At 28.1% G+C, this 72,089-nt stretch overlaps 4 protein-coding genes and 1 pseudogene across 6 annotated transcripts; 4 read left to right on the top strand and 1 right to left on the bottom strand.

The window, feature by feature from the left end:
- The first annotated feature begins 2,192 nt into the window (after window positions 1-2,192).
- LOC132935463 (trimethylguanosine synthase-like) lies at window positions 2,193-7,098 on the top strand. 3 transcript variants are annotated; one of them, XM_061002026.1, is made up of 8 exons: window positions 2,195-2,787; window positions 4,455-4,583; window positions 5,256-5,430; window positions 5,535-5,645; window positions 6,149-6,314; window positions 6,380-6,511; window positions 6,584-6,676; window positions 6,953-7,098. In XM_061002026.1, exons 1-8 carry the CDS (start codon window positions 2,648-2,650, stop codon window positions 7,060-7,062), a joined length of 1,056 nt encoding a protein of 351 aa, XP_060858009.1. In that variant the 5' UTR covers window positions 2,195-2,647; the 3' UTR covers window positions 7,063-7,098. The 3 variants fall into 3 exon arrangements, with proteins under 3 accessions (XP_060858008.1, XP_060858009.1, XP_060858007.1); XM_061002024.1 differs by having other exon boundaries at window positions 2,196-2,787; window positions 6,584-6,888; XM_061002025.1 differs by lacking the exon at window positions 4,455-4,583 and having other exon boundaries at window positions 2,193-2,787; window positions 6,584-6,888.
- An 8,984-nt stretch (window positions 7,099-16,082) lies between these two features.
- Window positions 16,083-27,975, top strand: LOC132936529 (sphingomyelin phosphodiesterase 4). Its single transcript, XM_061003268.1, has 14 exons — window positions 16,083-16,369; window positions 16,433-16,629; window positions 17,284-17,427; window positions 17,499-17,601; window positions 18,362-18,593; window positions 18,718-18,880; window positions 21,549-21,649; window positions 21,719-21,865; window positions 21,938-22,100; window positions 22,212-22,382; window positions 23,500-23,715; window positions 24,181-24,309; window positions 24,391-24,531; window positions 27,155-27,975. The coding sequence occupies exons 1-14, from the start codon at window positions 16,327-16,329 to the stop codon at window positions 27,503-27,505; spliced, it is 2,301 nt and encodes a 766-aa protein (XP_060859251.1). The 5' UTR covers window positions 16,083-16,326; the 3' UTR covers window positions 27,506-27,975.
- Window positions 27,976-36,996: 9,021 nt separating this feature from the next.
- On the top strand, window positions 36,997-46,332 carry LOC132934253 (uncharacterized). Its single transcript, XM_061000540.1, has 7 exons — window positions 36,997-37,024; window positions 37,118-37,197; window positions 40,019-40,162; window positions 41,127-41,372; window positions 42,100-42,332; window positions 45,926-46,058; window positions 46,138-46,332. The coding sequence occupies exons 1-7, from the start codon at window positions 36,997-36,999 to the stop codon at window positions 46,330-46,332; spliced, it is 1,059 nt and encodes a 352-aa protein (XP_060856523.1).
- Window positions 46,333-49,398: 3,066 nt separating this feature from the next.
- LOC132953693 (THAP domain-containing protein 1 B-like) lies at window positions 49,399-57,873 on the bottom strand. The gene is made up of 5 exons (XM_061026061.1): window positions 57,756-57,873; window positions 57,431-57,665; window positions 57,122-57,295; window positions 55,326-55,385; window positions 49,399-49,818 (listed from the first exon to the last, which is right to left on the bottom strand). The coding sequence occupies exons 1-5, from the start codon at window positions 57,824-57,826 to the stop codon at window positions 49,399-49,401; spliced, it is 960 nt and encodes a 319-aa protein (XP_060882044.1). The 5' UTR covers window positions 57,827-57,873.
- Window positions 57,874-58,661: 788 nt separating this feature from the next.
- On the top strand, window positions 58,662-61,927 carry LOC132936293 (uncharacterized; annotated as a pseudogene).
- Window positions 61,928-72,089: the final 10,162 nt, after the last annotated feature.

Here is a 72,089-nt window from a genome sequence, read left to right as displayed (position 1 = left end):
TAATAATATTTAATATTGAGATGGCGGGGGGAGTTCGCAGAGTAGTCAAGTGCCTACCATGACTACCCCGTGCGCACGCTTAATGATTGTATACAATTATAATTACATTAAACAATTGCCGACAGTGGGCATTGTATCCAGATTCGAGAGCACACAACATTTAGACAAAGTTAATTATTATTATTTATTTCCCAAATACCAAGTTGTAAACAATGACTTATATTTAGTATGTACTATAGTAGATTAGATACTAGATAGACCATAGACCCATAAACTAATGGACAGCGCATAGAGAGACACGACAAGTAGTTGAAATAATGGTTTGACTTTCAACTTCAGTATCTTTTTCGATGGGAAAGTGAATCTATTTGGGGTTCATATTCCCATTAGTGTTCAAAATCGCCAAGAAAAACAAAAGAAATATTAAGGAAAATCGTGAATTTTTACGCTAAATCGGTTTTCGACAAAATCGATTTTGTTTATTGGTGTAACACTAAAACAAATGATCGTAGATACTTGACATTTTCACTGGTTGTTTATATTAGCATTTTCTATACACAATAAAATTTTCCAAAAATATTGATTTATTTTAAACTGTTAACGGACATTTTCAATTTCCAATTTTTTTTAGTTTGTTTTCTATGAATGTCAATAAAATTTTATTTGTTGGGAAAAGCTTGAACATTTAATACAGGGCTTTTAATATTATTGTTACAATGACATTTAAAAAATATTAAAAATCCAGTTACAATTTTTTTTTTATAAGCATTTAAAATTTAAATGTTGACAAATCACGTATAAATCACGAAAATGTGTAAATTATTTTGAGTAAGAAATTCATAAACATTTTTCTAAGATTTAAAAATATAATAATGGTTAAACGGCAACCCACCTTGAAAAAATTACGCCACTTCAAAAATTAGGTACTTCAAAAATTACCACTTTTTTTGTTTTTATCGACACTTCGTAAAACTACTTGGAATTTTCTATTCTTATACCTCCCACAAGTAACAACTAGATTCACTTTTCTATCAGAAAAATAACACACACATCATTGTAAAATCAATAAATTTTTTCGCTCCGCTCAATATCTAAAAGACTAAAAATATATATTAATTTTAATAACTAATAAGTATGTTTTAATTTTAATAATAAATTGTATCTACTTAAATAAATCGTAAATTAGGAATAATAAAATATATCACTATTCACTACTATTAACTGGTAATTGGTATCTGAAAAGTGTAAATATTGTCAGCTATTAGTAATAGCCTATTACAATTTACAAAAAACAAAATATCAAGTATAAGTACAAGTATTTACCATCTAGTTTCATAATCATCAAGATTCAAGGGCCCCACCAAAAATATTTCCCAGGGCCCCAAAATACGTAATGCCGTCACTGAATACTCAACACTTTACGGTCAACAGCGGATAGTGATTTATACGACTGTCGACTATTATTATGTAATGAGTATATTTTAAAGTATATTATATTTTAATTAGTTATTATTGATTACCAAGAAGACATGCAATACTGAGATTAGTATTTAGTATATAATATATTATTTATAATTTTTAAAATATAATAATTGCTAACTCTATTTCAAATTTCCCATACTTTGAATAATTTTGGTCTGTATTAGCTGGACGTGTCTTAATGCAGTTATGGCGTTTTGCCTTAATTCAAATAATAAAATGCACTAAAATATAATTCGCTGCATGGAAATTGCACGGGTGGTAAATGGTAAATTTTTAGTGATAACAACCATAGTAAAATGATTTATAATTATTTAATAACAGACATCGTACACGTATGTTATTTATAGTTTCCGAAAACGATAAAGATTTACTAATACAATGCAATAATGCGGGGAACGAGTTTGATTTGTGAATCCTTTGCGATAACAATTTATAATATTATTATTATGCGTTGTATGCTGTTTTGCAATGAATACGTATAATATCATAAGCACTCAATGCATTTCTCGCGTAATTATTGTCTATGCAGTTTCACGGTCAATGGATCCATCGAATTTTGTTACTCGACGTCGTCGCCCGCTTTGGTCTGTCTCTCTTGGAGAGAACCACCGCAAGTCCCGAGACGAAAATATGATGATTGAGGGCAAGTGGAAAATAAAATATAACGCCGCCTCAAGACACGACATGCGTGCCCCGTCGGAAGGTCGTCGCGCAGCTCGCAGTCTCGCACACACATTAGAGCATTTGCGACAATTGCGTATGTACCTATACGTGTGTAAAATAGTAGATAATCTTTTTAATTTATTATACCTACTGTAGACTAGCCTATAATTATTTAACAGTGAGGGTGTTTGCGCGTGCGCGTTCGAAGCCCGGTTCGTCGGGACGACGTAATTGTAGTACGGAACGTCGCGAACTCGCGATAATTCGCATTGATTCCGACAGACGGCCGTACACTTCACGATAGTCTCCGATCTCCACGGTCCACAGTCCACAGACTAGTCTGTGACCGACGTACGACGTGCACCGAAGTCGTGTTTGCACTTGGACTTGGCAATTAGCAACGCCGCCGTTGCCGTTGTCGCGGTACACCGGTGGTACCCGCGATAGCCGCTCGACGTGGTACGCCGAAATTACCGGCGACCAAAGCTCTTTAGTAGCCGCCATGACAACTACTTACCTAGACCTTGGCCCGTTCTGTTTTTCGTTGCGCTCCGAGAAAGTGGTCGAAGTGCTGTACAGACGGACCGACAAGTTCCAGTCGACCATCAGCATGTTGTGCAGCCGCTTCGTGGCCAACATCAGGTGAGTACCGAGTCGGCGGGATAATTTTTCGAGGGGGGGAGTGGGTAGACGAAAATTTTTTTACGCGTATGTATATAACTCGGTATTTAGGTAAGCCAAGGTACAGTTTATTGTTTCGATCGGCCATAATTTCAGTCCTCAATGTGAGTAGAATTGCTTGTTACAAGATCTATAAGTTTGAAATTTGGGGGGGGGGGGTGGTCTAAATTGTTTTCAGAAAGATGTCAAACGTAACTGTGGTATATATTATTAGGTAGATATCACTAATATATTTCACAGTAAAAAAATCGCCTATAGGGGGCAAAGCTCCTTAGCCCCCAATTCCCAGATAAGTCACTTCAAACGTTTTCTGGAAAAGTTGTGAACAAGAGGCACTTCCTGAATAGATTTATTTATATTTTATGTGACATGAGTGTGATTAATGGGTACAAATGAGTCTCTAATTTAAGTATGCATTTTATATAACTATGTATTCTTATTTCTTAGGTTTATTAGGTTTTTGAAATATTGTTAAAATAAGCACACATTATAACAAGAAATATTGATTATTATATTCCAATACCTATCTACCCATTGTGTGGAATTTTGTTAATTAATTATAATTTTATGCACAAACCAATGTAATAGTCTTGTAAAGTATTTGAATATTTATTTTGTATTTGAATAATATTCTAAATATTTAAAAATATGTAGATATTATACTCAATACGTTTTTCAGAAGAAAAAAATGTATTTATGTTATAATCTACAAACCTGGCTAGCAGTCATTACCCATGAAAAACATTAAATTTAGTATGTACATGGTAAACCCTATAATAGTTTCTTGTTAGGAATGACTAAACTGTACCTATATGTAAAATATAATAAGAAGTATTATTAGAAGTAATTATTATAGTATAACTATATTTGTGTATTAGGTAAAAGTTTTAAAAGATAATATTTTCAAAGTACCAAGAACAATTTTTATCATTTTTTCAAGTATTCTAAATACAAAATAAAAGTTCTTTACTAGACTGTAATGTAATAGATACTTCATTAAAATTTATTTAATTAGTACCATATTATTACAGGTGATCAAGATTTATTTTATCAGTAAATTATTTATTTATAGCTTACACTTTTTACAATAATGGATAAACATTAAACAATTTGATGTAAACGTGAAAGAAAAAAAGATTTTAAATGGAGATTAATAACAATTTGTACAGATGGGTATTTTATATATTAGTATGTATTTTTGTGTATGTAAAATAGGTTAGTAGAAAAAATATATAACCTTATCAAAATGTATAATAATGTTTTCACGAATCTGCAAACCTTCTTTAACCTTTTAGGTTAATATAATGGTATGGAAAAATAAAAACAAAAATCAAATGTACCTAATAAATAAACTAAACTATTATGTGACCAATTTAAACTCAAAATACAAAAATCTACTCTACTATTGTTAATTATATTATTTTTCTTCACTATATCTTATGTTTTTTCCAGACAACACAAAATATTTATTCTTTCAAATATTTATTTACCAAGCAGTTGTGCAAATTGAATCAAATACCTTTATGTTCATAAACTAAATCATTTAAATAATTACAACACATTTTTTAAATTAATTACAGGTATATTTAATTTTTACTATTGTAACTATTGAAATGTTATTGTTATAGAGATCCCGATAACTCAAATGATGAAATTATAGAAAACGATAAATATAGTGATGAAGAATTTGATTTACATTCAGATAAATATAAATTAGGCACTACAATTGTTGAAAATGAGCCATGTTATTATAAAATGTATGTACTTCTTTTACATAAGAATTTATTACTATAATTGTTCATTTAAAATAAAATAAATGTACAACAACTTTTACGATTACTGAAATAATTTTAGTTTCTATGTTTGAACATTATAGCAATATAAAAGTTTTATAGCATTATATTGAATTGACTTCATATGTTTTAATTTAAATGTCAGTTGTTTATTTGAATTAAATCTTAAAATGTATTAATTGATACAGTGGCGTGAGGAAGGACTTTATTTGAGGTACGTGCCTTAGCTTTAAGGGTGGCAGGTATCCTGGAGACTAGGAGCATTTCAAATATAGTAAATAATTTATTAAGTACACACTAAGACAGTAAGACTGAGCCAATCATTCTCAGTTACCATTTACGTAAATAAGTAATTATTTATGTATAAGTATTTATAATTACTAATATAAATTATTGTGCCTCATAAGTTACTGAAGTTTGCCACGCCACTGAATTGAAACATTTCTGTAAGAATTTGATAGAATTAATATAGAATTTGAGATTAAATTACTTTATAGTCACAGGAATATTAGACATTTTTAATAGTATTGGTTAAAATAATATAAATTTAAAAATCTTGGCTATTTTACTAACTTTGAAGAATATTCATAAACAAAATATGATAATTTAGACAGTATAATTTGTTGTTTATTTTAGGAATTTATATGATAAAGGAGTACACAAAGTTAATGCAGCTCTTAAGGATATAGGTTTGAAAGTGGGTAATTCGAATTCTAGACAATATAATATGGAGCCGTTACAGATATATTATCATAAGAATAATATAGCCAATTACATTCAAAATAGAAATTATTATTCACCAAAATCAAATGTTAGTGTATTTTGCTTATTTTACTAATACAAATTGTACATAGTATGTACCTTAAATTAATTTAACTATATACAACTATTTAATTCTTATTTATTGTGTTTCAGAGTTCAATAGGTAGTCCAGATAAATATTATTGCGAAGACAGTGATTACAAGTCATTTTCTTCTAATTTGTCTTCAGAAAGGAAATTTTACATCGATTTTGATGAAAATAGAGTATGTATAAAAATGTTTTACATATTTCATTTCATATTAGTCTTGTCACTATTATTGTTTTGCATAATACATAAATTAACTATTTTACAGGGATTATAATATGTATATTATATGTATATATCATATAGGCTTGTCAAAATATCATAATTTTTAGTTCATACATAGATAGTTTATAAGTTATACATCTCTTAACTCTACATAACTGAACTACTTATAATTTGTAGGATAGCCCTTTTTGCATTAATCTAAAAAAACAAATTGTACAGGTAGTTATGAAATTTTCAAATACCTACATAAGTAATACAATACTATGTTTATCTATTAAGATTATTCAAATGTAAAGAATTTCTTATATTGGGTCCCTTAGTATCTTTTAATAGGTCATTTAGTTTTTTTTATATATTATATTATTATGTTAAACTGTATCTACCATATTTGTGTTGTAACATATCAAATGAATCACTATCAAAAAAAGTTTGACTATAAATAAATCTATTTGTTAGAATTATTATCAAGATCGACCAACAACTCCTAAAAGTACTGCATATATTCACAAAGAAAAAAGATATTCTCATAGGCCTTGTAATTGGAAAAGATTTTCCAATAGATACTGGACAATGAGGCATATGTTATTTTCAAAATTTGAACATGGTATTCTACTAGACGATGGTATTTACACTAACACAATTTCTTTTTGTATTTTATTTTTTTTTATAATATTATGTTTTTTACAGAAAGCTTTTATTCTGTCTGTCCAGAAATATTAAGTTACCATATAGCAAAACGTTGTAAAAATGACATTGCCTTGGACCCTTTTTGTGGGGCCGGTGGGAATATAATTCAATTAGCATTTACATCCAATTTAGGTATTGTTACTTATTAATTTATTTGAAAAAAAAAATATAATGTAGATTTTGATAGAAATTATTTGTTTTTAGTTATAGCAGTTGATATAGATCCGTATAAAATAAAACTAGCACGAAACAATGCCGAGATATATGGTGTAGCTGATAAAATTGAATTTATAGTTGGTAATTTCTTTGAAATTTGTTCAATGTTAAAGGCTGATGTTATTTGCATGTCACCCCCATGGGGTGGTCCAGAATATGTGATCAATGATAGCTTTAGTATTGCATCCATGTGTAAAAATTATAGATTTGGTGGTTTTACTATTTTTGATATTGTTAAAAATATTTCACCAAGTATTGCATTTCATATGCCCAAAACCACAAATATATTTGAAGTAGGTTACAGTTGACAGGTTTAAGTTTTTTTCTATTATCATATTTATTGGTTTTTGTTTTCAGTGTTTATGGTTAGCAAGATTTTTAGGGAAAGTGGAAATACAGCAGAATATTATCAACCACAAGCTGAATTCCATTACAGCATTTTATGGAGACTTTATCGATTTAACTAGTAACGACTATTAAAAAATATATATAAACTTATTTGAATAAAAATAAGTTTTATAACATCATATCATGTGTTTGTTTATTGGTAATTGATAAGGTAATTCTTTATTTGAACATATTATTTATTACAACTATTTTACTTCTTTTATTATAATTTATTATAGTAATTATTGTAAGATAAGGTAGCTCAGAAAAATGTCAAAAAACAACTACTTTAAATAGAATAGTAAAAGTAACAATCAATAATATCATAATACATGAATTACTGTTCCGTTTTATTTCTATGAAGTTCTATTTGAGTTGCTAGTAATATATTTATATAAGGTTTATATTCAATACAATTTTAGCAACCTATAATAAATTCAATAAAAAAGCTATTTTTGTACATTTAATTTTTTAACTAAATGTTATAATCATCTACTTATTTTATTAGTGATTTAGCTGGAATTTATAAGCTGGTCAATGATAATTAACATTCCCAAGTTGATATAACACCAAAGTTATTTATGTTATCTACATAACTGCTTTGTTACACTAACAGACAATTAGTACATATTTTTTATATGATGGGATTAAAACGGTTTGAAATTCATGAATACTTGCTTCATACAGATAGTTTGAATTATTTTATTTACCAGTTAAAATACAAGTGTCCGTGGATATAAAACTGTTTTAGAATCATCATATAAACGTATTAAATAATGCATTTCTGAAAATTTCCAAGTAATATTGTACAATTAATTATATAATATGTAGTATGTACCAGGTGTGAACGCGGGATATTTATTAGGGGGTTGAGGGTTCGTTCATGTAATATTTATTGTGATAATTAATATTTCTTTACATTGTAAAGAAATAAACTTTCAACCAGAAATTAAAAACCCTAGGTACATTGAAAATAATTTTTTATTTAAATATAACAAAATTACAAATAGTAAATACAATAATAAAAAGGTGGATAAGTGGATGTCGCTCTGCTGTACGGTAGGTTACAAGTGGGTCACTGTAATGGATAGTGTTAAATTTGAATTCAATGATATAATATCATTGTATAAGAAAAACGATTCTGAGCGAAAACGGTCAGTCAGCCTATGATATTACCAAGTATATTTGATGATATTATTGTGAAAAAAGTAATTTATATATAACTTATTTACGTGGAGCCTAAGAGCCTTGTTTTAAATTTTCAATCGTTAGCCATAAAAGTTAAACATTTTATATATTTTTAACTACAAAATAGTTTATAAATTATAAATTTGATAAATGTTGTCAAAATTTGAACTTTAAATGTTTATAAAAAAAAATAATTGTGCCTATGTATTTTTAATATTTTTCAACTGCTATTGGAATGATGTATCGGGAGCCTTATATTAAATTTTCACGCTTTTTTACCTAACAAATGATTTTATTGATATTTATAGAAAAAAAAACTAAAAAAATTGAAAACTAACAATGTCTGTAAACAGCTCAAAAAGAGTCAAATTATTTTCAAATTTTTATCGTGTATAGAAAATTCTAATATAAACATTCAGTGAAATTTTCAAGTATCTACAGTCATACGTTTTTTAATTACAACAAAATAAGAAAATCGTTACATGAGATATCGAGTGAATATCAAATGTTGTAAAAATATGATAAAAAATATATATAATTTATTAATTACCTACCTGTAGGAATAATGATTTGTATAATTTAGTTTTTGCTAGGTAGATATACTCCTGGAAATCTTCAGTATTAATGTGCCGCGCTACGGTCATTATTTAAGGGGCAACATTTAGGCAATTTCTAATCTTATCATAGTCGCCCGGGATCTACGTGTTAGTTGTAAATGATTATTAGTGTGAGTGCAATTAAATGTGGGTATCCTTTCTCATACGCGCATGCACATGTCAATAGTTCGATAACTATATAAATTTCACTACACAAATTTTACAAAAACATACATTTGTTTTGACAAAATTAAAGTTAGTTAACGTTGTTTGATTTTGATTCTGAAAAAAATATTTGAATTAAGCAGAAAAATGTCTGTAGATCGTACGAAATATTTTCCGTTTTTAATTTTAATTATGATATGAAAAAGTTGATATTTTCAAGTTTTCAATTACAGTTCACAATAATATAAATTTTACTTTTTAAAAAGTGCTTCGTAGGAGCTATAGACAATTTTCTGGTGAGTTAAAATTTTTTTCAGAAACAAAATCGAATAACGTTAACTAACTTTAATGTTGTCAATACTTTAGGTCTTTTCAGCTAAAATTGACAGCAGTAGCGAGGCCAAAAAAGATTGAAATTGAATATAGAAGATTTCTCAAGTTATAGTAATAATTACGATTATTATTAAAAAAAGGTGGGTAAGTGGATGTCGCTCTGCTGTACAGTAGGTTACAAGTGGGTCACTGTAATGGATGGTGTTAAATTTGAATTCAATGATATAATATCATTGTATAAGAAAAACGATTCTGAGCGAAAACGGTCAGTCAGCCTATGATTTTACCAAGTATATTTGATGATATTATTGTGAATAAAGTAATTTATATATAACCTATTTACGTGGAGCCTTGTTTTAAATTTTCAATCGTTAGCCATAAAAGTTAAACATTTTATATATTTTTAACTACAAAATAATTTATAAATTATAATTTGATAAATGTTGTCAAAATTTGAACTTTAAATGCTTATAAAAAAAAATTGTGCATATGTATTTTTAATATTTTTCAACTGCTATTAGAACGATATATCAGGAGCCTTATATTAAATTTTCACGCTTTTTTACCCAACAAATAAAAATTTATTGATATTTATAGAAAAAAAAACTAAAAAATTGAAAACTGACAATGTTCGTAAACAGCTCAAAAAGAGTCAAAATATTTTCAACATTTTATGCTGTATAGAAAATGCTAATATAAACATTCAGTGAAATTTTCAAGTATCTACAGTCATTCGTTTTTTAATTACAATAAAATAAGAAAATTGTTACATGAGAAATCGAGTAAATATCAAATGTTGTAAAAATATAAATTTCAGACGCTCATAAAAATTTAATTTACGTTTCTTCTAGACATTTTTTTTTTGATAAAGGTAGACAAACTCATGAGTAATCTTATATTACATTTTCAAATCTTAGATTTAAAAAGAAAAATTTTTATGAATTCTCATCAAAATAATTTGCTATTTTTCGTGATTTTTCCGTATTTTGTCAAAATTTGAACTTTAAATGCTTATAATTAAAAACTGTGACTAAGGATTTTTAATTTTTTTCATCTGCCTTTGAAACAATAACCTAGGAGCCTTCTATTAAATTTTCAAGCTTTTTTACTCAACAGATAAAATGTTATTGATATTTATAGAAAAAAAAACTAAAAAAATTGAAAACTGACAATGGCCGTAAACAGCTCAAAAAGAGTCAAAATATTTTCAACATTTTATGCTGTATAGAAAATGCTAATATAAACATTCAGTGAAATTTTCAAGTATCTACAGTCATTCGTTTTTTAATTACAATAAAATAAGAAAATTGTTACATGAGAAATCGAGTAAATATCAAATGTTGTAAAAATATAAATTTCAGACGCTCATAAAAATTTAATTTACGTTTCTTCTAGACATTTTATTTTTGATAAAGGTAGACAAACTCATGAGTAATCTTATATTACATTTTCAAATCTTAGATTTAAAAAGAAAAATTTTTATGAATTCTCATCAAAATAATTTGCTATTTTTCGTGATTTTTCCGTATTTTGTCAAAATTTGAACTTTAAATGCTTATAATTAAAAACTGTGACTAAGGATTTTTAATTTTTTTCATCTGCCTTTGAAACAATAACCTAGGAGCCTTCTATTAAATTTTCAAGCTTTTTTACTCAACAGATAAAATGTTATTGATATTTATAGAAAAAAAAACTAAAAAAATTGAAAACTGACAATGGCCGTAAACAGCTCAAAAAGAGTCAAAATATTTTGTAAATTTTATGGTGTATAGAAAATGCTAATATAAACATTCAGTCAAAATTTCATGTCCCTACGGTCATTTGTTTTAGAGTTACACCAAAAACCAAAATCGATTTTCTCGAAAACAGATTTTGCGTAAAAATTCCCGTTTTTCCTTAATTTTTCTTTTGTTTTTCACGTCGCTTGTGAAAACTACTGGGAAATTTTTACTTTTGACCCCCCAAAGTACCAACTAGATTCACTTTCCTATCAGAAAAGTTACTATTGAAGAAAATCCAAGCACTTTTACTGTCCTAAAAGGTGATGACAGACACAAAAATAAAAAAATTAAAAAAAAAACACACATCATTGTAGAATCAATACATTCATCGCTTCGCTCAGAATCTAAAAAAGGAGAAATGTAAGTAACTGCACTTTTGCACAGACAGGCACAAGAAGTGTCGAGTGTATCTTGCCATTGAGTAAGTTACTGTAATATATGATGTACCTATAGTTTGGCAAATTTTTATTAATAAATAATTGCATAAGAAAAAAGTTCTTGAGCTAAGACTGTCAGCTTTTAATACTTAGTATATTATTTAATATAATATTTATATTTATACTGCTATTTATTTTACAACATATTAGTAAATAATATAGTAGGTTGAATTAGTTTCTGTCAAAAACATTGTGTATATACAATACAATTTTACCTAAACATTATAAATTATAAGTACCCACAAATAATATACAATAATAAATATTATTGATGTATAGTTAGCCATATAGGTATATGTTTAATATTTTAATGATATAAAATCATTGTAAGCGAATGACGATTCTGAGTGAAGGATGTTCTGTCAGCCTGTATCACTATAAGTGTATTTTTGATTTCATTGCTATAAAGTACCTAATTTAGTTTACTATTTGTAAAACTAAAACAGTAGGTTTTCTGGAAATTTGATATATAAGTATGTGTCATTCTGTCAAGTAACTGGTACCTATACCCACAAATAATGTTTTTAAATTATCAAAAGATTTACTAAAATTGTTATTCTCCATTTAAATATCGAATTTTACCCTTTATTGAGCTTAAAATATCTATGAAATAAATCTGTGGATAAACATTATTTTTAATTTTCAAACCTTTTATTAGTTAAAATTAAACATTTTATAAATTTTTGATTTGAATGTTTTACCTAAGTTTTCTGACCTAAAGAAATATTTTTTATCAACAATAATTTTTAAAAAAAACAAATAAAACTCAACTATTTCTTATGCTTATAAATATCTTAAAAATATTATGGTTTATAGAAAATGTTTATATTAATATTCGGTGAAAAAATTGTGCGTCTATTTTTATTTAGTTATACCAAAAAAAACAAAATCAATTATGTGAAAAACAAGACTTCATGAAAATTCCAGTTTTTCCTAAATTTTTTTTGTTTTTCCCAACTTGAAAACTACTAGGAATTTTCTGTATTGAACTCTCGAATGAACCAACTAGAATTCACTTTCCGACCAGCAAAGTAATTACATGTTCATAACTTTTCTCAGAATATAAAATTAAAATTTCAAATGTCTGTAAATAGCTCAACATTTATTTAGAACATTATACCATGCGTTTGGGTTGGTACTTACTTATGAACATTTTCATGTAGATATTATATACTACTGTCAAGTACCAAGTAGGTACCGTTTTAGAATTAAAATAAGATACCTAATCGTTTGATGAGAAATAGTTAATTTATGTGTGAATACCTATCCAATATTGTCAAAAATTAAACTTCAGAAGCTCACTGCTCACAAAACATAATTGTGGATTTACACTCAACTTTTTCAAATTCCAACAATAGCAAATTATTTATTCAGTTACTAATTATTAGGAACCTTGTACCTATAGTTGTATTAAATGTGCATTGGTATCTTAGGTATGAATATATAAAATTGTAAGAATTTTTAACTATAAAATAATTTGCAATTAATGTTGGCAGTTTTGATGGATTTTCTCATAATTCGAACTTTAAACACTTGTAAAACAATACTGTGACCTTGTATTATAAATTTTAACATTTGTGAATAAACAACTTATGAAGAACCATTTTGTCTTAAATTTCCAATATTTTTAACCCAACAAAAATTGTTTTATCGACATTTAAATTTTGAAAATGTTGTTATGTATAGAAAATGCTGATATAGGTAAACATTTAGTGAACATTTCAAGTCGGTACCTATCTAAGGACTAAGGTTATTCGTTGAGTTACACTGTGAAGCAGCTAGTAGGTATAGTGTACTGAAAATATTAGATTTCAATCAATAAAGATAACCATTATAATATCTATTTTGAGCCCCCTAAAAATGTCAATAGCCCACCAAAATTGTTTTAAGCTTCTTTAATATGATTATTGATTATAGTAGGGATTCAGCCCCCTCTCCAATCTCAAACTGTATTTTCGCCTATGGTGATTATATTATATTTATAGGTAGGTAACTATTAACTATAGGTTCATACTTTATAGGTGCAGCCTCGGGTAGTAGTCCGAATTTCAAAATATAGTATTCGGAATACTTTTAAAATACTTTTCCCAAAAGTACTTTGATAACTCTGCGGAATATTTTTTAAAGGTATTTTATTCCTATAAAAAAATACTTTTTATTTACAATAATAATTGTTTGTCTTGTTTTTCTGGAAAGTTTTATAATATTATACCCATTTTAAAATTTTAAATCAAGTATCAATCTAAATTATATTATAATTATAATTATTAAATGATGCAATGTGTTGGCGCTAATTTCAAATTTTCTCTAAGAAAAGTATCATTGGTTTAATACTTAAAACGAAAACTAAAAAGTATTTTAGAAGTATTTGGAATTGGTACTTTTAAAGTATTTAAAACATTTTATTCGGAATACTACTTGTATGAAGTATTTGAATACTATTTTTCATAAATATTCGAGTAGATATTTATTCCAAATACTTTTTAAAAGTATTTTATCCAGGTCTGTAAATAGGTGTATGGTATGGAAATTGGAAGTATAAAATGCAAGCGATTACGACATCATGTCATCAGGACTAGAAATGAACGAACTATTTGCGAAATAATGTAAATATTGTATAAATGTATAATGTACGTAAAAATTAAAAACAACAGCCAAAATTGAAAGTTCTATAAAATATTTTAGATTCTGAGTGGAACGATGAATGTATTGATTTAACAATGATGTGTGTTTTTTTTTTTATTTTTTTTTTATTTTATTTATTTTTGTGTCTGTCATCACCTTTTAGGACAGTAAAAGTGCTTGGATTTTCTTCAACAGTAACTTTTCTGAAAGGAAAGTGAATCTAGTTGGTACTGTGGGGGGTCAAAAGTAAAAATTTCCCAGTAGTTTTCAAAAGCGACGTGAAAAACAAAAGAAAAATTAAGGAAAACCGGGAATTTTTACGAAAAATCTGTTTTTGAGAAAATCGATTTTGGTTTTTGGTGTAACTCTAAAACAAATGACCGTAGAGACATGAAATTTTTGCTGAATGTTTATAATTGCATTTCCTATACCTACACCATAACATTTTCCAAATATGTTGACTCTTTTTGAGCTGCTTACGGACATTGTCAGTTTTCAATTTTTTTAGTTTTTTTTTCTATAAATATCAATAAAATTTTATCTGTTGAGTAAAAAAGCTTGAAAATTTAATAGAAGGCTCCTAGGTTATTGTTTCAAAGGCAGATGAAAAAAATTAAAAATCCTTAGTCACAGTTTTTATTTATAAGCATTTAAAGTTCAAATGTTGACAAAATTTATCAAATTTATAATTTAATAATTAATTTGTGTCGTTAAAAATGTATAAAATGTTTAACTTTTATGGCTAAGGATTGAAAATTTAAAACAAGGCTCCACGTAAATAGGTTATATTATATAAATTACTTTATTCACAATAATATTATCATCAAATATACTTGGTAATATCATAGGCTGACTGACCATTTTCGCTCAGAATCGTATTTCTTATACAATGATATATCATTGAATTCAAATTTAACATCATCCATCACAGTGACCCACTTGTAACCTACTGTACAGTAGAGCGACATCCACTTACCCACCTTTTTTATCATTGTTTGATGCTAGTTATAATTTTTTTAAATTTTTTATTAGAAATAAACAATCTGTGTCCTAGGGTCTAGGGCAGAATAAGAATATATGCTACAAGAAGAAAACATGAAAAACAATTGTTCCTTTTGTTCAGACATTATATTATTATTATTATTATTATTATTAAAATTATGTAAAATATAATTGACTTTAGTGAAATTTGTCGGATGGTGTTAGGGGGGAAGCGAAGTGCCATGGAAATAGAAATTAATTACGTAGGAAATGATATTAAATATTAATATATTATAATATTAGATACTTTTGTTCTATGAATATTAATTATTATATTATTATTTATTATGTATATGGTGATAAGTGCCTAAATTTATTTATCAATGGAATTATGGAAATAGCACAGAAAAAAGTTTCACAGGAGACTTAGTTTAGTTGAGTTGTACCTACTGAAATATGTATGCAAATTGCAAAACAATGTTTGTAGAGCTATTTTTATTTAATGTGTACGAGAATGGAACGGTTCACCGTATATATGACTTGTAATTATTGTTTAATATTCAATTTTCATTTTTTTAACTATTAATTAATTATAGTTATATTGTGTAATGTGTATAATATAATATATTAAATTATTATTTTTTAATTTATGATATCTGACATCGTAACAACGATTATCTTGCCGCCAATAATTTCGAAGTTTGGACAACCTTACCGTACAAGGATTATGTTTAATTTATAAACCGTCCGACTCACGGACTAATATATTATAGTATATAATATACTAGAAATTCGCTAGACTAAAAAATAATGCACCGGGATGTTTGGAGGTTTCAATGATTGAACCATACCATCTATAGGTATCTAGTCCGACTACTTCGACTGTAATGTTGTAAACGAAGACTCGGTTTACGGTTATAAACATTGCTTTCGCATGGAAAGGACGCCTGGGCCTGGCTGTATATTATAATAAGTGATAATGGCGTTCCGCTGATAACGCCGGGCTAACCGCTAACGGTTTGCAAAACAAAAATTATGACCATTGTGCATCGCGTAAAGCGTTTCGTTTGAAACTGTTGGTCGTCCACTTGTCCGTAGCCAACATTAACAATAATTGTATAAATTATTGGTTAGCTGTACCTTCGATGATAGTAATCCGTCTTGCGTGAGCACGAAACCGATTCCAGACGTCGTACAACGTTAATGTGTTCCGTTGTTTGACTGCAGTATCCAACATCATGCACTCTCCGCTGTTCTGTAACCTACCGGTGACCAATACTAGTAAGCGCATCGTAAATCGTTATTTCGAAAAATGTATTTCTAATAATTATATCTATTCTACAGCACTGTCTTCAACACTGTTGGCGTCTATAGACCCGAACAATACCAGTTATTCACTGATCGAGCGGATCAGAGTGATTTCAAGCTACATTGACGATGCAAATGAAAGAGATTTGTACAATATCTTTGCCGATATCATATTTGAAATTTTTGGACGTGGCTCCGATAAAGGATGGGAATTAGATAAGCTCAAGACTAGAGTATGTAGCTTGTTTTTTTTAATTTTCATAAACGTATTTTTTTAATAGGTAAATACCCTATTATCAATTCGGTTGATATTTACTTTAAAATAAATAATAATTTTGTTCAAAATGTTGGTACCTAACAATTATCATTTAGTCAAAGAAACATATTATCAAGTTTCAATGTAGGCACCTAAATAATATTTTTTCTAAGGAAAAATACGTAATTTTGTTTATAATATTTTTATCAATCTTTTAGGTAGTATTTCTTTTAATAGTTGTGTTTTTATAGATTTATAGGTACCTTTTTTTATTTTGTTGAATAAATATATTTAAGTGAGTAAACAATCATGTAATAACATTTCTATAGAGGTTGTATACAGGTATTTAGCATATCTTAATTTGAATCTAACATACTTTTTTTGTCTCAAAAACCTAGTGATAGCAGTTAATATCTTTTATCTAAATGATAATAATTATTGTACTTGGTAAGTTAAAATTTAGTGTTCGGTAAACAATAGTATTTAGTATATTATACAGTGAAACTTCTTTTCAGCAATTATTAGTGCAATCAAAATAAAAATCTCATATTTAGATTGTCAATATTTTGCTATTTTGACTTGAAAGATGTCCCAATAATAATTTATTATTTATATGTTTTTATCATTACAGATATCTGATGAACAAAAATACATTTGTCGAGAACCAGACAGTGTGTATCACTTTTTGTCTAGTAGTGGCCATATTTTTAAATTATGCTACAAATTGCTGTCCAACAATTTGCTAAAATTTAATATTTATTTTTCTGATTTGCCAGTAAGTTTATTAATTTATTACATACCTATTAGAACATTTCTGAACTTATTAATTAATAAAATATGTTTTAGATTGAGCTTAGACGAAAAATTGATAAATCATTTGGACAATCTTATTATGGTTCACGATTTTTGTACCATGCTGATTCAATTTCACCCATTGGACTAAACTTGAGTATCCTTTTATATAATATTGATTGCAAAGATATATGGTTAGTAATGGTTTATAATCTCATGTTGTACACATATACATTTATAATGCTACTAAACAAATTAGTAGGTAATTGTTATATGCTCTAATAAATAAAAAAAATGACCTAAATATTAAATACCTTAAAAACGCTCATCAAACTGTAAAGTTAATACAATTATTTACTGATTTAATAGTTAAAAACTACAATTTATGAACACAAAGAAATAAGTGATTTTGGTTTAAATTTGAATTTTAAAACTAAATTTAATCTAGAAAACAATTAAAAATGTTATCTTCAGTATTTTTTGTTATACCTAGGTGGGTAAAATTTAATTAAGTTTAAAGAAGCACACAAACGAAAAAATGTTTTCTTTAAATAATTATTAAATATTAAACTATTGCAGTTAGAACTATTAAAAACGATGGTCTTAATAGTAAGATTTATACCTGTACATTTTGAAAAATATAAATAATTAGCTTTAAATTTTTTTCTAAATTGCTAATAAAAAAACTAAACAATTTCCAAAAAATGAAAATAAAATTTAGTTTTTTAGATTTGTTTAACAATAACATTTCTTGGAAACCATTGTCTATGATGTTCCAAAAAAAGATGCGAAAGTCATAAACAATCGGGCCTTAGTTATTAGGGTTTGGCTGTAAATAAATGCTGTTTTGTGTTTTGTATAAAATAATGATTTTTCTTTTTATTTGTATTCAAATTATTCTTTAACATAAACATTAGATTCTTTTGAATACTATATGTTTCATTTTGCAATATATGGGTTAAAGTTGACCTCTGATGATATTTCTAATGGCAATTATGATTCTAATCAACTATCTGTGTACAAATTGTTGTGCTTAGAGTATCTTAAATTTTTTTTGCCATTAGATAATTCAGCTTCTATGATTTTACCCCAAATACAGTTCAATGTTTTATCAGCAATTCCTAATCAAAAACAAAATACAAGTACAAGGTATGTTTAGTACATAAATAATAACAAATTAATTTGTTTATTTTAATAAATGTTTATTAACTTTTATATTGCTCTAACTTAACCAAACTTAATAATTTTAGTTTATTATGTGTTTTTGTTTTAGTAAATTATTGAACTTCATAAAAAAAGATGTTGCTTCTAATGATTTATTAAGCGAAAACATTTTAAGTTCATCTTGGATGTTGACATCAGAAGCAACATGGCGTAGTGAAGTAGTAGCATTTTTTTTTGCTGATATATGGTTAAATTGTAACGTATTGACTAATGTAAGTATATTATTGTTGCTGCTTTTATCTGTATTATACAATTTTAAAATGCTCAGAACTTAACCCTTTAGTGGTTGTAATTTAATCACCACGATCAAATATACCGCGTTAAGACACCACTGGCTAGTATATTTTCTAACTGAGAGCCGCAACTATTGCTTGTTTTAGTTGTGATAGTTATTCAGTGATGTAGTCGTTATTTTTTTACTGAGTATACGCTTTAATGTGCTTGATATGTAAACGTGGGGGCTTCACACCCTACACCCCTCATATATACTACATTATTATTAATTTTATATTTATAATTACATACACTTTACTACTACCTTACCACAATTGAGCCTCTATAGTTTACAATCATACTCTTAAAATATATATTATTGTACATTTAAATTTTTTATGATTACCTATGTTAATTTCTTAACCTCCCTCTCCTCACTTCTTTTTAAGTTAAAAAACCTAAATATTTATTAATATTTATAGTCTTAAAAGTATACTCGGTAGTAAATAAATTAGGTATCACAACTTTGAGTAATTAAAAATAAATGAAAACATCATTTTTTGGAGATCAATTGTTATATTTATGTAATTGTGTGACACAGTGAACACAGTGTACACTGTATAATATTTATTGACAAAATTATTTTCAGTAATGCATGTGACCGTGCATCTCGGTGTCGGCGATCGTTATCGATAAGCTTATAATTTAAGATGTATATATATATACAGTGAAACCTCTGAATAGCGGACACTCTTGGTCACCAACATTTTGTCCGTTATTCGGAGGTGTCCGTTATTCAGAGGGGATAAATTTTTGAAATTTATTTGTATAATAATGTACTATGTATTTACATATATGTAATGTTTTTACTTATTATTTATTGTAAGTTATTACATTTTTATATTTTTACAAATTACATATTATTATTTAAAGTATATTTTTACAATCAAAATCAAAAATTATTATTTATTATTTATTATTACATTTTTATATTTTTACAAAATACATATTTTAACATATTTTTAAATTATTTTTGTTTGAAAAAATCGGTGAGCTTTGTCTGTTTATAACCGTTTTTGTTTTAACGTAGTCATCGTGTCGAAAACCATCACTAACTGACATACTTTTGTCATAACACATAATCGCTTCACCGATAACCGAATTTGTCATAATCGTATCGTCCCATAACGAGTTTGTTATCGTAATTATGTTACATTATTACAAGAGTGCATACGAATGTGAATACGTATTACAGATAGGCATATTACAGATTGTATTTTCAAATAATGATTAGGGATTTACCCTTGTTTTAAAAATTCCCTAATAAAATAATGTCCGTTATTCGGAGAGTCCGCTATTCGGAGGTTTTCCTATTGAAAAGTAGTGAAAATGTCCCCGTTCCCCAAAAAACGTCCGCTATTGGGAGGTGTCCGCTATTGGGAGGTGTCCGTTAGTGGAGGTTTCACTGTATATAATAAATATAGATCCAGGCAATGAAGATAAAAATAGATGTGTAAAATGTAAAAATAATAACCGTTCCTAATGAACGTGATAACAAGGAAATATATTTGGTATTATTGGTTATTCGTTAATATTGTTTATATTATAGATTTATAGCTATATAGTATACCCGTATGACCGTGTACCTGTGTATCATAATAAATACATAAATTATACTATAAGTATACGCATCAACCAAAAACTGGAGAAGTCTTTATACGCCGTATACCTGCGTATACGCCCCACTACACCACTGTAGTTATTGTTTTGTGCATAAAAATAAACAAAATATAATTGCATGGGTTGTAGAATAAGAAGGCACTTCATTAAACAGATTATTCATTTGATAATCTTGATTTTTTGTAAAAACTATGTACCAGGCTTTTTATCATAAAACCTTAAACCTTAAAGAATGTATTTGTATTGTACCTTTGGTCTTTGTTTCGTATTAACGTTTATAACCTTAAAATGTTGATTCTCCACAAATGACATTTGTAAAATGTCTATAACAACTAGGTATAGTGAATAGTAGGTTCATATGAAACCTTTCTTTTTCTTTTTATTTTTGAAACGGCTAAGATTTTTTATGAGAGATAAGGATTTAGATTATTATTAATTACTAGCTGATCTCGTGCACTCTGTTGCCCATTAAAAATGCTAACTCTATATAAATATGTTTTAAACCAATAATTATTATTATAATAGCTTTAAAACCCATGATAACCATTTATAAACAAAAATTGCCATTGGAAATCTCAAAATCCCGGTTTGAGCACCACCCGGGGTTGGTCCTCTCCCTTTTTAAATTTGACTATCTTCTGCCCAGAGGTCTAATCTATATATATACAAATAGCTGATCCCGTGCACTTTGTTGCCCATTAAAAATGCCAACTTTATATGAATAATATGTTTTACATAATATTACCATGGAAACCATTTATACACAAAAAATTCCATCGGAAATTTCAAAGTAATATATAAATGGTTGCCATGGTAACATTGACACACAGACATACATTGATTTTTATAAATAGAGATGTATACCATTATTTATTAAATTGTATAAATAATTCTGTTTTTATTCTTTAATATATTATTATCAATAGTAAGAATTGTATTATTACCATTGATTTTATAGAAGACTATTTGTTTTTATTTTATTTTTAGGCATCATTCATTGATTTAACAAAGCTGATAAGATGTTTTATAAAACATTTACATTTATATTCAAACTGTGCCAAACATCAGCCAGTAGACAACTTAAAACTGTAAGATCAATTTTATGTTAGTAATCAAATAGGTATTGTATTAAATGATTGTATTAAACACTTTTTCAGAATATTGATGGCTCGTCATGGTATACAAATCTATCAGTATTTATCATATTACATGGTTAATTGGCCACAAGATTTTTCATTTCGCCTTATGCTTGAAAATTGGCTTTGTTATATTCAACCTTGGCGTTATGACGATTTATCTAAGCAGTAATTATAATATATTAAAATTACATTTATTTTTATATATTCAAATGTATTAATATTTATTTTTTTATTCAGGCAATGTTCTATCACAGAATTAGAAATGAATAATAAATGGAGAATTTTTATCATCCGAAATTTACTATGTTATACCAAATTATTTTATCTTGCCATAAAAAGATTCATTTGTATAGATGTTTGTTCACCAAGATATTCGATTATGGTTTATCGGATGCTAAAAGTGAATAATATAAGTTTTAGTAATTTATTAATTAAAAAATAATAATCACTAAAAAATTACTTATACACACATGGATTTATGGATTTAATATTTTTATTATTATGTTTTAAGGTTTTTACCCACCCATATTTATTGAAATTGGTACTTGATATAGAACAAATGTATACAAGCAACCAACCACAACATAAAAAATGGAATATGCTATTGTCTGAATGTTTGGTTGAGGCTGAAGGTCCGTTGTTTAAATATGAACTAATGTTTTCAGAAGAACGTAATCGTGAAGTAAATAATTATTTTTAACTATTGATTTATTTTATGTAATTGATTATAATATTTTGAATTAAAGAAAATATTAGTTTTATTGATAAATCTAGTGTGCTGTATAGTTTTTCAAAAAGGTTTAATTATTATTGTGTGTATCAAAATAACAACATATTACTTTATTATTTAAAATCATAGAGATATTTGATACACATATTTTGTTGATACATGATTTAAAATTAATTTAATGTTTATTAAGTTTCATCTGTTTTTAATTATTATTAGTTCTTTTATGTACATCAAATTCAATTTAATAAAAGAAATAATAAAGGAACATAATATACGGTTAGGAAATATTATTATTATTGATTGTGCGTGGCAAGTGATACCCAAAGAATAGCTCAGATAAACAACAAAAGAAACCCATTCCATGGACTCCAGTACCAAGAAGACTTAAATCAAGGAAAAGCTTCTCGTAATCAACCACAGAATTACAATACCTGTAGAGCATGAACGATATCGAAAATGGGTAGCATTGAAGCAATCTAACGATTTAATAATAAGACCAATAAAATAACTAGAACTTGGATATCGTAACAAATGGAGCACCTGAAAAACTCTTGACAGATTAATAGTTTTAATTTTTTTAGTTTACTTTCTACAAATTGTTCATTATTTTTTATGATATAATCTATTACCATTACTTATTAATATTCAGTATCACTAAACTATAAATAATAAACATGGAATGTACATAGGACCAAAATACTGTTGATGCTATCAAATAGTACCATATTATTGATTCCGTTTTCATTTTATCACATACTTCTATGGTTCTATACTATAGAAATAGTATAGAAATCTATGGTTATCCTCACAGATATCTATAGTATATTTATCTGTGGTTATTCTTTATAAAAAATACATAGATTCATTATTACTAAGAATTGTATTTTTATTTATATGATTACAATAAAAATATAGCCAATTGAATTAAAATGTTGAAATCTAATAAGTTAACACTTTCCAATGCATGAATTATATATTACGTACATTCCATATTTATGGTTCTGTGGACAAGTCATTACTCATTATTGTTAGTAATTGTGGTAATAATACATTTTTTTTCTAATTTCAGTATAAACTATTTCATTTGAAACTACAAAAGTCATTAGATCATGTTGCTGAAGAATTGGGTCGCTATCAAGAAGACCAAATAGGTAGAAATAATTCATCTATGTTGGAATTAATTTTAACACCTAGAAAAAATAAAATGTCAGATTATACTCTTAATGAGTGGAAAGATATTCAAACTAATCTTAAATCATCATTAATGTTCATGGAACAAATTATTGTGAGTATATTTTATCATACATTACGTTATTGATACTTTTTTTTTTTAACTCTAGAGCACATGCTTCACATTTCTAAAGACCGGCTTTTAGAAATTTGTTCATTGTTTCAAGAATTCTAAATATTTACGTAACTTAACCTAAGCCCCTTTGAATTAGGTGATTAACTAAAATTTGATATGACTTCCAATTGTATGTTAGTAATATATAACTATTCAAAGATCATTACCTATTAAAACACGGTCTAACAGACCATGTTGTGCTAGACTGTGACATTTATAACCAACTTAATTTTATGAACACTCAAACATGGATTATTTTTAAATTGTGTTTCCTAATAATTATTTTTTCAATTTATCAAGTCTTAATTGAAATATTTCAATATGCGGTCAAAAACACAAATATGAATATTTTAAATGTGGTTAAATGGGTTAAAAATAAATTATAGTTTCTTTTCTATATTTTAGAATGTTAATATTACAACTATGCCAATGATGGCCGATTTGTCAGCGTGGTCTATTTCTGGTGTAAGCGGGAATAATACTACTTCAAGCGTATTCAATAAAAGTCATTCTCTTATTCAGTCATTTGAACGTGTAAGTTAAAAAACAGTATTTTGTATTGTACAATATAATAATATTGTATTATTTATGAAATTAATTAATTTTTATTTTCAGAGTACTATGAATTTATCTTTTAGATCTGTAATTCGTGCAAAAGAATGGGAGATCGACCCAGATTATTTGGAAGCTTTATCCTATGAAAACTATTTTCTTGTCAATCTAAGCAAATTTTTAAGAAATACTGTTGAGTTATATGTAAGTAGTTTATTGTTTTGGAATTAATAAATTGTTTCTAGTTAAATTTAATACATATAGGTTTTAATAAAGAGGACTTTGCTCCTGCATGAGTTGTCTCTGTATTACAATTGGACAGGACTGATAGCAATTTGCAATTTGCAATCACAAGGACCAATTTTGTTTTGTTAGATTTAATATTAGGGTGAATTGTCTATTATCAAAGTTAAAAGTAAAAAACCTATGTAAAATATAACAATTTAAAAATGCTCATAATTCCCTTAAAAATTAAAATATCATAAAAACAGATGACAAACACAGACAGTTCTTACTTTGAAGTTTTGAATGGTTGATTCACTCTAATATTAAAGTTAACCACACAAAATTGATTTTGCTAAATGCAAATTTGGTATGTTGTACATTTGTAAGGGTGAAGACAAATCATGCGGTTATAACAACTTCCTAAATAACATTCACTACATAGAATTCCAAATCTAAAATCTAAGATAATTTATGAAGTTAATATATATGATAAAGTATTTTAGTATAGAAAATAGAATATTTAATATTAATGCAATTTTAATTCATGAAAGTATAAATTGTTATTACTCATTACACAAAATTGTAAAATAATACTATGATAAAACAAATATTATTTAAATTTATTTATTCCTTAATTATTTCAACTATTATCTTTTTTATAAACTATGTAGGTAAAAGAATTTTTTTATCAAAGATATTATCCTTTAAACTATTTAAAATTGAACTATAAAATTTAGTACAATTAATTTTATTTTCTAATAATATAAATGTATGATTTTTTTCTTATACGAAAAAAGTTTGGTGTATAGTACATAGCTTTCATATATAAAAGAGTGGCCAGTTGGTATGATAGCAACTGTCCTAACAATTCCTGTTTTTTTTTTTGAAGAGCATAGACCTGTAACCAATATAACCCACATAATCACTTAAATCCTGGAATCTGACAATTTTTTTTAAAATATATGCTGATTTTATTCTTATAAATCTTAGACTAAATAATTTATAATATTATCTACAATTTCAAACATTAAAACTATACTCTCTTCAAAATAAACAGATCTTGGTGGCGACCAGTTTTTGTCGGCGGAAGTCAGGTAACAACCGTAAGTCACCACCACCAAGTCACCAATCTATATATCTGCCGTGTAGTATAGCCACTCCCCTGCGCACAAGCAGTTAAGGTCTATTCAATTTGAATAGAGTATAGCATATTTTTTTTACCGAGCAAAACTAATTAACTATTTGACTATATTCATTGCAATTTAATAGTAAAATTAGTAATAGAATTTTAGAAATTATAAATAACTTCATACATATATTTTTGAAGATAAATCTAGAATTTTTAAATGATTACAATAACAATGACCAAATAATCATTTTTATTTTATCACATTTATTTCCAAAACTATTGATAAAAATAAAATGTTTACATTTTTTTATTTAACTTTGAAAAATGTATGAATACATTTAAGATATTTAAAAAAGTATTTAACTTTTATTATGAAAATATTTTATAATATTTCAACAGTAGTATTGAAGAATAATTTTCATTGACATTGAATATTCAATTATCATAATATATTTAACATACATTTTAGATTCTGAGCAGAGCCAAGAATGTATTGATTATACAATAATGATGATTCTTTTCTTTTTTTTGTGTATATTTTAATATTTGAAAATAAAACAATTTAACTACTTATTACTTTTAAGTTTATAATTATTTGTTGTAATAATAATATTCTTGTGATAATAATATTATTTAGAAATTTTCAGTTACAAAAAAATATTCTATATCATTTTGAGTGACACATATTTTACTAGTTGACTCAACAATTATCACCTATTTATGTAGGTGTACAGGTTACATATTAGTTTATATAAGTACTTTACAACTGTTCAGCTAAAAATATTTTGTCATAAAAATAGACATGTTCAATGACAGGGTTATAAAGCCAATAACTGTTTTATTTTTAATTTATTCTTTTTTCTATGTAAAACATAGTACTAAGATATTATTTTTCATATTGTCACAGAATCAAATCATTCAAGATTTATGAAAAGATTCACATTAAATAAAATGCATACCAGCCAATTTATAAAATATAAAACAATTAATATGCATTCTGCATACCAACAACTAAGATATATTTTATATTATAGGATATTCCATAAGGGTATATCTCAGTTTAAAATAGGTAACTGTAACACTAAATATAAATACTGATATTATATACATTATTATTCAACAAAACCATGTGAATAATAAATAATAACACATCAAATCATTTTCTTAATTACATGTTATAAAAAATAAATTGTTGTGTAAAAACAATCGAAATGAATGCATGAATATTGGTAAATAAAAAATGTTGGACGATTAATGGTGTCCGTTATCAATGATAACAGCCTGCCAATAGGGATTAGGATTGTCAGTTGGCCCCTTCTCTTATATATCAAGGTATAAGTATATAATATGTAGGTACATTTAATTGTATATCTACTCATAACATATTCTGCATGTGCACTTAGGATGTCATATATTGTACTTATACCTTTGAAGATATTTTGAATTAATAAATTAATAAATTTAACTTTTCAGTGTAATTCACAGATCCTACATTTATCTACAGAAAATTCTATTTTTGCGGGCGTTCTGCGTCAAGCATTATTAAGGAAACCAATGAAGATATTTTCCTACGAGCCTAGAAATGATGGATCTGGAAAACGAGTCAGAACGCCTAAAATTCTTCCACCCACGATTAGTTTTCGGTGGATGGCATCATACTTTACTCTCTCTTGGATTTTATTTTTGTTAACATTAACTTGGATGTTTAACAACACTGGCTTTTGGATAGGCCTGTTCTTTGTCCTGCGTATTTTATATTTATGTCTAAAATATTTAATTGGGTATGCACCACCGTTCAGCTGGGACAATATTCACGAAAACTAGTTGTTATGTTAAATTTTTTGCATTTATCTTACTAAATGTAAATTTTAAGTTAAATAACTAAATTTGTACTGAATTTAAACTTATTTCTATGATTATTGTTTTTTTACATTTGTATTGTCTTACAACTTGAAGTTAAATTAAATGTGTACATCTTTCTTGATTAACAACTTTATTTTACAATTATGAAATTAGACAAGATAAAATGTTGTTTTGCATGACATTTTCCCATTAGTTTTATAAATTACAAAATAAATATTTTCGTATTTGTGTACCTATTAAATGTTAATATAAGATATTATTAAAGTGTCTTTTTATAAAAAATTGTAAAACTGTAGGATCCTTGTAAAAAAATTGATGGCACTAAATGATTTTTCAGTTCAAAGGAGTTTCTGTGATAAAGAAACTAAAATATATGGATATAGGTTAATGCGGGACTGTTGTTATTCTCTGTTGTAAGGAGATTTCCCTCAAATAGGGAGGGTTTTCTGTATTACTATTTCATTTTATGTTTTATATTCTGGTTTTCATTATTTTATAGTAATAAACACTGAAATAATTTAAAATTACACTGTCAATTGTCAACTATAATATTTAGTAGAAATATTTTTAAATAGAATCACACAATTGAATTTCTTAAATTTACTTAAACGAAATGGATTACAAACTGTCAGTTATTTCAACTAAAAGATTGTCAATCATATTGATTACCTAGTAATGTGATTATATTTAAGAAAAAAAACTTGTTACAGTTTGTTATTTTATCTAATTGAAATCAATTAGTCCATTTATTCAAATTTCATTCTGAATTCTTATAAATTATATAGTTTGGGAATTTAAGAGGACGCTACACATAAAGTGAAACGTATAGAACGGCCGAGAGAACGCGCTGTTAAGTGTTTTCGCGATCCGCAAGTACGCGACGTTTTAACCACGCCCACTACTCTAAGGCGGCGGCCGGCAGACGATTTTACTTATTCGAAAGCGATGTTTATTATTGTCTGACCCTTCGTCTGTGACTGATTGCGTGAAATTCATATACGTTTTAATGCCGCTGTAATGTTTTATAATATCCGCGCGTAGGTACCTATGCAATTTGTATTTATTGCATTATTAGATACTATTACTTAATACAAAAAGGTATATAATATAGTAATTAATACTTATTTAATTTATAACAACAACCTAAACTAATATTACCCAAATAAATAAATGTTGGGTTTCTTGTAAGCAAAAATAATATGTATTGCGAATTTCCGTATATTTTACGTTATAATTTTGTATGACGTGTTCCTGTTACCACATATACTTTTTATATGACCATTTTTGTGTAAGCATGTATCATACACATCTATTATTTATAAAATCCTTTCTACCTGGTATTTATCTTATTTAATGTCGCTAAATAATGATGCCGCTTAAATCCTTTTATACCCACGATTTACGAATTGCAAAGAAAGGATTCACGCGAGCATCCAAAAATATATTTTATTATAATGTGTAGTAGTTGTAGAGGGTTATTATTCGAAATTTATGTTTCATAATATAATAAAATAATATAATTTAACATTGTTAGGTATTTAGGTAACTTATAGGTTTAATTAATTATTTAATTTTTAACAAATAACGTTTTGTTTTATTTTTTTCTTCCTGTGCTTTTAATATATGGAGTGGTTCTCGTATGTCTGCTATTTGTAACCGCCTTCCGTACAATGGGTCAACTATTTCTGGCAAAATACATTCCAAATAAAACCTAAAAAACACACATCAATATAATAGGGATCAATCGATAGAAAATTAACACTTTAAAGTTTAAATTATCTTATATAATTCTTACTTTTTAAGTTTATTAACCATTTTAGTTTCCCAAAATTGACAATCATAAATAATTTTTTCTATATGTGTCCAGTTGTTTGTATGAACTACAAAAAAACAAATATTCCTCCCGGTTATCCGTAACTGACCAATTATTTGATAAAAGTACGGATGCTCTTTTTTTAATTTAATGGTTCCGTCTTTATTTATAATACAGTATTGCAACTGCAGGTGTAACAAATATGTAAAAAATATGTTATAATTTATAACTAATAAAAATAAAAATGTATTTAAAATATAATTATTTTCATAACATGTATTACTTACAAGTTTACTTTCAATTGCTTCTTTTGCATTATTTGTGTCTCTCTCCGTATACGGACATTTAATTTCAACAATCGCGTTGTCATCAATTAATCCGTCTAAAAATGTTCAAAATTTTATTTAAAATAATAGTTAAATTATTAAAGGAATACCTATGTCTACTTGGCCAAAGAATTCTCTGGGTATTTAAATTTTAATAAAAATGTAATATAAAATAATGTATTTTACCTGGACTTGCAGCTAGATATGGATATTCATTGTCCGTAAAAAGTCCACATAATTTTACGGTCATTCCTGTCAAGTCCTGAAACCGTGTTCTCGCCAAAGATTCATTTTCAACGCCGTGTGTCATTTCTTTACTTGTTATCGATGACTTGTATAACATGTTATGAACTTTGACCTTGCAGCTTGTGTTTATTCTCATTCTGCATACATCGCCAAATTTTGAAGCTGTAAGTCTCTTCTTTCGCTCACTAAACCATTTTTGACTGTGGTTTTGTTCTCTCGTCAAATATTCTAGTTGGTCTTTGTCTACTTTATATAATTTTTCGAGAAATATATCTTTTTTTTTTATTAGTTCTTCATCATCTATTACATCAAGCAATGGCTCGGCTAACCCATAATTATTGTCAGCAGCACTCGACGAAAATTTCGTTTTTGGTCGCTTTATACCTGACGAGAATAATCTTTTCCTTCTGTTAAAAGTATTATCTCTTATTCGTTGTATATTACTCATATATTTTTTGGCAAATTTCCCTGTAGTAAATAAATATTCATTGTTATATTAATAAACTATATAAAAAAAACAGTGTTTATATATTATTGGTGTACATTTCAAGTACCTAAAATTATTCGTTTTTGAATTACAACAAAATAGGAAAATCGCTAGAAGAGAAATCGGGTGAATATCCAATGATGTAAAAATTTAAACTTCAAACTCTCATAAAAAATCTATGAATGATCTCAACTTTTTTTTTAATTTCCACAGACAAAAACTTACAATGAACCTTTATTACATTTTCGAGTTTTTCGACCAATCAAATAGGTATTTTTTTATCGCCATAAATTAAAAAAAAACTAATGAAAATTGAAAATGTCATATGCCTATAAATAGTTCAACATGATTTAAAATATTTTAAAAATTGTAGGGTTTATAGAAAATTCTAATTCAACATAGAGTGAAAAATAAAAAGTTTACAATTACTTGGACGTAAAACATGAAGTATTTTGTAGAAAGCAACCACCTATTAATGATACTTTCATAAATAATAATAAAAAAACACAGGTCATATAGACCATTGTATCAATACATTTTCATTGCTCCGATCAGAATCTAATAAATAATAATATAATTTTATTTAATAATTATTAATCTTACCTGGACTTTTAGTTGTAATTTTTTTTTGTATCGTACGTAAATAGTTTTTAGAATTGAAAGCTACAACTGCAGCTTCTATTTGTGTTTGATAATTATGACTTTGTGTAAAGTTAATTTGCTTCCCACCGATATACTTGTTAATCAAACTGTTTAATTGTTCACAAGGGTTATTATCAACGTCTTCAATTAAACTTTCTGCATTGTTTGATAAGCGATACACAATTTTTCTAATTTCTCCCATTAAACCACTCTCTTCAGCACCTGGGACCAAATTAGGCTCACCACTTTTGCTTCCTTGACAAAAGTAGTTTGCACATCCATTATGTTGTCCTAGCCGATGATACGGACTATTAGAAATATCCTGTTTCAGTGCTAATAGAAATAAAAATAAAAAGTTCATTATTCTCATTAAATAATAATTAATAACTAAAAGGGTAATTTTTGTAAATTATAACAATAAAAACCTGCAACTTTTTGATTGAGCGGCAAATCACGTCTCTTTTGATATGAAATAGCTTTAGTTATATCAGACCGAAAACGTAATATTTTTGACTTTATGAAGTTACGAATAACTATCGGGTAACTAATATTTTTTGTTAGTGCTGTTAATTTAGTAGCAAAATTACGCAGAAGGTGATTTCTGCATTCAATTTTTTTAATCGTGAAGTCGTTTCCATAAGGTAACGTCTCATTTAACCGTTTGGTTACACTACTATCACCGTCACCTAAAATGTTTTCATAAATAATAAAACTACATAATTGCAAAACTATTAAACTATCTAAATATTGTAAGTGTTATTGGTTACCAATTAATTTATTGAATTTTAACCCATGCATATTTATACTGTTCATAAACCCTTCTACGATTCCATCAGCTTCCATTGATGTCGATGTCTTACTCCAATTTAAAAAACAGTTGTGTTTTGATGGTTCTTCCTTTTTTGTGCGGGCTCTCTGACACACAGAACAGTATTTGTTTCGTACACCCACAAATAAAACTTTTTTAGTCTTATAACCAATTATTGCAGCCTATACTTAAAAAATTATTTGATTAATACAATATATTTTTTTTAAATAATTATCATGTTATCGTATTGATAACAATAAAAAGTAAGAATAACATAATAAAAAGTTTATTACCGCTCCCGAAAAAGCATTATATTTTGTTCGGTAACTTCGCTTAGACCACTGACCATCTGCAATTACAGTACACATGGGAGTACCATCCGTGTCTAAATTATTACTGTCTATTGCTAATTGCCGCTCTTCATTACCTGCCATTATCATCTCTTCTAAGGCAGAATCTTTTACATCGTCACCAAGCATCGAAAGATGTTTGATATAAGACGTCGATGATATATTTGGTAACTCGATTGCAGCAGAGAGTTCGCTTAATTGAGCATGGCCAATTCCTACATGATTTAGAATGGTACAATGTTATGGACAATGTTATATTATAATATTTAAGTTAAATATTTAAATAATGTATTATATATGTTACCAATAGCTAAACTGCCATTTACAATAGCTTTATTTATTCCTAAAGAATTTGACTGTACTGTTCTCTCTGAATATATAGTGCATTCAAAATTACACATTTTACATTTAAATGTAAACACTGATGTATACCCTCTGCGACACTCATGCTGGAATACCATATCTAAGAAAGAACAGTCAAATTTGTCATGACGAATACTTTGTATTTGCTCAAACACATAGCTAATATCGACTATTCTACGTCCTTCAAGTAAACTGTAAATAAAATTAACATAGAAATGTGTATAGGTACTTTATTTTATTTTTTCAAAACAACTTCTAATCTTTTCATACTTGGAAACAGTAGTATCGTTAGAAATTGAATAATCAGTTTCTAAATTATGAGCCATGATTTCGTCTGTATCGAATGTTTCACTCAAACTAGTACAAGACAAATTATGTTGTGGAAGTTCAATTAAAAGTTTCGGCCTGGATTGATCAGAATTTGGTGTATCTAATAAAGTTGTTCTCCTAAATTTATTTAAATATAACATAGTTTAATAGATTACACTTTTTGTTAACAAGTTAGAATAACTTAAAAATGTGAAATGTTCCAAGACAAATCAAAACTATTCGTTAAACACTAAAACGTATCACGTAGGTATCCTAAATAATATATATAATAAATAGTTCGTAGTTTTCATATTTATTTATGGCAATTATTTAAAAAATATCTATATAGCTATGGCCTCACTCAAAAAATAAAAAATAAATGTTTTTGTATCAGATATAATATAAGTCTTGGTAAATATTTCATTTTATATTTGAATTAAATAAATTAGTTAATTCACCTCGACGTTGACGGTGAGCTCCAAATAAAAGATGTATCGTTACATGTATCTTCGACGTGAAAAGTTAATTTTGACTCACTAAAACGTAATTATTATTTTCAGGAAACAATTTTATATGTATTTGTAATGTAATAATGTATAGGTACTCAAAATTAGAAGATTCTAGAGTTCCGTCTAAATTGTCCGTGGCAGGATTTTCAGGCATGTCATCTAATCCATTAGCTGGTAGTAGTAATAGACGTTCACTAAAATAATTACATCTAACAATCATTTAAATATAACAAAAATAATAATCTCCTGATCCCAATCCCAATACTATAATTATTTACCTGCAAGTATCTAAACCTGGTACTGAAATAAGTCATAAGACGGATTATTATTAATTAAAATGTTTTACTTACGTTTTTTTGAGTTTAATATTTTTCATACGCTTACTAACTGCTTTCTTTCCAGTAGCTCGTTTTTTTGAACGTAATTTTGTTGGTGACATTATAAATATTAGTCAGTTGCAACCAAACATTTAAATACGTTAACACACAAAATAAATTACACGAAAACGCACATTAAAACACTAACACTTTTTTGTAATTTAATTAAAACAGTTAAAAACAATGACTAAAATTAAATTGACAAGTTTTGATGAATCAATACTGTTGAATAAACAAACACCCAAGACCCAACTAAAAGTAATTTGCTGAATATTGCCCGCACATAGTAGGTAGGTACCTAGGTATATTATAGCAATTAGGAAGTGTGCTTATATTTGTATTGTACGATTATCTATATACCTAATATTATAACAGTATCAGTGTGTATTTTAATTTTAGAATTATCCAGCAATTACGTATTGGAAACACGTAAAATACAATAAATTAAATTAAATTATTACATAATATCTAAAATATTCCTGGAAATTATTACGCGCGCGGGCGCGCTGATCGCCGATATAGACAAATATAATTTTAGTTTATCATGGAGGGGGAAATCGTATTCGATGTCGCAACGACCGTAGGCAGCAGCACATTACAGCCAAAATTATTTAATAAAATTGAAATCTCTACGTGAAAACTGTTTCGCGCGGGAAAGAACCAAGAAGGCTACAGTCATAACTAAGAAACGACATTTTCATCACATAAAAAGGAGACATTTTTCTGTGAAATATCGTTTTTATTTTTTCGATATCGGAACTACAAAAAAAGTTATTCAAGTTTTAAAAACACAAAAATAATGGATTTTGAAATAATGAGAACTTTTTTCGTATAAGTGATATTAAAAAAATAAAAACGATATTTCACAGATAATGTTCTCAACTATATTGTATATTAATTTGGAGTCTTAACTATCGCTACAACTTGAGTGGTTCTATCCCGCGTGAAACGGTTTTTACGGACGAATTTATACATGTGTAGCGTCCTCTTAATAGTTGATTATTTGGACTTGATATGAATGAGGAGGGATTTAGGTAACCTCGCTGCTGTATGTTAGGCGTTGAGTAAGCATTGTCATTAAGTAAGTCACTTAATGAATATATTAAATTTTATTTCAATGATGAATCATTTCATACAAAAAACCATTCAGGTAATATCAATACAATTTCATCTGTTGAGTAAAAAAGCTTGAAAATTTAATAGAAGGCTCCTAGGTTATTGTTTCAAAGGCAGATGAAAAAAATTAAAAATATTTTGTCACAGTTTTTATTTAAAAGCATTTAAAGTTCAAATCTTGACAAAATACGGAAAAATCACGAAAATTAGCAAATTATTTTGAGTTGAGAATTCATAAAAATGTTTCTTTTTAAATCTAAGATTTGAAAATGTAATACAAGATTATCCATAAGTTTGTCTACCTTTATCAAAAAAAAAAAAATGTCTACGAGAAAGTAAAATTAAATTTTAATAAGCGTTTGAAATTCATATTTTTACAACATTTGATATTCACTCGATATCTCATGTAACGATTTTCTTATTTTGTTGTAATTAAAAAACGTATGACTGTAGATACTTGAAAATTTCACTGAATGTTTATATTAGAATTTTCTATACACGATAAAAATTTGAAAATAATTTGACTCTTTTTGAGCTGTTTACAGACATTGTTAGTTTTCAATTTTTTTAGTTTTTTTTTCTATAAATATCAATAAAATCATTTGTTAGGTAAAAAAGCGTGAAAATGTAATATAAGGCTCCCGATACATCATTCCAATAGCAGTTGAAAAATATTAAAAATACATAGGCACAATTATTTTTTTTTATAAACATTTAAAGTTCAAATTTTGACAACATTTATCAAATTTATAATTTATAAACTATTTTGTAGTTAAAAATATATAAAATGTTTAACTTTTATGGCTAACGATTGAAAATTTAAAACAAGGCTCTTAGGCTCCACGTAAATAAGTTATATATAAATTACTTTTTTCACAATAATATCATCAAATATACTTGGTAATATCATAGGCTGACTGACCGTTTTCGCTCAGAATCGTTTTTCTTATACAATGATATTATATCATTGAATTCAAATTTAACACCATCCATTACAGTGTCCCACTTGTAACCTACTGTACAGCAGAGCGACATCCACTTACCCACCTTTTTTTAATAATAATCGTAATTATTACTATAACTTGAGAAATCTTCTATATTCAATTTCAATCTTTTTTGGCCTCGCTACTGCTGTCAATTTTAGCTGAAAAGACCTAAAGTATTGACAACATTAAAGTTAGTTAACGTTATTCGATTTTGTTTCTGAAAAAAATTTTAACTCACCAGAAAATTGTCTATAGATCCTACGAAGCACTTTTTAAAAAGTAAAATTTATATTATTGTGAACTGTAATTGAAAACTTGAAAATATCAACTTTTTCGAATCATAATTAAAATTAAAAACGGAAAATGTTTCGTACGATCTACAGACATTTTTCTGCTTAATTCAAATATTTTTTTCAGAATCAAAATCAAACAACGTTAACTAACTTTAATTTTGTCAAAACAAATGTATGTTTTTGTAAAATTTGTGTAGTGAAATTTATATAGTTATCGAACTATTGACATGTGCATGCGCGTATGAGAAAGGATACCCACATTTAATTGCACTCACACTAATAATCATTTACAACTAACACGTAGATCCCGGGCGACTATGACAAGATTAGAAATTGCCTAAATGTTGCCCCTTAAATAATGACCGTAGCGTGGCACATTAATACTGAAGATTTCCAGGAGTATATCTACCTAGCAAAAACTAAATTATACAAATCATTATTCCTACAGGTAGGTAATTAATAAATTATATATATTTTTTTAATACACATAAAAACACACATGCTTGGTAACGATGCATCATAAAATATATTTTTATCAATAATACAAATTACATTATTGAAAAACTTTTATAACGTAGGTAGGTAACATTTATAACACTGGTATCAATAAAATATAATATCTAGCTATATTATATAGGTAGGTAGGTATAATCATGAGAAAATCCATTTAGTTAGCAACTGTTTGTTTGTAAATTTTTTTCGCATTGTTGATAACTATTATGCCAATAGAATTTTTACGTTTTTACTTATCTAGTTATATTATATTTTTACTTGTCTAATATATTATAATAGTCAATTGTGCCCGCTTTACATAACATTTTTTGAAAATGAACAAAAACGTGATCGTCTATAAAGGTTAACTAATATGCAATAAAAGTTTAAGTTTTAAGCATTAGGATCTAATATTTGTACTTAATTATATAATACATGATGATTTTACGTATTAAGACTGTTGCAGTAAACTGGAAAAAATCGCTTCAAAACGGAGAATTTATGGATCCGAGTCGGCTCTCAGGTTGAACAAAAAAGTAATAATACTGTAATTTAAAACAACAAAATATTGTTAAACCGTTTGGATTTAAAAAGATAGCTACCTACTTATAAAGTTCTAGTTTGCTGTGGGCACATTCACATAATATATTATATAGGTAGTTGATGTATAGTGTATATAAGATTCAAGGAGTCCATAGGTCCATAATCATTTATAAAGTATATAGGTACTCGTGTTACAAATACTCGGTACTCAGAAGTCGGTGGGTAGTAGATACGTAGGATGTCATGGCGCTAGTAAGATAATACGTGCAACATAATATAGGTAAAATGCTTTAGTGTTTTTGAGTTTTGAGTAAAATCACCCGTTGCGAAAATAATAGAGAATACTATTTTTGAGGGTTTGACATATAAAATTGTATAAATATTGTATCAAAACATTTTAATAATTTAAATTTACCAAATTAAATTTTTTATTTTTAATGTTGAATACAAAGTTAAATAATGATAAAATATAAAACCTATAATATGCCAAACTCTCAAAATATTATATTCGCACACCAAAAAAAAACGATTTTACATGAAAGCATTTTGACTAGGTTTGAGTGGGTCTAATAAATATAATTGCGCTGACATCCTAATAAGTTATTAGGATGTCAGCGTAATTTTTATTAGTAACTAGCCGACCTGTCACATCTTTGCCCGTGATTGGTTGTTTATTTTGCCTCCGGATGATATGTATAATTTTTTATTCAAATTTTATCGTTTAATGTGATCGGCAAGTAAATATGAAAAATGGTTAATGAAAACTTATTGAAATGTATCTAGCGGTATTAATGATAAATATATTTTTATCAAAAATAGCTGATCCCGTGCACTACGTTGCCAGTTAAATGTACCAACTCTATATGACTCAAACATTGTTCAATCCGTTATTTAATATTCGGTGTATGGGGTTTAACATTTATCTTAACTTTTCTGTTGCCTGGAATAAAAATTCTGATTTACAGCAGTAGATCGCGGATCCCGTGCTGTCTGTACATAAATGTATGATTTAACTCTTAAGTATTAAAGTTATACGAAGTTTGTCGTTTTTACTTAATTCCACCTACGGTGGATTAATATAATCAATTAATACAAAATCCAAACCTAACCTAACCGTACTAAAATCCGTTGAATAAAAAAAACAAATTTAACCCTTTTTAAATTAATCTATCTTCTTCCTAGAGGTCTAATATACACACAAACATTCATTTATATATGCCTATATATATATATATATATATATATATATATTGATGAAAAATAATAATACAAATCAACAAAAATAGTGGATTAACCAATAGCAACCAATATATAGTACACTATTATTATTTTAATCAGCAACAATAAACTAAATTTTTTATTATTTAGTTTATTTTTTTCTGGATAGATGGCGCCACTGTTGTATTTTTAACATCCCTATTTTCTACTTTTCTGGTGGATTTTCCTAAAATGTTCTTTCATAAGAACCTTGTCCTGACAATTACGAACACAACAAAAAAAGAATCAACCAAATCGGTTCAATAGTTTCGGAGTTTATCCCGAACAAAAAAAACAGCCTTCATTTTATATAGTAGTATAGATATAAATAAGATAGACCGATAGAACGATGAAAATATATACAAAAACCAAAGCTGGGCAAGTTAACCAATTTTTTTAACTAGTTAAAGTTAAGTTATCCTAAAATAAAAAAAACTAAGCTAAGTTAGAGTTAGTTTTAAAAAATTACTGAATTTGAGTAGCGAAGTTAAGTTACAAATTTTCATGAAAATAATAACTAAGTTAAATGTTAAGTTACTTTTTTTTTTTAAATACCTTTAACTTACTCATAAACGTTTTTTTTATCTCATCGTAGGAAAATAACTAGTTTTGGTATAAAGTAAAACAAACGCTCAAATGATTACATTGACGAATGACTAAATTCATTGTTGGAACTTGGAACCCCCATAGTCACACACTTACATCAGTTGACACACTACTACATAAGCTGATATTATATAATATAGAGACGTATAAATTGACAACAATTAATTCTTATATATTATTTTATTTATATACCAATATAATATTATAGGAATGTAAAGTGTAGTTTGTAGAAAACACGGCATAAGTATCATCGTATCAGAAATTACTAATTAGGTCCGTTCTGGAAATTGTATTATTACCTATCAATGTACACAGTACACTAGTAACAATGTAAAATACGTCTTAACCGTTGTCATTTCATAGAAAATATAAACGCCCTAGTTATATTTTCAAATAAGTAATAAATAAATAATAATAATCGCTATTCACTATAATACTACTAATTAGTAATTGCTATATACCTATACTATAATGGTATAAGTATATTATAGTAAATAGTAATAAATATAATAATATACACACCTACATACGTACAATTAAATTATTTTGAAAACAAGTGTTGTATAAAGATGGTCTTTAGATTTTTAGAAAAAAAAAAATTACAATAATGTTAAAAATGTTGTAAATAATCACCTAAGTACCTACCGATTTATAATAAAAAATAAATGTTTTTGAAAAGTTTTATTTTATTTATGGTGATACCAAACAGTGGTGGGAGGTAGTGGTGACCGATGGTCAATATATTTTGTTAAGTGTGAGGTGTAAAGCCCTCCATGAGTCGATTTCCTATATATTATAATATTTTTGATGCTACAGCTTCGACTTGATATTCATGATATTATAATTATTATATGCCTTAAGGTTCTAATTATTTAGGTACTTTTTAACAGTAGTTGTGAAAGTATATCTTGGCGTAACCGTCTTAAACTATTCATGAAATATTAATTATAGGACTCCAAACTTGACGTGTCTAATGAAAATCTTGTTAAAGAATCAAAAAACAAAATTAAAAAAATGCCGTTTTTTTGTGCCAGTAGTGCTAGCAAAAGTCATAATATGTGTGTGAACATACAAACAACTTTGTCCATGATAAAGGTTAGTACTTAGTATTAATAGTTATAGCATTTAATAAAAAATATCTATTATTTGTTTAATGAAAAAATAACTTTAAATAGAAACACAAAGTTCCTTATTGTACATTTTTTTTTTTATTATTATTGATCGATTAGCATCATCAACAAAGGTTAAATTACTATATTAGCTTAGATAATTCTGAATGTTTTTAAAATGTTATTACTTCGTTGTAGAGCTCTGCACGGTCCGTTTTCTTATAGACCGGACAGGACTGATAATTTTTAACAGAGACTAGGACCGGACCGGATCGGACCAGGCCGATAAAATAAAAATGAAGTCAGACCGAACGATTATTTTATTATGATAATGATTTTTATTTTTCAACGTACCTAATATAAATTATATTATTAAATCAACGTTCAAAATGCAGATCACTATAGATTGGACAATATATACCTAATAAAAATTTGAAGGCGGACTGGACTGGACCATTTTTTTTAAGGATCGAACCGGGCCGGACTATTTTTTTTTTAGACGAAGAGACCGAACCACATTAAATTATAATACAGAAAGACCGATAAAACCGGACCATGGTCCGGCCCGGTCAGGACTGATCTAGACCAGACCGTGCAGAGATCTACTTCATTGGTTGCTTCTATTTGGGGTCCTAGGGTTTCGTAAAGGTGTTATGGCAAATTATTTTATTTTCTTTCGTTTTTGTATCTGAGACAATCTGTTAAAATTACATCAAAATACATTTTCAATATAATAATATGTAGGTGTAATGTACATTTTTCATTAAATATATTTTTGACAGTAATAGTGGTGTATGATGTATGAATGTATGATTATTATTTATTTGAAGTATTATGGTTATGTATTATGGTTTTATTTATTTAGCCATTAAGCGGTATTAATCGTTTTATTAGTATTTTTTTTTTTAAATTTTGTATATTTATTAAAAAATGTTATTATGAAAATTCAGCAATTCCCCGGTCAAAGTTATGAAGATCAAGATAGTTTATTAAATTCATCTACTAACTTTATTGTTGAAACAAAATCGAACAAAAATAGCGGAACTAGCTTAATATCACAGCAATCCTCAGATGTGCACATTTGCCCAGCTACATCGGAGGACAAATTTATAGACCAAGAGGATGATATCGTAGAAGGTTTAAATCCAAACCGGTGGGCAGTGAAACAAACCGATGCTGATATAAATCATTCTGAGGTAACTTTATTTATATAAATAAGTAACTGCTGTCCGTATAGGCGGAGGTTTCGTTGTTCTAATGTCCTCTTTCTGTACCTAGACAAATATCTGTTTTATTGTGCCATGAAAAAAAATACTCGTATAAATTCACCTTACACAAAAATAGTAAAACATTTTGGAGCTTATGTAAATTCCACCGATTTTCAAGTAGTCGAGTTTAACACTAGGATTTATAATATTATGTAAATTCCACCGGCACATTTTTTGACCTACAAAAATAAATGTTAACTCTACCTGTCGTAAATTTATGTAAATTCCACCGATATTATAAAAAAATCAAATCTAAATATGTATGGACAATTATATATATGATTAGTTGCAGGTAGTTGGAAAAATGTTTTATTTAGCTTAATACGCTTTATCAAAACAGAACGTTAACTATATTACTATCATAATCTACACAATAATAGTCCAAAAATCAAACATTAAAGCAATACAAATGATAGTCTATATAACAATGAATGTGTCGTATAATTAATTGCCTATTAATTGGTCGGGGTTTGTTAACTATCCTCAAATTCGCAGATAGGTCATTATAAAATTGTCATCGTCTTATTAATTATATCTATTTTCACAGAAAATTTATTTTACCACAAATACCTGGTATATTGCACAATATAATATGATTAATACATCATTACAAATAATTGAACAATATTTTAATTGATAAATCCTTCTAAATTAGTGTGGGATACGAAAAAACTCTTGTTCTTGTCCAAATCGGTTCATGGAAAGTTACCATAAAGTAATGGCTCCTTTTATGAAGCATTTGAAACGTAAACAAAATTCAATAGAACCTCCTCAAAATCCTTACACTAAAGCAAAACTTGTACAACACTATGAATTGTTGTCCAAGCACATGCAAGTGCTCAAACTAACTATAGTCACAATGAACAACGAATTTCTAACATTGACCGAGTAAGAATATTGTTGGATTAATTAATTACTTATAGATACCTACTACATACTAAGTAATCTGTACTCGGTTGAAAAACCAGCATTTAAAATATTTAAAATATATTAATTTTTTTGTAAAATACTTGTGGTGATGCGATACTTTTAAAATACTCTCTACAGCGTAGAGGAATTCAACATTTTGTTGTAAGAACATTTTTAGGGACAAAACTACTATACTAAGTCAAATTTTTTATATTATTATAACTATTTCGCTTAATGGGCGGTATTATTATGTTTTTGGGAATTTTGGTCCACCGTATGATTTTGCCACTTTACTCCGTAACTCGAACATTTCATCTAATTTGTTATAAAAAGAAACGATTTTTACGAACGTAATTTTATTGCTTACACGTGTCAGAACTTAAATTTAAAAATATCGGGAAAGGCGTTCTGCTGTTTAGTTATAGCCTTTAGGTGTAGAGGGTCGTCATTGAGTACATTACAGTTGTAGGTATACATTACAGTGACCTGTAGGTTAGGTTGGAAACTACAACAAATAACTGAAATCGGGTTTTTTCGATTAAATATTAAATGACAAAATGTTTACAATAAAAAATTCTAAATATTTATTTTGAAGATTTTAGATTTCTGTAAGAACAACCTATGGAGATGCTTGTATTAAAAATTTCAAGCACAAACCAAATTTTTATCACACTTTTTTTTTTTAAACCACCCGATGACTTTTTTTATTATAACGTTCAATGATCTTTAACAATACATTTAAGTGGTGTACATACATATTAAATATTAATAAATGAATGAATAGATATTTAGTAAATATATATAAAAAAACATGTTTGGGTTATCACTCCCAGTGGAGAGGTCCCAGGTGTTCATAGTGCTTTATGGACTTTTTTTATTATTGCAGCAGAGCCACCACGAGCTCTACTACTATGTAAATTGTAATGTGATATACGTTTGGTAGTTTCTTATCTTCAAGAAAGTCCGCGTTGTAAAGTGTATTTCTGATATAAGAGCTATATCGATGTTATCTCTATGTAGAAGGTCTTCAAGCTCCTGTTTACGCTGTACTAGCCCATTGGTGTTCCATGTAATGATCCTAAGTGTATTGTTCATTTCTTTTTCTGTTTGGTGTTTTTGGACTTAGTATGTTTTGTTTCTAACTTGTCCATTCTCGCTGTAATATTTACTATAGTGTTTGAGTAACATTAGTTAACGCAACTAAAATATCATTAAGTCTTGGATCATTATTTTCCTTAGGTTGTTGTATTGACATTTGAGGTACAGATTGGTTATCTCTTGATGCACTTGAAGTACTAGCCATCTGTGCGTACGAAATGTTTGTTGTGACCGGCTGAGCTGATTTCTGTTGCATCCTTTGCACAGCAGTGACTTGTTTCGGGTGTGCTCTTTCTACTGTTTTTTTATAGGCCGAGCATCCCTTCCAGTTGGCCGTGTGATTTTCACTACAGTTAGCACACTTTGGTTTTATCTTTTTAGGTTTAGGACAGTCTGTGGTTTTATGACCCTCGCATACTGCAGATCTGTGACAGTAATTTTGTGTGTGCCCGAATGCTTGGCAGTTTTTGCACTGCGGTACTTCTTTATTTTTACGCGGTGGTTCTATTTTTATAACCTGATGGCATAACAATTTATGTTATATATGTCTTTATTATTCTCCTTTGGCTGTAAATCTACGGAAAAATAATGGTAGATATGAGTCCATTCACTGTTTTTGTTTTTAGGGTCAGATTTTTTCTTAATCAGAATATTAGTTAAATTAATTACTTCCTTGTTATTATTATGACCTTGGTCGTATAATTCACTTTTTATTAGACCCAGATCTGAGTCATGATTTATACTTCGTCACACAACTCGAAACGGTTTTTCACTTTTCAATTGATACCGATGGTATTCAATATTATTTTCTTCTAACGTCTTTATTGTGCTTCTGAATTGACTTTCATTTGTCATCAGTATTTTTGTCTCATTATTGATAAAATTTTGAATTTCTGTTCTTGCCCTACTGGTTCCTCGCACGTTAGTAATTTTTTTAGTTTATCAAAGTGTTTCACACCTTTGATGGTTATTGGCAGAGGCTTATATACTTTTTGAGTATCTCCATTTAATTGGTTTTTGTTGTTTGTTTGTGTAGGTTTTTCACTTACATTAACATTATTAGACACTGACGCATTAGAAGTGGTTATATTTAACTGTGACTTTTTAGCTTCCAATGATAGTTCTTCGTTATTAAGTTGTAATAATTTATTATTTGCCTGCATTAAGGATAATTCTTGACGGAGTTCATTGTTAGTTCGCATTAATTCTCATATTGCATTTTGCATTTGCTCATACGTCGGCTGTATGTCCGAGTTCATGATGGTGCACGACACGCGACGGTGGGAACCACCGGTACGCCGTTGCTCGGGCAACCTACTTAATTATACAATGTAAACACCTACCAATGTCTTCTTTGCGTGGTAAGCATTTTTCATGATATTTGAATTATTGAAAATAACACTATGTACGTGTACGACACTCGAGAGCGGAAACATACGTGTTGCTCGTTCAACAAACAAATCGCAACTGACACATAAACATTAATAAAAAAAAAAATTAAAACAGTTTACAATTTCAGTTTTACAAAATATAAAGAGCCAACAAAATATATTTTAAATTATATTATTTTTAGAAAATGCTAGTACAAATAATTTGTCAAAAATTCAAATCTTCAGTTTTTCATTATTGAATTTCAATAAAAAAAATTGATTTTGTACCCCTGATTTTCCGGAAAAATTCTAGTTTTTTACTTCTGATTTCTCAAACTAGATCCGATTAAATACCCTGAAACCATACTAGTTGAGAATTTAAGGTCCACGAGCACAATCAAATGCCATGCACGAACTGTAGTTAGCAGTGAGCGTTCAGTTCCTACACTTGAAACACAATAGGTATTACACTCGTCTTCACCACAAAAACCACTGTGCTCTGTCATTCCTGTCAAACAATCATGGTATACTCATACAAAACATCTGCAGTGTGAAAACAGTATTGCTGAATTTGAAAGAAAAAATACATACAGTAATTAACTTTTTAAAAATCGTTTCGATTTTGGGATTAAAGTTGTATTTGGTAGTCAGCTTTCTTATATTATGTATTTTTGTTGATTTTTTTTTAATTTTTGATTTACATTTTTGAAAACTTTTTAGTTAAAAGAGGCCATATGATAAGTAGTGCACACTGCACAGGGTCTATATTTTTTTTAAATCAGGCACGAGCAATTCTGCAGTTGACACATTTTTGTTTTTTGTTGTTGGTTAATTGTTCAAAATATTAAGTCTGATTTTAAACTATTTTTAGGCATTTTAGATTTTAATTTTTTTACGTTTTATAAAATGTTGATATAATGATATACAATTTAAGGTTCACTCAGAAAACTTGAAAATGTAATAAGTACTTATGTTTTTATTTTAACGATTTAAAAACAGATATACACGATTTTTTTTAAGCATTCAATGTTAAATTGTTTGACAAAATTAGGTAAATTTTAATTTTTAATAAGTACCTAACATAGATATTATCTATGTCATTAGAAAATACAACAAACTCTACGATCAACATATTCGGGATCAAAACCAAAACCTCATACCGATATTACTTGATACTGAAGACCAAATTAACGCATTAAGATCCAAGGTCGAAGAGGCTGTTGATGTGTACAGAGAAGTAAAGAAATAAAACAATATCAAGTTTTGACGAACCTATTACTAAATTCACCTATCACACACGCATATAATTATTTCAGGCAGCTTTTGTGAACACGGGAGAAGTATCGAATTCGTCATCGATTCTTTTGGCCGATATTGAAGCAGATCAAAATCGAAGACCCAAGGAAACGACAACAGTACATTTATCCAAATTGTTACGGAGAATTCAGTGCTTACAAGAAAAGCTCAAGACCGGCCATTTCCTTCACGGTTGTGGCGATCAGGCAGAATAACTGTGTGCAAATATTTTATGGTCATCATTAAAACTGCCTTTACTAATATTACAGGACTCAATTGATTGACTTTTTACTGTATATAGGTTAAGTGGTAACGTGTTATGATTAGGTAGGCCGTGGACAGCGGTGGTGTGCCTGGGGTGTGATTTTTTTTATTGGGGGGGGGGGAGATATCTGAAAACCACGTACTCATATATGGCGTATTCATAGTGTAACTGTGTGATAGTATTACAAAAAAATATAAGATAACGAAATTTACAACTAAGCTATGTTGAGTATACTAATATAATATAATATTATATAAAGATATGCTTTTGCACCTGCAGAATCTGAACTTTAATCCTACTAAAATACTATACTATTTCATTGATTTGCTAAATTTTTTTGATAAGAAATTACATTGCTGAATAAATAATTAAATAACGTTTTATAAATTTACTCTCACTTATTAATTGTAGAAGTGTCATTATTATGGACTAGGACGCTACTAAGTATAGGCTACATTTTAAAAAAGTAAAATTTTTTATTTGATATAAATATTGTATTTTTAAATGTAAATACCTACTATACATATAATATAGACATACAGTATTTAAAAAATACAGTTTTTAATATTTGTATATATTTGAATATAAAAAGGTGGGTAAGTGGATGTCTCTCTGCTGTACAGTAGGTTTTAAGTGGGTCACTGTATAATGGATGGTATTAAATTTGAATTCAATGTAGATAGATAATATAATATATTAAATATATAATTTACATATTATCTCTATTTATAGACCTATAAATAAATGGACACAATAATATAAAATTTAGTTTTTACAAAGTGCTTCGTAAGATCTATAGACAATTTTCTGGTGAGTTCAAATTTTTTTTCAGAAACAAAATCGGACAACGTTAACTAACTTTAATTTTGTCAATACTTTAGGTATTTTCAGTTAAAATTGACGGCAGTAGCGAGGCTTCTTAATATAACTAGTGTATGTACGGGGCTACTTGTAGCTCGTACATGAAGACATGAAGTATGAATACAATAACTTGCTAAATGGACAGAGATGTGCAAGGGTAGTTTTAACGTATGTTATTATGTTAACCATCAGTAAAAGCCACTAATAAATAATAGTTGCTAACCTGCTAATTTATTGGAGTTCAATATAGCCTATAGCAGCGACGGATCCAGGGGGAGGGCAAATGGGGCATTTCCCCCCCATGCCCGTCCCAAAATTAAGCCCCGGATCCCCCACTGGCCTATAGGCAATATAACAATTGCGATGGATAGTGTATTAATTGTGGGCATAGACATAAAGTCAGATATTCTTATAACAAGCCAGCAGCCGCCCTTGGTTATAACTTATAAGAAATACCTAACAGAAAAAATTAAAATTGTATGTTTAAGAGGACGTCGCACTTGCATGTGTTATCACCACAGTCTTAGATTATTATTATTATTATTTGTAAATTCGTTGGGGAGTTGTATAGGCCTAATTTTTGGTAAGTTAAGACCTTTTTGAAACTGTACATATTAAAGAAATCATAATTTACATAAGAATAATAATATCAATAAAAGCCTACGTGGGATAATAATTAATCTTACCTTTAAATTTTGTAATATAGGTCAATTGACTCTTATATCAAAACTAACAATACACTAGTTAACTTATATAAAAATGGACTTTTGTAGATAATTTTAATATAAATTTTAATATTATAATTATTTTAATAATGGCCCTACAAAAATTATACAAATGAATAATAATAATTTTTTTTTAATTATTGTGTTATTTTACAAACATTAACTATGAGGCATGAGCACCTTAATCGTTGTTTGACATATGATTATGAATAAAACCAATCTTACTAAATACCATAGATATGCTGACACAGGAAAATTGTTCATCTCGGTCGAATTAGGTATTGTTCACAAAGCAAGGTACACTGACGACGATACGCCTGTGAACTAAAACCAAGATAAGTACGCACCTATATAATAGCATTATATTTTATATTTTTGAATTTGTTCACTGGTGAAGTAGGGTTGCTCAGCTAAAAACGTATTAAATTGATTTGTCCGATGTTATTGGACTCAAAAACTACTGGATCGTTTTCAATAAAAGCAATTGATAAAAGTTAATAAATAAAAGTTAATTGATTCATGAGACTTGGAAAGTGTTTAAAGCTTATTTTCCAACCATCATTAGAGATAGCTAAAGCCGGGATCGTCGATCACCTTTTTACTTACATGGGCCATATTTTTATCAGCTTTTAACTGCAGAGGGCCGCATACAAAATACAATATTAACATATATAATATAATATTAATATATTTAATGTTTATGGATAGCAAGATCATAATATTATTATTAGTTTCATTGATCGGTTGTCCTCAACTAACTTTAAATGATATGTATTTGGAAAACCATTGGAGGGCCGTAGAAACATTTTCCGAGGGCCCCGGGTTGCCAGTGACTGAGCTAAAGGGTAGCTCATACATGATTTTCTTTTCAGCTCACGAAAAATGAATATTTAAATAGTTGCCATTGGTTATATATTATATTACAGATTGGGGGACCGAGTGGACTAACGCGCACCGACGCCGATTCAAAACCTCGGTGGCAAATCACGGTGTCCGGAGAGAAGTGCCGCCTCCCCCCCCCCCCCCCCCCCCCAATAAATAAATATTTACGTAATTGCGATACATATAATATCAAAACATGGCGTTCAAAAAAATTAAATGCATTGAATGAATACACTAATTTCAAGGCAACCAATAATTATCATTATAATAGTTATAAAACTCATGGAAACCATTTATAAACAAAAATTTCTAAATCTCTAAATTCCCGTTTGACCTAGCTAGGGGGATGATTTGTGAATCTAAACAATCCGGGGCGTCAATCAAACGCATACAAAAAAATTCATTCAAATCGGTCCAACCGTCAAAGAGGAGTTCAATCACAACATACGTACAGTAGAATTATATATATAAAGATAATCATCATTATTTTCAACGTCAGTAAAAAAATCATTAACTCAATAAGAACATAAATATAGACTTATAAGTTTTCATTTAATTATTTCAATAATCTGATCTTTTATTTCAAACCCCTGCATGAAAATTTTTATAGCTTTATTGACATCTTCTTCCTTTGTGAGGAAACTGAAACTTATTTGTCCAGAGCCTGGTGTTAACACTGCGTTGTGTATCATTTTTGATAGCAGCCCGTAGGCAAGGGAAATTCGTAAACAAAATTCATCTTTAGACATTTTATTCTGTTCTAGTCGGTCTAATAACTTTTTAACAGGATAACCTTCACTGTTTTCCAAGATGTGTTGCCATCTCAATTCTCTTCTTAATCGTCTTCTTTCAAATAAATCGTTTATATCCTTTGATACTTGAATCCTTATCTTACGAAAATGTGTCTCTTCAAATTCTTCTATTGCAGAACGGGCTGTTACAAACCATTTAAATGCATTACTTGACTCCTGAAAATTTCAAAATTTGAATTATAGTTTGCCATTTTGGGTATATAAACATATAAAGCGATTAAGTGTATGTGACGTTTTAAGATAGACAATTTAATGTTCAATTCGGTTCGTGCCATATCAACAATTAAATTAAATAATTACATTTTACCTACCTATAGTAAGTAGTACCAGTACGATTTCGAGTGAGCGAGAAAAGAAACAAAGTAGTAAAATGTATACAGTTCCTTATGCGGGCTCCTTCACTACTTTATTACTACTTTACTACTTTACTTTTTTTTCTCTCTCAGTTATATGGTTATATGATTGCCTAGCATTGATAGCACGGCGGAGTGGAATGCTGCCTATTAGCTTATAGGTCTATGTATTGTACTATACTCTGTTCCATCTAAGAGTGAACCACTCGGGTGACCAAAACACGTTTTTTCTGCGCATCCCCACTACAAGACATCGGTGAGAGCCTTAGCACAGGCGCCCGACAACCGACGACGACCGGCGATGACTGTTTGCCAATCACAGAACCCATAGCCATTGCATGATGGGGCACTGTTCGGCGGCTCAGTCTGCATGCGCGAAAGCGGTTCACTCTTAGATGGAACAGAGTATACATCAACTATAATATATAATCGCGTCGCTGAATACAATTATTAAGGTCCTTACACAGTACACACTTCAGCGGTGGTGGTGAATTTCTCCAGGGCACATTTCACCGCTCTTCGAGGCGGTCAAGCCAAGACAATGAAATTTAACGCTACTGCAACTGTTGCAGTGTGTGGGGACCTTTAGGTGTGAATCGTGGTGATAACTATTTTGTTATATTGCGTGGGCGTGAATCACCAAATTTAGATTTCAATATATTATAATACTATTTCACGTGGCGATCGCCACCCTTATATGTTATATTGTACATACATATATCCGGAGATGCCCGATTGCGGCCCGGATTCAGGTAGTCGTATTTTATCCAAAATATAAATATCCCAACTACGTTCAAACACACATTGGTTCACAAAATAACGTATAGTTAATAAAATAAAATATATTTTCGTTAAAATGAATCATAAATAGTATATATGTCGTAACCACTTCGTGAAATCGAACATTTCATGAAAAAATAACCACCAAAATAAGTTATGAAATAAAATGAACATTATGTCAATTAATGGTCAATAAATAATAGTTAAATATTAAAATAATTGTAGTGTTAAACTATAGTGTTAGAGGACCAATCGGGATAGGTTAAAAGGTAAAAAGGTTACTTTGGGCCTCAATTGGGCCTGTATATCTATAGTTGTTGCAAATCAGCAACAATTTATATTTTATACTTGGCGTTAATCGCCACATTTAAAATTATTATTGTTTATTGTTCAGAGCTCAAATAGCTAATAATTAAGTATTTTTATTAATATTTTCAAGTGAATGTAAACCATTATATAGATCGTGAGTAAGCAGCTGGTCAGTTTTGCGCTCCACCAAGCACGTTATCAAATTATCTTTTGTTAATTTGTTTAGATTGTTGCAACAGGGGGCTACTATTACTTGAATATTAGTATACCTACTATTTTTACTTGTTGAACCAAAAGGGTCGTAGTTGCAGAATATGTCGAGTGTAAAGGGTTATTATACCTATGTAATTATTATTATATCTATTAAATTATTTAACAGCAATACATTTATAATATTAATTGAGTTACCTACCAGTTACTAATTACTATTTATATCAGAGCTACATTGTAATTATTTTTTAGCACACACGCATACACCCATTATTATACACACACATTTACCACATAGCACATAGGTATTTTTCCAGCAATCCAGACCACTACCGATTGAGCTATTATAACATTACACCCATGGAATTAATAAAAAGTTATATTATAAAACAAAAACGGGAATATATTGAAAATTGAAAAATCTAAACTTTCTATTATACAAAATAAGTAACGTAGAATTTTCTAGATTTTCACTAATTGTTTTAGATGTGTGGAATTATTTACAAAGTTAATTCGTATTATGATTAAAATACCAAAATAATAATTAAAAAATGATAGGTAGACATTTTCCCAATATCCTACGTACATCAATCAAGAATGATTGAAATTCTTAGTTCACTATTCTTCTCGTAAATTATGCGGGGCGAATGTAAGTTCCTACACGAGAGTAGCAGGTACACAAAATACATATGTTAGTTCCTACACGATAGAAAAAGGTACATATGTAAGTTCCTACACGGTAAAAACCAGGTACGTATATATGAATATAAAAAAAATAAATATATGATGAATGATGATTAAAAAATATAATAAAGATCGTTATTGAGCATTTTCACAAATAAATATAATATAATAATATGGTGATTAAAAAATATAAAAAATCTAGTCGGGATACTATTATCCAGTGGCGGTTTTGGGGGTGAGGCAAGTGAGGCGCCGCCTAACCTAAAATTTTAAGTAAAAAATACTATTAAAGTATTTTTTGGCCCACCGATAGCATATACATATTTTGATATTAATTTTTAACGTTTTTTATGATTTTATTTGAGAAAAATTGTTACAATCGAGACTCGGGACAGTTTTCCGTTGTAATATCTATTGATAATAATTTTATATTTATCATTAGTGATTTCTGTCTTGACGTCTTGTACGAATGATAGAAATTCGCTAGACTAAACCGGTTTAAAATTATCCCACATTATCCCGCACCGGGATAATGAACCATGTAAATGATATGGTCCAAACATCCCGGTGCATTATTTTTCACACCGGTTTAGTCTAGCGAATTTCTACATGGTCGCTTGTGTCTTACACTTTTTCGGTGATTCCGGTTCGTCTTAACGTCTATGTTAAAATATATGTGCGAGTGCTGCAGTTTTTTGTAATAAACATTATTAAATTAATTACTGTTGGAGTTATGACGTATCCAGTGACAGACGTGGTAGTTATGTTGTTGGAGACGCCGTTTCGGCGATGGAATTCTGATAGTAAAAATGATTTACTAAAAGTGGGTAAGCCTATTCCGATTTTGTCAGCTTTGGCTCCTGACAAGAAACTAAGTAAGGTATTCTGTAGGTCATTTAATCCAAATTTTTATCAACAACACTCTTGGTTATGCGGGAGTCATTATATACAAAAATTGTTTTGTTGGCCATGTTTGTTGTTGGGTAAAGTGAAATCTGTGTGGATTTTTTTTATGTTTTTAAATTAGATTTATTGTGAATTCTAATTTTGTATGGGGGGGGGGGGGGGGTGATACATAGGTTGCCTCACCAAAAAAATACTACCAGAACCGCCACTGCTATTATCAGCTTGTAGCTTGTCGTATTTTCCCGTAATTTCGTGGGTAGGTATATGTTTTGCTTTAAATGAAGTATATTTGAGTGTATATTAGACATTAGTTAACTACGGCTGGACCGAGTATTATTAAAACGATACGCCTGTTGGTGCTGTGGCATAAATGAAAAAAATTCAGATTATACAACAAACAAAATTAATCAATACGATTATGTTAAATGTTTAAGTTATAAAAATAAACCTTATAAAATATAAAATTTTGCATTATGCGATTTTTATTATATTTTTTAATCATCTTGTATTTATTTTTTTAAATTCGTATTTACATATTTAACCTTTTCCGCCGTGTAGGAACTTACATAACATGTCCGTGTAGGAACTAACGTATGTATTTGCTTACCTACTACTCTCATGTAGGAACTTACTATTCCTTATTATGTGTACCTATATAGATAGGTTGTAAGTACATGTATAAAAAAGGTGGATAAGTGGATGTCGCTCTGCTGTACAGTAGGTTACAAGTGGGTCACTGTAATGGATGGTGTTAAATTTGAATTCAATGATATAATATCATTGTATAAGAAAAACGATTCTGAGCGAAAACGGTCAGTCAGCCTATGATTTTACCAAGTATATTTGATGATATTATTGTGAATAAAGTAATTTATATATAACCTATTTACGTGGAGCCTTGTTTTAAATTTCCAATCTTTAGCCATAAAAGTTAAACATTTTATACATTTTTAACCACAAAATAATTAATAAATTATAAATTTGATAAATGTTGTCAAAATTTGAACTTTAAATGCTTATAAAAAAAAATTGTGCCTATGTATTTTTAATATTTTTCAACTGCTATTAGAACGATATATCAGGAGCCTTATATTAAATTTTCACGCTTTTTTACCCAATAAATAAAAATTTATTGATATTTATAGAAAAAAAAACTAAAAAAATTGAAAACTGACAATGTCCGTAAACAGCTCAAAAAGAGTCAAAATATTTTCAACATTTTATGGTGTATAGAAAATGCTAATATAAACATTCGGTGAAATTTTCAAGTATCTACAGTCATTCGTTTTTTAATTACAATAAAATAAGAAAATTGTTACATGAGAAATCGAGTAAATACCAAATGTTGTAAAAATATAAATTTCAGACGCTCAGAAAAATTTAATTTAAGTTTCTTCTAGACATTTTTTTTTTGATAAAGGTACACAAACTTATGAGTAATCTTATATTACATTTTCAAATCTTAGATTTAAAAAGAAAAATTTTTATGAATTCTCAACTCAAAATAATTTGCTATTTTTCGTGATTTTTCCGTATTTTGTCAAAATTTGAACTTTAAATGCTTATAAATAAAAACTGTGACTAAGGATTTTTAATTTTTTTCATCTGCCTTTGAAACAATAACCTAGGAGCCTTCTATTAAATTTTCAAGCTTTTTTAATCAACAGATAAAATTTTATTGATATTTATAGAAAAAAAAACTAAAAAAATTGAAAACTGACAATGGCCGTAAACAGCTCAAAAAGAGTCAAAATATTTTGTAAATTTTATGGTGTATAGAAAATGCTAATATAAACATTCAGTCAAAATTTCATGTCCCTACGGTCATTTGTTTTAGAGTTACACCAAAAACCAAAATCGATTTTCTCGAAAACAGATTTTGCGTAAAAATTCCCGTTTTTCCTTAATTTTTCTTTTGTTTTTCACGTCTCTTGTGAAAACTACTGGGAAATTTTTACTTTTGACCCCCCAAAGTACCAACTAGATTCACTTTCCTATCAGAAAAGTTACTATTGAAGAAAATCCAAGCACTTTTACTGTCCTAAAAGGTGATGACAGACACAAAAATAAAAAAATTAAAAAAAAAACACACATCATTGTAGAATCAATACATTCATCGCTTCGCTCAGAATCTAAAAAAGGAGAAATGTAAGTAACTGCATTTTTGCACAGACAGGCACAAGAAGTGTCGAGTGTATCTTGCCATTGAGTAAATAAAAAAATAAAAAAAAAAACACTCATCATTGTAGAATCAATACATTCATCGCTTCGCTCAGAATCTAAAATAATATTCGACTCTATATAAAAATAAAAACTGTGTAGGTACTGTGAGAAAAAAAACGAAAACGTGTATAGAAACTAAAAATATTAATATACGGCAATATACCTATATTAATTGCTGAGAAAATGTATCTTATTTACCATTTTTGTTTCGGCCTTTACTGCCCTCTCTACAACTTTATTGTACAGTGACAATGGAACCTGAAAATAAAGGATCCATTAGATTCTTGACAAAACGTCAAGGTACCTACCTACCTACTACTAACCTAACCTAACCTAACCTACACGTAGTCAGTAGTCATCATAATAGGTGTAAGGGATACACATTTTAAATTTATGAAATAAATAAATATTTTCAACTTTTGATATTGTCTAAAAATATTTTACCGTAAATTCTTCTTGTTTTGACATATTTTGTTTGGTCACTGTTGATTTACAACGTCAACCGTTTAGGCCTAGTTAAAGAGCGAATGTAAATTGCAGACAAGATATTCGACTCAACCACGACTTTGAGACAAGGATCGGTTGAAGGTGATGATTTTAATTTAGATTAATTTCTGAATTATGAAAATATGTTGACTAATACTTTAGTTATGGTGTGTTGCTAGGTGAATTAAAACATACTTAATAGTTTATTCGTATATTTATATTGACATAGGTACCTATTGGAATTTTTCATTATTATGTCTTGGAACTTTCAAGACGTCTAGACCTATAACATAATATACTTTAATCCTTTAGGATTACAGTACCTACTACACTAATATAAAATACCGAAACCGACTGGTGAGTGGCGACTACCGAGAAATGTAGGTAGTAGGTTAGGTTAGTCGCAAGTAGTTAAGGCGCAATCCAGTATATAATGTTTGTACATTACACATTTACGCTTAATTTTAATAAATCTTTAAATAATATATAAAAAAAAAACCAATTTTAATTTAACACAAATGGCCCATGTCGCCAACCTCTAGTTACGGCACTGTTCTTTACGGTAACATAGATATCTAACAACCATAAATCCAATATAAGTTCCAATATTCAGATCATTTTTCATTTTTAAACGGCTTATAGTTGTTGTACATGTCGATTGACAATTGTCATATAGTATAAGAATAATTATAGAAATGTGTGATTTAATAAAATAACTAAGGCTTTATTGATTTGTACGACGAAAAATACTTTGTTACTTTGTAAATAGATTTTTGTAGTCAATAATCTTGGTTACTAAGTGAAAATATAATAATTAATAATCCATTATAATTTATAACATAAAGCTGATAATGTAGCACAGTAAAGTGTATTATTATTGGCACCAAGTAATTTTGTTTTTCGTATAAATAATGTTTGTTTATGAATTCTATGGATTATTTTCTTTTAATTATACGGTTACACCTAGAGAGCCTAGATAATAATATAGGCTCTGTAGTTACACCCATAGATATATAGATAATTAATATTGCTCTCTATGTCTAATGGTTACACACCATTGAACTATATGATAACTGGAATGCTCACCAAGCAGTGTTGCCCGAAAGGGAAAGTTAGAAAGAGATGGAACTAATGGATACTAATGGTGTTACTATCTTTGTCTTACACACGGCGCTAATATCTTAAATTAATTTTCCTCGTTCCGCGATATTATTTAAGACTTTAGTTTGGTTTTTAAAACTTGGCATCTCATTATTTTTTAATTTCCACAAATTCTTTATGATTAAATTAATAGAATATAAATAATTTAACGATAAGTAAATAGTTTATTAGTGGATAATTATAATTTATAATACCTATAACAAGTATTGAAATATGCTTTTCTTGTGGACTCCTACATTTGTTATATAAATGTAAAGGAAGTTGCGAGGATTTGTATGTTGGGAATAAAATAACAAGTTGTAAATTTAAAGTTAGAAGGTTTTAAACATTTCACGCATACTACTTACTCGCTTATTTCTTCTAATTAATTTCTGCTGCAAAATCCTCTTGTCTCGACGTAAATCCTGTAATGTTCTATCTAATTCTTCTCCTGTTAATTTTGTCTGTACGCCAATGTCGACAAAATTGGTTCCAGTTTCACAAATTTCACTATTATGAACGGCTGTTGTTGTGGTTGTGTCCTAAAATACATTATATAATTATACATTTATAACTATTTTTCTAAAGAAAACAAATTTCCTTATACATAATGATTAATGGTCATCTAATAATATAAAAAAATATAAATACTTGTTTTTGTATGTATATTTACTTACTTTTCGTTGCAGAATTCTTCTTTCTTTTATTTTTGGTGTTAAATTATTTGGAAAATTAAATACAGTTGGTACAGCAGATTTTTTTAACATTTGTTTCCCACTTACAATAGCTAAATAAAAATCATTTTCATTGAAATGCAAACTACATAAAGTTGAGCTGGAAGTAGGTTTAAAATCCTTTCTTCGTACAGCATGAACCCATTTTTGAAGCCTCTCTTTCTCTTTAAGAGGAAACCTTAAATATAAAAATAACATATGTACATAATTTCTTTGAAATGATAAATGTGTAAAATAGGTTTAGGTAGGTATAACACTTTATACTAACTTGTGAAATGACAAGTCTTTCCTAACGTCACTTGAGCTAGTACAATTGAAACCACTACAGAAATTCACCATCTTTAAATTCTTAACTGCTCACTGTTTTACTTTTCTTTAAGTTTGAATTTAAAATTTTACTCTTTAGTAACATAAAATCAAACGTTAAAGCCGTTGAAACATATTATGTGTTATCATATGTTATGTGTGATAAAAAAATACAGCAGCACCAATCTTATCTGTTGTCTTTTTCTAACACGCTATCTCGGGTATCTTTACATTGGTCTTATGGCGGGTGAGCATTCCAGTTATCATATAGTTCAATGTTACACACAGTACCACGATTTAAGATATACATAAGATATATATAAGTATATCTTAAATCGTGCACAGTACGCGTCCATAGATAATATAAGAATGGATAGGACATGCCTATACCAGTTCCATATGGGGCCCGGGGGCCGTGTGCTTTTTTGGGGAAGAGAGAACGTAAAGAGAGAGAGACGATATATGGCTTTTTAAGGTTATGTGCAAAACTATTTTATTAAATAATAATGACAATATGATAGTCAGTTATATTTAAATATTTGTCATTTTGTCAGTTTGTACTTTGATTGTTGTGCCACTTGTGCCTGGAAAATTACTCTAAACTTTGTTAGAATATAGAATAATATTGTTAAATATCACGAATTAATCAATAATAATTGTATTAGTTATTACAGAATAAAATTATGTTATTTAATATTTATTATTATTTATCAATTATCATATCAATATTTGCCCCATATAACCTTAAAAATAGTATCACTAAAGTTATCATAACTTTGTTAGTGTGTTTGGTTGTTACTTGTTCAGTACATTTTGTTTTTGTGTTTGTTTTATTTTTCCTACCTACTTTTGGCGGTTCATCCAATTATCTTTGCAATAACTAATTACTATAATTATAACTACTCCTTTTTTTTGTATTTTTTGTGTACTCATTCTAGTTTTATATTATTAATGATGAACAACAAGGAAATAATTGCTCTCCCAGATCATTTGGTGGACCACGACTACTTCCTGCCAGTTATATATGAAGATGATCATATAGTGCATGAAGAAGAAGTAGTCGAAGAAGTTGAGGTATTGGAAGAAGAAGAGGAAGAGGAACAAATTGTCGGAGTGTCGAAACATATACTTTAATTCCTGGAGTTCATAACAGATCAAGGATATATTATGTTGACAACTTGGAATTCAAGTATTACAAACGACAAGTCCGAGGACACCGCGTGTATGTATAATAATTTTATCCAAAATAATTACCTACCTATTTGAGTAATGATAATAATATTATGTTTTTATATTTTATAGGTATTTAGTATACGAACGACAGAAGAAACGGAACCAGTACTGCCCTTCCATTGCAACTGTCAGTACAAATTTGAATGACAATAGAATTCATCTAGGGTACTACCACGATCACCAGCCCGGAGTGATTGACCTGAATGTGCCATTTTTGAGAGAAACCATTGGTGAAAGGGGAATTATTGATCCAGCAGTTACAACCTCATTTATGAGAACTTTGTACAATAATGAAATTATCAAGTGAGTCGTATTCAAACTTATCTGTGTATTCTAAATTATTATTTGTTACTTGTTGGTATTAGTTATCCCTATAAATTATGAGCAATAATATATTTTAAGTCAATTATTAACTGATTTTTTTGGTTTTGTTAGCCATCCAGAAGCAGCTCCCAACTATACATTTATTCAGGCTCAAGAACGAGTGAAAAAGATGAGACGTTGAAGATTTCCAGGACAACCCCTTGACATTGGGCAACTTACAGTTGCACTGAATGAAGCACGTAATGCCATTTACGCTTCTACAGTTCAAAATCCCCCATCTAGGTAAATATAGTTGTTTGTTCTAAGTTAATAAGTTATAATAAGCTATTATATAATTAGTCACATATGGTAATAATATAACTTATAAGTAAATCTTATATAAATGTATTCAATTTTAAATAATAAGTACCGATAAAAATGTACACATTACTCACATAAGTGTATAGTAATTTATCTACTCTGGGTAGATTTTTATGAATGTATTAGAATATTTTTATGGACACATTTATTTGTGTTTTTATTTTTCTTGTATGAATTGTATTTAATCTCTATTTATTATGAAATTCTAAAATATTGCTATAAAAGGATATTGTCCGATTATAAAATAATTGAATATAAATAATAATCTATTATAAATTAATATACATTTGACATAATTATCACATCAGTACATTAGTTAAGTAACTTAAGTATAATTTGTTTGATTTACACATGATTTCTCATAGTAGGTTAGGTAAGTAAATGTTACTTTACTGTGAAATGAGAATTATTCACTATTTTAATATTAATATCAATATGAAATATAGTAACCAAATTTTTTGTTATGTTAATTTTAACATTGAAATAGGAAAATTGTTTTTTTAGTTATTACAAATTAATTAATGTATTGTATTGAATTATTTTTAGGTAAAATGTTCCAAATTATTATACATTTTATTTAAAAAATTATTATTAGGTTCTTTCAACAAGCATTAGTCGTCGATGGAAGGAGTGTTGGTATGATCTTCGTGAACATGGATGCAATTGACAAATACAGAGAAGAATTGGCTACGGTGACATTGGTTGGGATTGATGGGACGTTCAAGACTGTGCCTCGTGTTCCAGCAGATTTAAAATGTTTCCTTACAAAAACCTCCAGGTGTTGAATAATTGATATTATTTATGTATAGTCTAAATTCTTTTATCTTAATATATTTCTCCCTAATTTTTTTATTTTTTTCTAGTCCTTTCCAATGGTCTATGCTCTTCTGGGGAGTATGACTGAAGAAGTTTATGCTGCTCTGTTTAATATTGTACGAAATATTTTACCTTTAAATTATCAACGTGTTTGTTTTATTACAGATTATGAAAAAGCTCTGATGTCAGCCGTTCAACAATCATTTCCAGAAAGCCAATTAAGATGCTGTTGGTTCCATTTTACTCAGGTATAAGCACTAAGTGATAGTTATATAACAAAAAAAAAAAAAATAAAAAAAAAAAATGTTTTTTTTTCTAGTCAATTGTACGGTATTGTCACCGAAAGATGAACAGTGTTTTGGATTTGATCCGTACAAACCCGGTAGCAGCTCGCGTTCTCAGAATGGTAAATCTAAGTTTGATATCTGTATTCAATTGTATTTCTGTTTAATACTCCATTGTATTTTTAGGTTTTGGCATTACTTCACCTACCCACTACCAGGAATGACCCACGCTGTTCATTTTCCATGGCCGATGGTTTCAGTGCTATCCTGGACTACACAAGACAATTTCCTGAAGTTGAATGAGGTATGAGAAACTTTTTAATTGGGTATGTGGAGTATTTTTGGTTGTTACAGGTCGGTCCAGGTCTAATCAGTGTTTTTGGAGAATAATACAGAACCAACAACTACTTGGAGTCTTTCCACGCTACACTTTTAACTCAAATGCACAGACACCCTAATATATGGAATTTTATTCGTGAGTTTTTGCAGTACATGGTATGTTGTGTTTTAAATGTTGCATCCTTGTGTTATATGTTTGTTGTTATAAGTAAGTATCATATAATATGTATTATTATATGTTTCATGTTTAACCTAATAAGATGTAGTGTTTACAGGATATGTTGGTTCATGTTGCATCCTTGTCCTATATGTTTGTGTTTGTATATATCTCATTTATGTCATGTGTAAACCACCTAACAAGAAGGAGTTAATGTTCAGAGAAGTAAGTAAATATGTTGTTTTAAAATTTGATTTTTAGTTTAAATATTTAATTTTTGTTTCTGGTTATGGTATAATTTTTACTGTATGTATTTACTGTCTTGCTCTAACATATATATCAAACATTACAATCATTTATATTTTATTTCCTACTGATCAATAACTTTGCTTACAGAGAAACTGACTGTTCTTGAAAACCAGTATTTCTTTGAATTTGACCAAGCCAGAAGAAACCTCAGGGTGATTATTATTATTTTTTTTTTTTGGGCTAGTTACAGATATTTAAATATAAGTACGGTACCCATAAGGAGCAATATTGTTAATATACCTTAAATCGTTAATACAATTTAAAATATATTTTAATAAACTTAAAATAGCATATCACTTGTTTTAAATTTGTTTTATCCATTATCCCTAATGAATTGTCTTGCAGTAGTTTTAAATATTTTGTTATTTTAAATAAATAAATTATTAAATGTAATGAATACCATGTTATTTGAAAGTTTATTTTACTCAGTTGCCTATTTTATATAACTTGTAAAGTATTGTATAATTTAAAAAAAAATCAGCATTTAATGTGATTCATTCAAAGGAATGTATTTTAAAAAAAGCAGTACTTTCAATCCATTGTTGTTCATACACCTTAAGCATTGCATAGACTATTTTTATAGTCTAATATACAGTTTGGGTGTTTCAGTGTTATTATACATCTGATTGTGTGATACTTGTAATAAATTATTATTGTACTCTAAAAATATTTTAGTATAAAGCGATAATAAGTGCTATAAAGTGGTCAGAAAATCAAAACTAAAGTTGAAAGTAAAATATTTAAGTAGAGTACTAGAGACCCAAAAACAAACTGAATTCTTAGATAGGTACAAAAAAATAACACATGAGTTTATAACATTATTGAATTATTGTTTCATCAGACATAATATAGTTGGTACATTAGTAAAGCATATTTTAATTAGAAAATGGTTATTAAAGTAAGTAAGAAAATGTATCAAAAAGTTAAACCACAGAAATTACGATTAGGTACTATATAACTATTAAATATTTTACGTATCACTAGTAAAGGATGATAAAAAAGATTTTGCACTATACTAATTAATTATTTAGGTACGTTATTATTTATTTTAATTATATTTTTAAAATTGAATCACTCATAAGAGCTTATTCAATTTCCTAAAAAGAGGAACTGACTCCTTGATGTCCTACTATTATCCCTACTTAATCAATCCTATTAGTAATTTGTACTATATCAAACAAGGGTTTAATATTATAAAATGTCAAATACAAATTTTAATATTTATTATTTTTTTATATTTAGTTTATGGAATAAAATTAATCGTTTTTTCTGGTTAGTGTAGTATAATTTTAAGCTGTTTTAATTATGTATTGGACTAAAATAGTCACTAAACTCCGTATATCATTATTCCTAAACATTCAGTTTTAAAATGGTTTTGCATAGACAAATTTACAATTTCCAACACAAGTAATAATTTTTGATCCTAAAACTCGAATTTTAATTTTGGTTTTGAAAAATCAAACAAAAACCTAAATCTTACAATTTTGGGCGCTGCGAGTCGTTTTTGTAGTCTGATGTTATATAGGACTTTTCGCCGTATCGATGGGTACCGAGATCCAGGTAATTCGACTTTTGGTTAGGGAGTTATACATTTTTAGTGTGTTTTTTGTACTTAAAAAATTACGTAGTTCATGTATTTTAGATTTGGGGTTTTCGTTTGATCACTACAAAAGTCAAGATTCTGGTTTTCTGGTGTACGAGAATTCAAAAAGGCTCTATAGTCGAAGTACGTACGACCATTATTTCGCCCTTAATCGGAGTACGAAAAAGTTGAAAACCGCGTTAAGTGATTATTTGTATAACCAGACGTTTCCTTATGGTAAACGTCTGTATAACGTTTTAAGTAATAATTATTTTGAACTTTTTGTTCGCATTTATCTTAGTAAGCTTATAGCTCATTATTAATTAATGTAAATCGATATATATATAATAATAAAATATTAATTAATTAAAGATTAAAGAATTGTTTATATAATTGATGAACTTTAAATTTGAATCATCAAAGTTTATGATGTAGGTATACGTCTCGAAAATTATTATAATTAAATGTACCATTTTGTTATAGTACTATAATATGACATGTCTTGAAATCTACTAACGCTGGTCAATAGGTATAAACGTATAGTAAATTAGTAAATGCAGATGTATATTATAATATTAGGTATGTACTCTATTCAGAACTTTTGTGGTCATTTGTTTGAGGATGAGATTAATCCCACATAGGAGAACGAGAAATGGTGAAATCTAAAGTTTTTCGACAGAGAATTTTATGGAGATTCCATTTAAATGGTTACGAATGTGTAACGAATTTTCTATTAAAAAAATTTTCTATAGTAGTTAAATAGATAGCTTTCAAAACCATACAAAATTCGCTTTATCAAATAATCATAGATTGTAAATTATGATAACGAATTATTAATTAGTGTAACCATGGTTTATTCATATGTAAATAATAATTATACCTTTACATTTTTATATTTTTACATTTTTTATTCAATTTAATATTTATTAATTATAAATTTTTTTTAATTCTTAAGTAGGTTTTGTTTAATTAAACAAAATGTTCACTATCGTGTGCAGTATACAAATTACAAATTTAAACAGTTCACCTTAAATGTGATTTTAGTAAGTCGTACATAGTTTTTGGCTGCTAACCGGCTTGCGTATTAGGTATGTAAATTTTATGTTAAACAACAGTGTATTATTTCTAGGTAAAATGTATCTCCAAAGAATTAAAACCATTTCAAAAACCAAGTTAAACTTAATATACTATTTACAAGCTACGACAATCACATTCAAACCTTCATAACTCAAATCATGTAAGTTCTGTATAGTATTTAAATTCCTATAATGTATTACTTATTGGTTGTGATACATCTGAAACAACTTAACAGATACATTAAAACGATAATTATTTATCTAACAAAGTTGCAGTCAGATGTGTATCTAACACCTGAGATTTTGTAACTGTTTAGGGCCAATATCATAGTCGATGCTTAATAAAAAGTATTGCTTAAGCTATACCTACTTAATTATAACTCAAATGAGATTCATAAACGAGACTTTGGCCTAAGAAAAGAAATAGTATTACTTAAACTAAGGATCGTCGAGACCTACTTTAAGCATTGCTTTTAGTTACTATCATACATTTTTTACTTTTGAAATTACCAAAATTTATTTAAGCAACACTTATTTTTAAGCATCGTGTACCTTAAAGTTAAATTTTATACTAATGGTTAATGATGATGGAGTTACTAAATATTCATAATATTAAAAAATTTACATGTTTATATTGTAATTTTTTTATTTTTCTCCATAAGGCATAGATAATAATAAATAATACTAGTATACGCTATAGGTTCGCAACTATAAAGGAACCCAACACTGGACCATTGTACCTATTAAGATTACTCAAATATATCAACAACTTTATTCATCAATAATTAACGAAATTATAGTCCGTTTAACGCGGAATTTGTTTAAAAATAAGTAAAAACTTGTAAACAATACGTTTCGGGTAGTTAAAATGCTAAAAAATTGACGTGAATACAAAAAAAACTAATTAAAATGAATTGTTATTGTACGTCTAGGTATTTTAAACGGGGTGAACCGTGATAGCAGTTTGTTTTGAACCGTCGTTCTTATCAATCATTGACGTGACGTCACACTATTTGTAGATATTATATAGCTTCTCTACGTCATGCTTAATATTTAATTATAGGTATCTATATAAATATAATATTACGATTTTTTATTTGGGTATTTGGGTGTACTTCAACTTGGGGTAGGTAGTATATTTGAGCTTTTATTAACATTTTAAACTCGTACCTTATACCTAATGTATATTTGTATGTAGATGTTACTAATTCCATTTTTCAATTTTTGTACATATTATGTGTCAATTAATAAATGAACATATTATTTCACAGTAAATATACATTATATTTAAATCAGTAAATTTGTACGATATGACTGAATACCATAATATTATTGTTTGCACCGCTGCCGATCCTACGAGTATGGCGGTTGTCGGCAACGACTCGCGATTGTGTTGGGCACAGAAGCGGGAAGGGTTACCTAAAATAGTGGTACTATAATTCCGATTAATTCGCAAGACGGAAACACTTGTACTTCTTACAAAGGTTTATAATATAATAATTAATTTGTAATGGTGGGCGCCCAGATCATAACCTTACGTACTGACAAATTTATATATTAATACAAACAATAATAATTGGCCCACGAACAGGTGTAGACATTATAATTTACACAAACAAAAATGACCTGACTCGGCGACACATCAACACTTTGATGACTATGGTTAGCTTGATTGACTGCAGCTCCTCCAGTAGGACCATGATATAACTAATCACCGTAAAACGGGAACGAGCGCGATGTTCGGTTCAGCCGTCAACCTCTCGCGAACAATACTTCGATCACAAAGCTCACTGATATATCTGGTGCATTTTTCCTACTTATCTGGTGCATTTTCCTAAAATATTCTTTCATAAGAACCTTGTCCTGACAATTATGAACACAACAAAAAAATAATCAGCCAAATCGGTTCAGTAGTTTTCTCGGTTAGCGCGGTCGTAGAAAACCCCTTAAAATTGTATATAGTAGTATATAGATTGTAATATAATATATTAATGTTAATGTTAAGTTCATTTTGACAATAATTTATGATTGTTTAATGGAATACAGTCAAGCGTAAGTATATTATATTTTATTATTAATAAATAATAATTTCTACAATTCTGAAGACAATAGTGGAACTGAAATAATACTAGTGTTTATAGTTTTATGTTTTATTTCAGTATTTAAAATACCTAACCACAGCCGATCGTTGGCACAGCATAGTATACCTTAGGGTGGAGGTGAGCAGGACATTGTGTATTATATTATCCATTTAATACATTAAGTATAGACGTATAGTAGTACCAGTAGTCCACTAGTCCAGTAGGTAGGTACCTACTCAGTCTTCTATATATTAATACAGGGCACGATTAGGCTGAACCAAGGCCTAGTTGACCCAGGCCTTAGTTTCGTCTATGTTCAAACATACATTATAACCATTGAATAAATTACATTTAAAGTTTAAACAGTGTGTAGATACATCAAATTATATACGATTAGGTACATTGATGTATATCGAATATATATCGATTTACGTCGTAATATCTTTTATTTAAATCACAATATTTTTAAATTTATATTTAGGTACATATCCATTAGTATTTATAGTTTAATTTTGCATAAAACATATTTTGATAGAACATATTTTTTAAATATCAAGTAGAAACGTTTCAATAAAATTATTTTATGGGTACCTAAGTTTTAAAGTTTAAAAAAAATAACATACATATTTAAATAGAAAGTCAATAGTCATTAAAATACATGTGATACATATAATAAATAATAATAGATATCCTTCAGAAAAAAAAATTAAAGTATTAAATAATACAATATTATAATAATATCTATAACCATCCTTCATTTTCATTTTTTTTTAATTTGATTGAATAAATTACCATATTTAAAAGTGGCGTAGCCAGAGGTGGCTAAGGGGGCTATAACCCCCCCCCCCTAATGACCGTGTTGATCTTAGAATTTTATCAAGATTAATAAAAAAATAAAAAGTGTAAATAAAAGACATATTGTATTTGTATACTTAGCCCCGCCCATACAAAATTCCTGACTACGCAACTGTCCAAATCCTCTTATAAAAGATCTTTCCATCCTTACACTCCCAGGAAATCCTAACCGCAGATTAAAAAGAAAGTGGTAATGAGAATCTAAAGTCAATGTTAAAATGCTGTGACATAGGATCCCCCCAAAATCGTAGTGGTTGCCTATTTTAGAAACCAATGATAAAGACCTATGATATGTTTGCAGGTACCTAGGCAACTCATACGTTTTCGGGGGAACAAAATGTGTCGCTGTTTTTCATCGAACTATAGATATATAATATCAATATTATATATTATTATATATCTATGAATCGAACGGTCCCGTATTCTTATCTATATTATTTGGTAGTTTGCTCTCTGCTTCCCTCCTTTCGTCCATTGTTTTAAGTTCTGTCATTCGGCTCAGACCAGGGTGGTTGTTCTATGATTAATTATTGTATTACGACTACCTTGATCTGGAGTTTGGATTTGAATGCCAAATATTTTTGCTTAAAAGCGGAATAGAACGTCATTGAATATCAAAATCAAATAAGTCACGATTTTTCTCCTTTACAGTATGTCCTAAAAGTCCTGTATCACCCTTAGTATCTCCGTGGAAAATCAATATAATTAAATGCCGTTTTTTTTGCCGTAAAAAGTATAGAAATTCTGATCGAATAGGTAGTACACCATTGAGTATAGATAGTATAGAGAGACCTTCTTGCCTGTATTATGATACGCAATGAATTAGTTCACCAGAACTGTCAATAGAACGTTCACCGCGTTATAATGAAAATATAAAAATAATAATTATAAATGTATTATATTAAGTTATAAATGTAAATGTAATTGTGCAGTTGGCACCTATACGTAATTTACGTTTCATCACCATCATAGCTTTGCAATGCGACGTTGCCTATTTGGTCATAATTAACGTTGTCATTTACAACCTAAATGTATGAATTAATGGCCAGATTTTATTTTCCAATCTGCGGCAAGCGCAAGCTGCAGCCGCCCGTCCGCTCTGACGAATCCTGCACTCCTGCGCGTCGTCAAGCTTGCAATTTGCATCCCAATTCTCAATATCCCATTAATGCTGGCCGGCGGCCACACGTGTCGTCTATTATGCTACGATATCGTTGGTGACCACCGATCGACGTTAATGTCGAGCGTCAAAGAAGAACATATTGCACGGATGCAATCTTTAACACTCGTATAAAGTCGTATACATTTAATTTACCTATAGTTGATCATAAATTATATTGTTGGTATTTCTCTCATGTTTCATGATTTAATCATTTAAATAGTTGCTATACACCTAAACCTTACCAAAAGTATCTTCTGGATACTTGTGGATCATATTATTTTCGTTATATTATCGTCTTTATTAATTATAAAGTAAAATCATATTTGACGAAATAAACAAAATTGCAATGAATAATCGTCGACTTAAAATGTTCAACAAATACTTCTATTGCCATTTTCTAGATATATAAATATAATATTATTAGGTACATTATTGTTGTTTATTGAATAAACAGTAAACCGTAAACGAATATTTACCTATATTATTTTTAACTTTGAAAACTTAACCCTGAATACTATACTTAAATGACTAAATGCAAGCCAAATAGTTTGTTAATGTATAGCTTATTATAAAACAAATAGAAATATTATTTTAGTTGAAATCTCAAATCACTAACATTAGGTACCTAGGTTCTCAGTATATAGAAATAGAAATAATAAATACAAATATACAAAATATCCTTAGAAATTAGAGAAACGGGTTGACCCAAAGTTTCCGATCAGAAAAATAAAATTAATACTTACGAGAAACATTGCCAATTCCAAGCAATTTCCAAACAATTTCCAAGCTGTAGCTATTATAATTAACTCTTGAGTAATTGTAAACTACAAAATAATAATTTGCAAGTTTCCGTGATTTGGACAAATTTTCTCAAAATTTGGACTTCAAACAAATCAATAGTGTAAGTACAAAGTAGGTACCTATTTCAAATATTTTGAATTTTGAATCATTATAAGAATAACTTACTTGGGACTTGTATTTAGTTATCAAGATTTTTGACGTGGACTTAAAATTGTTATTGAAATTGAATAAAAAATTTAAAACTTAAAATCCCTATTAATTGCTTAAAATGAATCTAAATATTTTATAAATTTCAATGTGTAAAGAAAATTATAATTTATGTAATAGTAGAATGTTTCTACGATTATATTTTTTTAATAAAAACAAAATAAGAAAAATGTAATTATAGGTTTGAATAATAATTTTAAATAATTTGTTTATAATATTTTTCTTGATTTTGATGAATTTCATAAAAACGTCAACTTTAACCAATTATAAAATAAGATTCTGACTGCATTTTTGATATTTTTTAATTGGCAAATAAAGATGAACAATCTTGGAAATGGAACCTTGTACTAAATGTCGAATCCTTTTACTTAAAATTAGGTTAAACCTAGCCACCTAGGGTTAATTATTTTTAAATAGTCCACAAATTAATATGTGTAAAAATAACACAAACAAACCAAAATATTTTGAAAATTTTATCATGTCTAGCAAATGCTCATATTAAATTTTTGATAAACAATTCAAGATTTCAAGACTCTAACTACTATACCTTTATTACCTATATATATATATATGTTCAATTAACATAATTGTTCATACTCAATGGTAGTACCTATACAATTCGATTATTTTTAGGCAATTCAATTATTTAAATTTCCAAGATAGCTGTTTTGTTGATTATATTTTTTAAAACAGTTAAAAAAAAAGTATTAAAGTTTAATGATAATCGACTAAGTTGGAGCTAATTATTATTTTGAATTTCAAAGAATAATAGTTATGTTATCTATGTATACGGCATTAGAAAAATACGATTCGCATGCTTTAATCAAAAATGTGTACGCTGTTTTTTAATGACAATCAATTAATATCTAATTATTAGTGAAAGCTTTCAGTTATAAGGTTAAAAAAGGTGGGTAAGTGGATGTCACTCTGCTGTACAGTAGGTTACAAGTGGGTCACTGTAATGGATGGTGTTAAATTTGAATTCAATGATATAATATCATTATATAAGAAAAACGATTCTGAGCGAAAACGGTCAGTCAGCCTATGATATTACCAAGTATATTTGATGATATTATTGTGAATAAAGTAATTTATATATAACTTATTTACGTGGAGCCTTGTTTTAAATTTTCAATCCTTAGCTATAATAGTAACATTTTATGAATTTTCAACTACAAAATAATTATTAAATTTTATATTTGATAAATGTTGTCAAAATTTGATCTTTAAATGCTTATAAAAAAATATTATGCCTATGTATTTTTAATATTTTTCAACTGCTATTGTAACAATATATCAGGAGCCTTTTATTACATTTTCAAGCTTTTTTACCCAACAAATAAAATTTTATTGATATAAAAAAAAAAAAACTAAAAAAATTAAGAACTGACAATGTCCGTAAACAGTTCAAAAAGAGTCAAATTATTTTCAAAATTTTATCGTGTATAGAAAATGATAATATAAATATTCAGTGAGATTTCAAAGTATCTACATTCATACATTTTTTAATTACAACAAAATAAGAAAATCGTTACACGATAAATCGAGTAAATATCAAATGTTGTAAGAATATAAATTTCAAACGCTCATAAAAATTTAATTTGACTTTCTAGTAGACATTTTTTTTTTTTGATAAAGGTAGATAAACTTATGGATAATCTTGTATTACATTTTAAAATCTTAGATGTAAAAAGAAAAATTTTTATGAATTCTCATCTCAAAATAATTTGTTAATTTTCGTGACTTTTCCGTATCTTGTCAAGATTTGAACTTAATATGCGTATAAATAAAAACTGTGACCAAGGATTTTTAATATTTTTCAAATATCATTGTAATATAGTAGGAGTCTTTTATTAAATTGTCAAGCTTTTTTAACCAACAAATAAAGTTTTATTGACATCCATAGAAAAAAATACTAATAAAATTGGAAACTGAAAATGTTTCTAAACAGTTCAAAAAAATCAAAATATTTTAAAAATTTTATCGTGTATAGAAAATGCAAATATAAACAACCAGTGAAAATTTCATGTATATACGTTCTTATGTTTTAGAGTTACACCAAAAACCAAAATCGATGTTTTCAAAAACAGATTTTGCGTAAAAATTCCAATGTCATTGTAATATAGTAGGAGTCTTTAATTAAATTTTCAAGCTTTTTTAACCAACAAATAAAATTGTATTGATATTTTTATAGAAAAAAAAAATAAAAAAAATGGAAACTGAAAATGTCCGTAAACAGCTCAAAATAAGTCAAAATATTTATAAAGTGTTATGGTGTATAGAAAATGCTTATAAATAATGCTTATGCTTATTTCAGTCAAAATTTCATGTACCTACGATCATTTGTTTTAGAGTTGCACCAAAAACCAAAATCGATTTTCTCGAAAACAGATTTTGCGTAAAAATTCCAGTTTTTCCTTAATTTTTCTTTTGTTTTTCACGTCGCTTTTGAAAACTACTGGGAAATTTTTACTTTTGACCCCCTAAAGTACCAACAAGATTCACTTTCCTATCAGAAAAGTTACTGTTGAAGAAAATCCAAGGACTTTTACTGTCCTAAAAGCTGATGACAGACACAAAAAAAAATAAAAAATAAAAAAAAAACACATCATTTTAAAGTGAATACATTTATCGCTTCGCTCAGAATCTAAAATAGAATTATTGATAACCGATATTTTGTATGTCGAAATTCATAATAACTCAAAAAAAA

This window comes from Metopolophium dirhodum, chromosome 1, assembly GCF_019925205.1.
Source record: "Metopolophium dirhodum isolate CAU chromosome 1, ASM1992520v1, whole genome shotgun sequence".
Classification (NCBI taxonomy): Eukaryota; Metazoa; Arthropoda; class Insecta; order Hemiptera; family Aphididae; genus Metopolophium; species Metopolophium dirhodum.
Note: the sequence above shows the minus strand (reverse complement) of the source record. Positions and strands in the feature narration are given on the sequence as shown.

What these genes read in the sequence shown, in the direction of transcription:
- LOC132936529 (XM_061003268.1), top strand. Translation starts at nt 16,327, where the DNA reads ATGCACTCTCCGCTGTTCTGTAACCTACCGGTGACCAATACTA. An exon ending in TATGACGATTTATCTAAGCA is followed by an intron (nt 21,866 to 21,937) that starts GTAATTATAATA and finishes TTTTTTATTCAG; the next exon opens with GCAATGTTCTATCACAGAAT. An exon ending in TTATTCAGTCATTTGAACGT is followed by an intron (nt 24,310 to 24,390) that starts GTAAGTTAAAAA and finishes TTTTATTTTCAG; the next exon opens with AGTACTATGAATTTATCTTT.
- LOC132953693 (XM_061026061.1), bottom strand. Translation starts at nt 57,826, where the DNA reads ATGGTGAATTTCTGTAGTGGTTTCAATTGTACTAGCTCAAGTGACGTT. An exon ending in AAAGACTTGTCATTTCACAA is followed by an intron (nt 57,666 to 57,755) that starts GTTAGTATAAAG and finishes TTTATATTTAAG; the next exon opens with GTTTCCTCTTAAAGAGAAAG. An exon ending in TAATTAGAAGAAATAAGCGA is followed by an intron (nt 55,386 to 57,121) that starts GTAAGTAGTATG and finishes CTTTATTTTCAG; the next exon opens with GTTCCATTGTCACTGTACAA.
- LOC132934253 (XM_061000540.1), top strand. Translation starts at nt 36,997, where the DNA reads ATGAACAAAAACGTGATCGTCTATAAAG. An exon ending in GAATTTCTAACATTGACCGA is followed by an intron (nt 42,333 to 45,925) that starts GTAAGAATATTG and finishes CTATGTCATTAG; the next exon opens with AAAATACAACAAACTCTACG. An exon ending in CTGTTGATGTGTACAGAGAA is followed by an intron (nt 46,059 to 46,137) that starts GTAAAGAAATAA and finishes TAATTATTTCAG; the next exon opens with GCAGCTTTTGTGAACACGGG.
- LOC132935463 (XM_061002024.1), top strand. Translation starts at nt 2,648, where the DNA reads ATGACAACTACTTACCTAGACCTTGGCCCGTTCTGTTTTTCGTTGCGC. An exon ending in ATTATTCACCAAAATCAAAT is followed by an intron (nt 5,431 to 5,534) that starts GTTAGTGTATTT and finishes ATTGTGTTTCAG; the next exon opens with AGTTCAATAGGTAGTCCAGA. An exon ending in AGCATTTACATCCAATTTAG is followed by an intron (nt 6,512 to 6,583) that starts GTATTGTTACTT and finishes ATTTGTTTTTAG; the next exon opens with TTATAGCAGTTGATATAGAT.